Raw genomic sequence first — 72,089 nt, forward strand, 5'->3', positions numbered from 1 at the left:
TCCAGTTTCTGGCCACTACAAAAAGGGCCACCACAAACATTCTTGTACCTACAGGTCCCTTTCCCTTCTCTAATTTCTCTTTGGGGTATAAGCCCAGTAGTAACACTGCTGGATCAAAGAGTATGCACAGTTTGATAACTTTTTGAGCATAGTTCCAAACTGCTCTCCACAATGGTTGGATCCGTTCACAGTTCCACTAACAATGTATCAATGTCCCAGTTTTCCCACATCCCCTCCAACATTTATTGTTATCTTTTCCTGTCATTTTAGCCAATCTGACAGGTGTGTTTTAGGGTTGTCTTAATTTGCATTTTTCTGATCAATGGTGATTTGGAGCACCTTTCCATGTGATTACATATAGTTTTAATTTCTTCATCTGAAAATTGTTTATTCATATCCTTTGACCATTTATCAAGTGGAAGATGGTGTGAACTATTATAAATTTGAGTCAATTCTCTATAAATTTTAGAAATGAGGCTTTTATCAGATCTTTTGGACGTAAAAGTGTTTTCCCAGTTTATTACTTCTCTTCTAATTTTGTCTGCATTCATTTTGTTTATGCAAAAACTTTTTAACTAAATATAATCAAAATTATCTATTTTGTGATCAATAATGGTCTCTAGTTTTTCTTTGGTCACAAATGCCTTCCTCTTCCACAAATCTGAGAGCTAAACTATCCTATGTTCTTCTAATTTGCTTATAATATCATTCTTTACGTATAGGTCATGAACTCATTTCGATCTTATCTTGATATACAGTGTTAGGTATGGGTCTATCTCTACTTTCTGCCATACTAGTTTCCAATTTTTCCAGCAGTTTTGTTAAATAGTGAATTCTTATATCAAAAGGTGGGGCCTTTAGGTTTGTCAAATACTAGATTGCTATCGTCATTGACTATCTTGTTCTGTGAACCTAACCTGTTCCACTGATCAACTTCTCTACTTCTTAGCCAGTACCAAATAGCTCTGATGACTGCAGCTTTATAACATAGTTTTAGATCTGGTACAGCTAGGCCACTTTCATGTGCTTTTCCCTTCATTAATTCCTTTGAAATTCTTGACTTTTTGTTCTTCCAGATGAATTTTGTTGTTATTTTTTCTAGATCAGTAAAATAGTTTCTTGAGAGTTTGATTGATATAGCACTAAATAAAAAGATTAATTTAGGGTATATTGTCATCTTTATTATATTCACGTGATCTATTGACAAGCACTTGATATTTTCCCAATTGCTTAGATCTGACTTTATTTGTGTGGAAAGTGTTTTGTAGTTTTACTCATATAGTTCTTGACTTTCCCCTGGCAGATGAATTCCCAAATATTTTATACTATCAACAGTTATTTTAAATGAAATTTCTCTTTGTATCTCTTGCTGTTGGATTTTGTTAGTGATGTATAAAAATACTGATTATTTACGTGGATTTATTTTGTATCCTGGAAATCTGCTAAAATTGTGGATTATTTCTAATAGTTTTTAGTTGATTCTCTAGGGTTCTCTAAGTATACCATAATATCATCTGCAAAGAGTGATAATTTGGTTTCCTCATTACCTACTCTAATTCCTTTAATCTCTTTTTTTCTTTTATTACCAAAGCAAGCATTTCTAATACAATATTGAATGGTAATGGTTACCATACCATACAAGGTTACCTTGTTTCACCTCTGATCTTATTGGAAATGGTTCCAGTTTATCCCCATTACATATGATACTTGCCAATGGTATTAAATAGATGCTACTGATTGTTTTAAGGAAAAGTCCATTTATTCCTATACTCTCTGGTGTTTTTGTTAAGCATGGGTGTTGGATTTTATCAAATGCTTTTTCTGCATGTATTGAGATAATCATATTTTTTTGTTAATTTGGTTATTGATATAGTCAATTATGCTAATAATTTTCCTAATATTGAACCAGCCCTGCATTCCTGGTATAAATCCTACTTGGTTATAGTGTACTATCCTGAGGATAATTTTCTGTAATCTCTTATAATGTTTTATTTAACATTTTTGCATCATATTTATTAGGGAGATTGGCCTATAATTTTCTTTCTCTGTCTCTTTCTCTTCTAAATCTACCTGGTTTAGGTGTTAGTACCATGTTTGTGTCAAAAAAAAAGAATTTGGTAGGAGTCCTTCATTCCCTATTTTTTCAAATAGTTTATATAGTATTTGAGTTAATTGTTCTTTAAATGTTTGGTAGAATTCACATGTAAATCCATCCTGATCCTGGGGATTTTTTTTTTTTAGGGAGTTGATTAATAGCTTGTTCTAGTTCTTTTTCTAAAATGGGACTATTTAGGTAATTTATTTCTTCTTGTTAATCTGGGCAATCTATATTTTTGTAGGTATTCCTCCATTTCACTTAGGTTGTCAAATTTATTGGCATAGCGTTGGGCAAAGTAACTCCTAATAATTGCTCAGATTTCCTCTTCATTGGTGGATAGTTCTCCCTTTTCATTTTTGAGACTAACAATTTGATTTTCCTCTTTCCTTTTTCTAATCAAATTAACTAAAGATTTATCTATTTTGTTGATTTTTTCATGAAACCAACTCTTAGTTTTATTTATTAATTCACTAGTTTTTTTAGTTTCAATTTTATTGATCTCTTATTTTTAGAATTTCAAATTTGGTATTTGATTGGAGGGTTTTAATTTGTGCTTTTTCTAGCTTTTTTAGTTGCAAGCCCAATTTATTGAACCTCTCTCTATTTTATGCAAATAAGCATTTAGAGATACAAAATTTCCCCTTATTACTGCTTTGGCTGCATTCCACAAATTTTGGTATGTTCTCATTATTGTCATTCTCTTGGATGAAATTATTGATTGTGTCTATGATTTGCTATTTCACCCATTCATTCTTTAGGATGAGATTATGTAATTTCCAATTTGGAAAAAATTCCAAATTTTTGGTCTATTTTCCTCTGGACTTTTATTGAATGTAATTTTTATTGCATCATGATCTGAAAAAAAAATGCATTTGCTATTTCTGCCTTTCTGCATTTGATTTTGAGGTCTTTATGTCCTAATATATGGTCAGTTTTTCTAGAGGTTCCATGAACTGCTGAGAAGAAAGTGTGCTCCTTTCTGTCTCCATTCAATTTTCTCCAAAGATCTATCATATCTAGTATCTAGTATAACTTCTTTGTTATTTATTTTGTGATTTGATTATCTAGTTCTGAGAGAGCAAGGTTGAGATCTCCCACTATTATAATTTTGCTGTCTATTTCTTTTTGCAGCTCTCTTAATTTCTCCTTTAGGAATTTAGATGCATATAGCACTTGGTGCATATATGTTTAATATTGATATTTCTTCATTATCTATGATACTCTTTAGTAAGATATAGTTTTCTTCCTTATCTCTTTTAATTAGATCAATTTTTGCTTTTGCTTGATCTGAGATTAGGATGGCTACCCCTGCTTTTTTCCCCTTCACTTGAAGCATAATAGATTCTGCTCCAGCCTTTAACCTTTACTCTGTATGTATCGCTCTGCTTTAAATGTCTTTCTTATAAACAACATATTGTAGGATTCTGGCTTTTAATTCAATCTGCTATTCACTTATATTTTATGGGAGAGTTTATCCCATTCACATTTACAGTTAAAACTACTAATTTTGTATTTTCTGCCATCTTATTAACCCCAAATTATACTTTTATCTTTCCTTTCCCCCTTTCTCTCCTCTCCAGTATTTTAACTTATGAGCACTACTCGCCTCAAGCAATCCTCTCCCTTTAGAGACCCTCCCCCTTTGTTATACATTTTCCCTACTATTTCTGTTTTCCCTTCTATTTAGCCTATCCCTTCCTTTTTTGCCTTTCCCCTCCCACTTTTCTATAAAGTAAGAGAAATTTTTCAGTGAAACCAAATATACTTAATATTCTTTTTTCTAGCTAAGTCTGGTGAGAGCAAGATTCACACAATATTCATCATTCTTCCTTCTTTCCTTCAATTGTAATAGGTTTTCTTTGCCTTTTCCTGAGATGTAATTTCCCTCATTTTGCCTTCACTTTCTCCTTTTTTTTCTGTTATAATCCTCTTTCCACCTATAAATTCTTTTTTATATTATAATAGTAAAATCAGAGTATACATGTATTCTCTATGTATATCCATAACAGAAATAGTTATAAAGAGTTTTTTTTTTCTTTTTACCTTTTTATGCTTCTCTTGAGTTCTATATTTGGAGGTCAAATTTTTTGTTTAGCTCTGATCTTTTCATCAAAAATAAATGGAATTCACCAGCTTCATTGAATGTCCGTCTTCTACCCTGAAAGAGTTTAGCAGAGTAATTTATTTGGCAGAACATCAGATTCCAAGCCCTTTGATCCTTTAAAATGGAAGCTGCTAGGTCCTGAGTAATCCTTATTGTGGTTTCTAAGTATTTGAATTGTTTCTTTCTGATTGCTTGTAATATTTTTTCCTTGGTCCTATAGCTCTGAAATTTAGTCATGATATTCCTTGGGGTTTTAATTTTGGGGTCTCTTTCTGGAGGTGTTCTTTCAATGGTCATTTTACCTTTTGATTCTATGACATCCACACAGTTCTCTTTGATGATTTCCTAAAAAGTAGTGTCTAGGCTCTTTTTTTTTTTTCATCATGGATTTCAGGGAGTCCTTAGCTTATCTCTCCTAGATTTATTTTCCAGGACAGTTGTTTCCCCAACCAGGTATTTTACATTTTTTCTATTTTTTTTTCATTTTTTTTTTGTTTTGCTTGACAGATTCTTGTTGTCTTATTGAGTCATTCATTTCCATTTGTTCAGTTTTGAATTTTAGTGAATTATTTTCTTCATTTACTTTTTTTTTAACTTCTTTTTGTAATTGTCCAATTTAATTTTTAAATGAATTGTTTTGTTCTATAGAATTTTTTTCCACTTTACAAATTCTGTTTTTTTGGGAGTTGTTTTTTTTTTTTTTTCCATTTTATCAAATCTGTCTTTTAATGAGTTATATGTCTTTTCCAAACTCTCAAACTTTTCATTTTCTTTCCCCATTTTTCTTCTAGCTCTCTTTTAAGATACTTTTAAAGTTCTTTTAGGAGAGCCTTATGTGATGTGGATCATGTTATATCACCCTTCATCTGGAGACAATCTGCCTTTAGTCTCCTCAGGGTTTGATATCTGTTCTTCTCTTTCACCACAGAAGCTATCTATCATCAGAGTTCTCTTTGCTTTTTTACTCAATTTTTAAAAAAGTTAAGGTCTGCTTTAGGGCAGGGGAGGTTTTCCAAGTGGGCATACCTGTGCTGGGTCAGGGCTGATTCACTTCCAGTGTTGGGTGGGTGTGGCCAGGTCCCATGAGATTCTGGCATTTCAGGGTTCACTATTATTAACCTTTGTGTTTGTATTGGATATTTTCTAACCTCTCTGCTGATCTACTGGCTTGCAATCAGGGCAGAGTAGTCAACATTGCTGTAGATTCTATCCCCTTCTCCCTCTCCCCCTCTCCTGCCATAGATTCTCTGCCAAGTGGAGTCAGCACCACTTGTGAAGTCTGCACCACCCCAGGACTCTGTACTGTCTGTGCTGGCTTTTGTGCTTACTGAACTACCCCGGGGCTCTGCACTGTCTGCCCTGGTGTTTGTACTCAGCTGGTTGTGCTGGCTGCCTCCCTCCCATTTCCAATTGAAACAGACCTTTTCTAGTGATCTTTAAAATCATCTTCTGCTGGTAATTTGTTGCACTCCCAATATTTGTGGGTTCTGCTGGTCCAGAGCTAATTCAGAGGCTGGATTTGCATAATTAGTGTGAGGATTGTAGAGAAGATCAGAGAAATGTGTGTCATCTCCACCATCTTGGCTCCGTCTCCAGAAATCCAAGCCTGTGGATTTTATTTTATGCTTTTATGAACATTATCCTGAAAAGTACTCCGTAGGCTTCACCAGTCTGCTACAGGGATGCAAACTCAAAAGTTGTTAAGAACCCCTTCCCTGGAGAGAAGGGATTTTCTCACATTGGTATCTAATCAATATCTATTCTTTTTAAACAATAACAACCCAACTCTTCCCTTCTCTCTCCTCCATACCAACAACTTTGCTGTGAGAATAGAAGCAGTCTGGACAGAGATCCAATAGAACAGGCTGCTAAGCCTAGCTTCTTGGCATCTGGGTCACTGATATTTCCCCAAAAAAGAACAAGATGGGCAAGTTATGTTACAGATTATTGGGCAGATAGATGTCTTACTGCCCTGTAGGGGAGTTGAAAGAAGTGGAGATGTTTAGCTTGGAAAAGAGAAAACTTGAAGGAACACAATAAGCTGTCTTAAAATATTCCAAGGGCTGTCATGTGGGAGATGATCGATTTGTTCAATTCCCCCAAGGGCAGAACTAGAAGCTTTGGGAGAAGCTGCCGAAAGATTTCTGTTTAATAGGAGGAAAAACCTTCCTAACAATCATAGCTGTCCAAAAGTGGAATGGGTTGTCTCGGGAGGTGAGCAGTTTCTCATCACTGACAGGTTAGATGGCCTCTTGTCAGGAACACCAGAGAGAGAATTCTTGTACAGGTTGGACTGGATGATTTCTGACATCCTGTCCAATTCTAAGATTCTCTGATTCTATCATCTCTGTGCAACTTTTTCTATATGTTCAAGGCAACTACCTCAAATGCCATGTACATACATATATATTGAGAGAAAAAGAGAGAGAGACAGAGTTTGAAGACAATTATACCTTTACTGGAGAATGCAAATAAGCCAAGGAATCACAGAATGTTAAAAAAAAAAAATCATCAACTGAAGGGATGCCCATCATTGAGCAATGGCTGAACAAGTTGCAATATATAAATGTAATGGAATACTGTCTATAAGAATAATAAACAGATTTCAGAAAAACCTGGAAAAACTTACATGAACTGATGCTGAGTAAAGTGAGCAGAACCAGGAGAATATTGTACAGAGCAACAATAAGATTGTGTGATGATCAACTATGATAGATTTAGCTCTTCTCAGCAATGCAATGATCCAAAACAATTTCAAAAAACTTATGATGGAAAATGCCATCCACATGTAGAAAAAGAACTATGGAGTCTGAATACAGATAACAACATATTATTTCCATTTTGTTTTTTTCTTCCTTGTGGGTCTTTTTTCCTTTTGTTCTTATTCTTTTTTCACAGGATGTCTAATGTAGTAATGTAGTAACATGATTGTATATGTATAATATATATTGTTTGTTGTCTTGAGGAAGAGGAAACAGAAAGAAATGAGGGAGAAAATTTTGGAACTCAAAATCTTACAAAAAATGAATGTTGAAAAATTTCACATTTATTTGAGAAAAAATACCATTAAGTGCAATAAATAAATAAATAAAAGTATCATTTATGCCAATTTCACATCCAAAACAGCAAGCCCTTGAAAACATCTGAAAGACAGTCATCTAGACTCAATGCCTTTTCTCTTAAAGAATCTTCCTTTTGGACACCTCTTGTTTAAAAGTTATTTGTTATGTTTAACTAAAAACTTGCCTCTCTTCTACTCACTAGACCTAATTTTTTCTTCCTATAACAACATAGAACCCACTTATTATCCCATCTCCTATAATGACTGATAAGCTAGTTCTCCTTGGTTTGTTCTTGAGTTATTGCTTATTTTAATTTAAATTTAAGAGTTTACATTTACCCCAGCTAAATCTCAACAGATTGATTTTAACCTAATATAATCTATTATGATCTCTTAATACCTTAATTTTATTCTCTAATATTAATTAGCTACATCTCTCTGCTTATTCTCACCTCTAGATCTGAAAAATCTTCTATGTCTTTATCCTTCATTAATTAAAATATTGAACAGGACTGAGTTAGGGACTGAGTGCCAATGGAGACCTTTCACCAAATTGATTTCAATCCATTAATGAGGTCTTTAGGTCTTTTAGTTCAAGGTGAGAATTCACCTAATTACATACTACTATTCATCCACTTTCCTCCATTTTATTGTCAAGAATCTCAAGCATCTTATCTTCAAGAATATTAGCTTTTTCAGGAAGAGACAGGAGTAGCTAAACCTTCAACTGATATGACTAAGGACTGGATTGGACCTTAGAAAAAGTTATGATTCAGATGAAGTTTTATTTCAGTGAATTCTATCCCCTTTGGAGTTTATTTTTCTTTCCCAGAGCCTGTATCTCAATCTGTGCTTTCTAAGTCAAGTAGAAGAGTCCATACTTATCTTTCTCCCTTCTTTCTATCTAAATTTATTCATTCCCTCAGGGACCTGAGGGATTAGCCTGAGGCTAATCAGATGTATCTAGGAAGAAATTAATAATAGCTTCATATGGTCATAATTTTAACAGGGAATACCAGGGGCACAAAGGGAACTCTAATGATGGAACTTTGAGCTTCTGCAGAAACAGACAGAGATAGATTTGGGAGGAGGGAAGTCTCTCTTATGGAAATGGCCACCTATTCCAATTATGTACAGCATGATCCCTGAGTGAAGAATTCTGGAATATTCTACCTCTTCTGGACCCCAAATTCTGTAATTATAAGGAACTTGTCAAATCTCTTATCTCAGAGACAAGTCTGCCCAGCCACCCCCACTGTAAAATTCAGAATCCAGACAACCCCTTCTTACTTAGCGGGATTCTTCTATATGTAGGAAGTTGAATGACTTCTGATATGGAGTTAAGTAAAGGCAAGTCCCCAAAAGAACACTACACTGATATGAAAATGACTGTGTAAATAACAATAATCACTTCTATTTGCAAGGCACCTTAAAAATTGCTTTCTAAATTCTTCTGCCTCTATTTTCTTAGGTAATTATAGCTACCCTGTGAGAAGAATATGTAAGGCATTATTGGCCCAATTGATGTATAAAAAGATCGAGGTCTGAAAATGGCAAGAGACTTGTCTAATTCAATTCAACAATAAAGTTTATGAATTTGCTATTAAATGATTCAGTGGATAGAGTGCCACACCTGGAATCAGAAGACTCATTTTGGTAAATTCAAATTTGACCTCAGATACAAACTATGTGACCTGGGCAAATCATTTAACCCTGTTTACCTCAGTTTAGTCATCTGTGAGTGAAGCTGGAGAAACCATTCCAGTGCCGAGAAAACCCCAAATAGGCTCAGACATGACTGAAAACAACTGAACAACAAAACTATGTACAAGGTCTATGCTAGTCACTGGGGAGACTAACCAATGGGAACCCCATCCTCAGAACATTGGCCAGTCCCTCATCATACAAAGACAAAAATAAAATAGTCCCTGACCTTAAAGAGCTTATATTTTACTGGAATGTCCAAGATATATACAAGTAATTAAATGAAAAGTATCTTTATATGCAAAATAATAATTTGAAGAGAGAGAGCGTAGTAATATCCAAGAAAGGAGTCAGAAAAGGTCTTTTATAGAGGTGGTAGCTGAGACATACTCTGAAAGAAGCTAGGATTCTACCAGGAAGAGGTGAAGGGTGGGGGCAGTTCATTCCAGGCATGGGAGACCACTTTTAAAAAGCATGAAGGTAGGAAACTGAATGTTGTGCATAGAGAATTGCTAGCAGGTTGCAAAAGCTCATTAATAGCAGAGATGGGATTAGAAACCAGATCTACTAAGTCCTTATCTACACCTTCATGTTTGCCAAAGAGCTAGAGGAAGTTTCAAAAGTGAACAGAGTATTGATAGAACCTTCTTTGCCTTTGGAGATGATGTTGGTAATTGTGTAATTATTTTTCAAGTGGGTTTTCTATTTTTCCTTCCTTGTTACCTTCTTTCTTTTTAGTTTCTTTTTTCTTTCATTCTTTTTTCTCTTTTCTTTCTTCCTTCTTTCATTTCTTTCCTTTTTCCTTTTTCTCTCCTCTCTTTTTTCCTTCCTTTAAAAAAAAGATTTTAAATTTATTTTAAACAAGTATAAAATAAGAAGAGGAAAAAAAAACATTGCCATGTGCATAGCAGAACATAAGAGAGGATTCAATATAAAACAATAAATTTGCATTTCAGGAAAGTCTATATAATAAATATTACACATTGTTTTTGAAAAAATGTCCAGCTTTTCTTTGCTTCCTTTTAGGTTTTCTTTTGTTCTCTACTATGTCCTTTTAACTTTCTTCCCCTCCTCCCCAAAAAGGTTACAATTAAGTGTAGAGATAGATAGAAAGATAGATATAGATATGCATGTATGCATGTATATGTATACATAGATATACATAGATATACACACATGGATATCTATAAACATACTCATATATATACATATATACACTCATACATATATATGTAAAACCACACTATGCTTATTTCCACTTGTCATCTGTTTCTCTAAAAGTAGATAGTATCTTCTTTCATAAGTCCAAGTCTTTCCATGTTTTTCTAAATCAACTCTCATTTCCTGCATAACAGCAATATTACAACCCAATCACATTTTGAGAGATTATCTATGAAAGTTTCTTCTCCCCCAGTTTTCTGCATTCTTTCTATTCTTGGCTGCATAGGTTTTACTTATATGAGAAAATTTAATTTAAAATAATATCCATTTAACCACATCAACAATGCTTTCACCTTATAATATGGTTTAAGCCGGTCTGATTCTACTGAATCTCCTTTCTTCAGATCTTTTTTTCTCCTGATTTCTTTCAAGTTGCCAACCTTTTGTTCTTCTAAATGAACTTTGCTATAATTTTTCTTAGTAAAATAATTTTTAACAATTTAATTTATGTCATTGCATTAGTAAATTGGTTAGGTAAAACTGTCATTTTAAAATTATATTGGCTTTATCTATCCATAAACAATAAATATTACTTGCATTATTTAGATTCCTTCTTTCTTTATGAGAAAAAGAAGAAAATTCCTTCTTTCTATCTCTGAGTCTCTGACCTTTAATGTGCTATCATATTAACTGCCATTAACTTGTATCCCAAGAACATATCATCACACCCAATATAAAGAAGAAAACAAACATATTCCCTCTTTCCTCCTGAAGAGCTGGAGAAATAGGAAAGAATGCAAATAGCATCTTCCAAATGCCTCTCCTTGCAAAGCATGCTTCTTCAGGCTGAAGACCCCAAGAGCCCTGCTTGAATTCCCATTGTAGCTCCTATGGGGTTATTAATAGTCACAACAAACATCATGTGCTCTCCGTGGGCATCAAAATGGGACTCTTTGCGTTACGTCTCTTTCTTTTTCTTCCTTCCCTCTCTTCCTTTCACCTCAACCTCCTCACCTGCCTGTGATCGAACAAAGTGGTTATCCCAAGGCATTCATTTTTTCTCTCCTAAACTGAAAACTGCTACTACCAGCTAGGGCTCTGGATCAGCCCGAAGAGAAATAGCCTACATTCATCTTAATTGGCATTATTTGGGCACATTCTTTCCTTCTCTGCCATCCTTTTGGCTTGATGGAAAACTAGAATCTAAATAGAGAAACTAGTTATCTCTCCTGGAATGCACTGTGTTCTTCATTCAGAAGGTGAAAAGAATGGTTTCATAAATCAGGGAGAGTATTTAGAATGAGAGGAAGCAAAGCATTCACAGCCTTACAGATCACAGGCAATCTAGTCCAACTCATTGCTGACATAACTGCAAGAACCCTGTACCTCTGGCTTCCTCCTCTATAACACCTCTTGTATAATGATATTTATTCCAGAAGAATTCATTTCCTCAGAGCTTACTGCAAACCTGTGTTCCTCCCTTCCCTTCAAAACTTGTCTCAAACCTTGTCTCTTCTAGAAAGCCTTCCCTGATTAACTAATAAATAGATTTAGAACTGGAAGGCTCTCAGAGGTCATGTCATCTAACCTCCTCATTTCATTTATGTATTTGTTTTGCTGTCTATCTACATATCTATTTATCTATCTATCTACCTATGTATCTAACCATCCATCTACCTATGTATCTAACCATTCATCTACCTATGTATCTAACCATCCATCTACCTATGTATCTAACCATCCATCTACCTATGTATCTATCTATCCACCTATCTATCTATCATCTGTATACCTACATATTTATCAATCTGTTTACTTACAGATCTATCCATCCATCCATCTATCTATCCAACTATCTATCATCTATGTTTCTACATATCTATCAATCTTCTATCAGTCTACCTATATATCTATCTATCCATCCATCTATTCATCCATCCATCCATCCATCCATCTATCATCTATCCTGTGTATCTATCTATATACATTTTTATCTATCAAACTATCCACCCATCCATCTATTTATCATCTATATACCTGTATATCTATGTATCCATCTATTTTTTTTAAATGGGGCCTTTCTGTTTTGTCTATTTCTATTTGAAGAGGATATTTCATTTTATTCCTTTTCTGAGTTGAATGAAATCTTTCTCATGAATTTCCTCTGCCTCATCCATTGTTTCTCTCCATGTGTGTTCTTCCTTCCCTCTCCCTTCAGCTCCAGTGGCAATCAGACTTAACCAGGACTTAGAAAGAAGAAAACCATTTCTGTCCCTTTTTGCCTTTCCCAGAAGATTATAAGCAGGCAACATCTTAGAATTCTTCTAATCCAATGTCTCCACTTTAAAGATAAAGAAAATGAGACCTGGGGAGATGAACTGACTTGCCCAATGGGGTACTCCTAGTGAATCTTATAACCTTCAAGATCTGAAGAAAGAGGATAAGTTGCACTGAGCCATCAACACTTTTTTTTTTTTTTTAGCTTTTTGTGATTACATAGATTTGAAAGATAAGGTCAAGAGTGGCTGTGGAGTGTGTGGCTTTTTGTATGTGAAGATTATTGGCTAATAAAGGGAATTAAATTACATTGACCTTATTACTGCCTTGTCCTAACCAAATAAGCTAATAGGTCCAGAACATCAATGCAACCCATATGGTGAGCAATTAGGGGATCCATGTTACTACACTGACACAATGGGGAAGAGGCAACTGAGAAAAACAGAGGAAGGGCATCTGCCCTCTAAAAGCACACACTTTTGTTCTGCTCAGATAAGACAAATGGACACATAGCCAAACAAACTGGTAGATCAATTTAATATATATTTACCAGTGCTGACTATATGACCAGTCCAGACTATCTATACTCATATGGAATTAAAAGTTTGGAGAGGAGAAATTGAACCTAAATCTAATTTTTAAAAAAATTTCTTGTTCTCATTGGAAAAGATCTTTGAAATCATCTATGTTAGCCCCTTCATTTTACAACTAAAAAAAATTAAAAGAAATGAAGTCACTTGTCTAAGATTACAACATTAATTGGGGGGGAGAGCTATTTATTTATTTTTTTGGACCAGACTTGTGATTTCACTGGTATAGGGAATTCTCATTGCAGAAAACTCCTCTACCCATGCAGATCTACAGTCTTAGAGAGTTTCCTGGGTCACTAAGAGGTCTGATGATTGGCCCAAAATCACACAGTCAGTAGATGTCAACAACTGGCATTAAATCCATGTGTTATTGAAGCTGAGATCTGCTCTCTATCCACTACACCACAGTAGCTCTCAGAGAAAAGACATGGTTACAAGACTCCTAATGCTCACCCCAGCATTCTTTCCTACCTATTACTGTCAATCATTTCTTAGATTCACATCCGATTTCAGATTTACTAAGGGCTTTCTCATCTTGATTCTCATAACAGCTCTGGGAGTTCATTTCTATTTCCATTTGACAGATAAGAAAACTGAGACCCAATGAAGTGAAATTAATCAATCAGCCAGAATTGACTCAAGATACAATACCAGATACTGGAAATATAAAAACAAAAAAGAAACATTCTCTTCTTTCTACATAGGAGAAAATATACAGCTAAAATATGTATGTGCATGTGCATATGCATGTGTATATGTGTGGTTATAACAAATATAAGGTAGGTTTGGGGGACGGGGCATCAGCAACTGCAGGAGGAGCAGAAGCTTCATTTAAAAAATGGTGTGAAGGAAATGAGGAATTCTATGAAAATCTGTCCCATTTCTTCTAGTCCAGTGGCTCAATCCAGGGAGCAACAGGCATTTGCCCAAGATGGGGAAGCCTGCTGGAAGCAGATATAGAATTTGAATGCAAGTCTCTGGAGGTGTGAGACCACTGTCCTCTGATACGAAAATGCGTTGGCTTTGTGTGCTGGCTGCAAACCAATTAAAAATATCCATCAAGGTTATTTTGTGCCGACCGAGGGCAGGAGGTGATGGTTGGCAGCGTAGCTCGCTTATGTTGGTGGAACAAAGAAGCATTGAGAATAACCCACATGGTGCCCTTTCTTCCCCAAGTTACACAGAACAAGGCCTTGCCTTCTTGCCTACGCTTTATTTCCTACTGCATAATGCATGCAGTTACTGAGTGCATTTCCCTCAGTGCCTTTGCAGGTCTTTGGGAATGGGTCTGGGTCATCCAAACCTTTCGTGCTTCATGAAATATGGAGGAGTTCCCCCTGGACGTCCAAGGTTCTCGGGTTATGGCGTGGTCAGTCCTTCCTCCAACCCCAGCCTCAGAGTCAGCACTGAACAAGAATTACAGGGGTTCAAAGGACAGAAAGAGCACTCAAAGAACATTTCATAGAGGAGAGAGTGTTCTCCCTGGGCTGGAGCAAATAGGAAGGATTTTGAGAGATACAAACAAAACAAGAAACTTGTGTGTGGTAAAATGGAAAAAATGCTGAATTTGGGGTCAGGAAGACAGGTTCAAATATTGTAACACGAACTTCATGATTCTAGGCAAGTCTCTCTAAGCGGGTTTCCTCATTTTTAATGAAGGAATAACAACAACTATGATATCTACCTCACAACGCTGTAATAACTAATGCAAACTTTAAACCATTTTCTAATAATAATAATGATAGCATGTATGTGGCACCTTAAGGTTTATAAAGTGATTTACAAATATCATCTTATTTTTATTCTCACAATACTCCTGTAGGTAGGTGCTATTATTGTTCCATTTTAAAGATGAGGAAATTGAGGGAGGTACAATTAAATGACATACCCATAGTTGTTCAGCTAAGTCAGTGTATGAAACAAGATTTGAATTCAAGTCCTTCTAATCTCAAGTCCAATGCTCTATCCAATATTCACTGTACTGCTTTAACTATTATCTCTTCAAACATGTTATCATATATCTTATACATATATTCATATATGCATATACAAAGCTATGAGGCATAGTAGAAAGAGAACTGGACTTTGAATTAGAGTACCTTGGGATTCAATCACTATTTTGATAGTCAACCCACATAGCAATGAGGAAGACACTCTCTCTGGGTCCTGGGGGACTCTGAGATTTATTTATTAATTTATAATTTTTGATCTGCATCAGTGAAGGAAGTTCCAAGACATAAAATCATAAGCTCTTGAAATGTTAATATGTTGTTTTAAATAATGAGTGATAGAAAGAAGCTTTGGCCTCTAAAATCCAGTGTGTGAACTTAGTCAAGAACTTAGAGATAAGATAACAGAGAAAGAAGGAGAAAAAATGAAGAAAGAAGGAGGGAAGGAAGGAGAAAGGGAGGGAAGGAGGGAGGAGAAAGGAGAAAGGGAGGAAGGGAGGAAGGGAGGAAAGAAAGGAGGAAGGAAGGAAGAAAGGGAGGAAGGAAGGAAGGAAGGAAGGAAGGAAGGGAGGAAGGAAGGAAGAAAGGGAGGAAGGAAGGGAGGAAGGGAGGAAGGAAAGAAAAGAGGAAGGAAGGAAGGAAGGAAGGAAGGAAGGAAGGAAGGAAGGAAGGAAGGAAGGAAGGAAGGAAAGGAAGGAAGGAGGGAGGAAGGAAGGAAGGAAGGAAGGAAGGAAGAAAGGAAGGAAGGAAGGAAGGAAGGAAGGAAGGAAAGGAAGGAAGGAAGGAAGGAAGGAAGGAAGGAAGGAAGGAAGGAAAGGAAGGAAGAAAAGAAGGAAGAAAGGAAGGAAGGAAAGGAAGGAAGGAAGGAAAGAAGGAAGGAAGGAAGGAAGGAAGGAAGGAAGGAAGGAAGGAGAGAGGGAGAAGAGAAAAAACATTTGTTAAAAACTTAGTAGGAATGCTGCACATATGAAATGCCATTTCTCTTTCCCTTGGTAGTCTTATCTGCTATGTCAGTTATTAGGAGAGAAGTTCTTAACTTTCTTCGTGTCCGACCCCTTTAGCAGTCTCTGTCATCTAGGGATCCCTTCTCAAAATAATATTTTAGATGAATAATTTACCCTTAATAAATGACTATTGATTAGTTCATTCATTCCTTCATTCCCAGTCTGCTTCATAATTTGCTCCCCTAAACTCTGGAATAGAAAACTGGACTACAAAGTTAACCATCACAACTGAAAATTCCAGAGAAAAACTGTTACGGTCTCCTCTCTCTCTGTCAAGGTTTTGTCTCCCACATGTGCTGGGTCACACTGACCAGGTACTAAAGTGACATTGACATTGAGATCCAAATTGACATACAGGGCATTGTGAAGAGCAAGCTTGTGGAGGGACCTGCACAAATTATTGAATACTCCTTGTTCTAAAACAGAAATACAAGTGAATCACAGGTAATGAATTGACCCTGACTTTTGTAATTAAAAAAAAAGAAAGAAAAACTCAAACTAAGAAATCCATTGAAATCCATCATATTCAAATAACAAACATTTCTCTTCCCCATTATTCAGTGATCTCACATATACACCTAGTACCGTGCCTCCAAGAGTTAGGAGCAATGCCTTCTACTAAGAAGTCCTCTGAGTCATCAAAACTTACTCAAAGGGCATTCTATGTCCTGGATGTCTAGTTTGCTGTCAGATAGCAATGGTTTATGATGACTTAGAGAATTAAAGAGCTTTGTCCTTGTTAATACATTTTACTTTCCAGGTAATAAGGCTTCCACCTAGTAAAATATAGATAAATATAGATATAGAAGCACACATACACACACATATCTTCTCAAGAAGGTTCTTCCAGGAGTAATTATAACAGTGGAGATCAGAATCCCCTTTGGCAGGCTGCTAGGACAGGAGGTATCAGGGATCCATCCTTGTTGGTTGACTAAGTGGAACAATTGCTGGAGTGTTGGATTTTCAGTCAAGAAGATCCAAATTCAAATTCTTTACCTATCTCAGCCCCTCTATCCATCATGGATAGTAGTTTTCCCATGACTTCCTGAAGCCTGCACCTAGTGTTAATTAGCTTGATTTTAAAATGTCCCAACCCTATGCTAATCATCTGCATGTCTAGTCTTTATCTCTATAATGCCATTGCTTGCTGTCTATCAGATACTTTTACCTAGATAATAATAACTGACATTATTTACCAAGCCCTCTCATTTTTGCAAAGCACTTTATATACATTCTGTCATTTGAACCTCACAACAATACTCTTAGTATATATACTATCAGTATTACACATTTCATTCATATTTTATGGATGAGGAAACTGATAGAGAAAAGTTAAGTGACTAATAGACACAGAGATAGTAGCAGAATGGCCAGCTGATGGGCACCTGCTTTGTTTCCTTGCTAATTACAAGTACTGCTATAAATATTTTGGCACTTCTGGAGATTTTTTCTTTGACTTCTTGGACCTCTTAGTCATGTTCTTAAAATGACTTGGGATTACTTTCCAGAAAAGGGACTCAGTTTAACTGGAGCATTTATAAAGTGACATCATTTGATAGAAAATGATGAGGATAGAAGAAAGATTCGAGACCTTGTCTTATAGAAATGAAAAGAAAGGACTGGGGATGCTTAATTTGGAAAAGAGAAGACTTCCAAGGGAGCATTATAACTCTCTGCAAATACCTGAAAGGATTTTTGTCTGGAAGATTTAGAATTATTCTATCTGATCCCAGAAGGCAAAACTAAAAACAAGTTGTAGAATTAGCAGAGAAGCAAACTAAAGTTTCATATAAGGAAGAAACTTCTTAGAAATTAGAAGTATTCCTTTAACCCAATAATATCACTACTAGACCTGTATTCCAAAGAGAGGATTAAAAAAAAAAAAAAAGGAAAAGGATCTACAGATACAAAAAATATTTATAGCATCTCTTTTTGTGGTAGCACAGAATTGGAAATTGTGGGGATGCTCATTGGGTATAGGATGGAATATTATTGGAATATTATTGGGCTATAAGAAGTGATGAGCATAAAGATTTCAGAAAAAAACTGAAAAAACTTACACTAACTGATGCTGAGTGAAGTGAGCAGAACCAAGAGAAAAAACATTGTACAGGAAAGAATATTGTACACAGTAATGGCAACACTGTTCAATGACCAACTTTGATAGACTTAGCTCTTTTCAGCAATAGAATGATCCAAGACAAAACCAAGAGACTCATGATGAAAAATGTTATCAAAGAAAGAACTGATAAAATCTGAAATTCATGATGAAGCATTACTAATTTCACTTTATTTTTCCATAGTTTTTTTTTTTTCCTTTCCTCCTCCCCCTATAACATGACTACTATGGAAACCTAACCTATATTATATTGCTTATTGTCTTAGAAGAAGGGAAAAGGAAAAGGAGAAAAGGAAACAATTAGAAATTCAACAGTTTATGCTAAAAAGAAAGTTAATGATTGGTTTTAACATATATTTCTACTATGTTTTACATTTATTGAACTACTTGCCTTCTAGGGGAGGGGATAGGGAAAGGTGGGGGGTAATTGGAACACAAGATTTTGCAAGGGTTAATGTTGAAAAATTATCCATGCATAAGTTTTGAAAATAAAAAGCTTTAATTTAAAAAAAGAAGAAAATTAATGGCATACTAATGCATTATTGGTGGAACTGTGAATTGATTCAACCATTCTGAAGAGCAATTTGGAACTATGCCCAAAGGACTATAAAATTGTGCATACCCTTGTCTCTACTGGCTCTGTCTCCCAATGAGATCATAAAAAGAGGAAAAGGATCCACATGTGCAAAAATGTTGTAGTAGCCCTTTTTTAGTGGCAAAGAACTGGAAATTGAATGGCTGCCCATTAGTTGGGGAATGGCTGAATAAATTATGGTATATGAATGTAATGGACTATTATTGTTCTATAAGAAATGATCAGAAGGATGATTTCAGAAAAACCTGGACTTAAATGAACTGATGATAAGTAAAATGAGTAGAACCAAAAGAGCATTGTACACAGCAACAATGGACTTCTGTGATGATCAACTTCAATGGACTTGGATCTTTTCAACAATGAGGTGATTCAAGGCAATTCCAATAGAGTTGTGATGGGAAAAGCCATCTGCATCTAGAGAGAGAACTATGGAGACTGAATGTTGATCAAAGCATAGCATTTTCACTTTGTTGTTATTTATTTGGTTGGTTTTTTCTTGTGTCTTTTTTTCTTTCACCTTTTGATCTGTTTTTCTTGTGCAGCATCACAAATATGGAAATACATTTAGAAGAATTGCACATATTCAACCTATATTGGATTGCTTGCTGTCTATGGGGGGGAAGAGGAAAAATTTGGAACACAAAGTTTTGCAAAGATAAATGTTGAAAGTTATCTTTGCATGCATTTGGAGGGAAAAACTATTCAAAAATGTTTAAAATTGTCTTTGTATGTAATTGGAAAAGATAAGTACTATTTTAAAAAAATAAAGAAATTAGAGGCATTCAAAGCCAGAAGTTGTGCATTCCCTATCACTAGAGGTTCTCAAGTAGAAGTCAAATGACCCTTTGTCACAGATAACGACTCTTGTTCAGATATAGATTAAAGTGAATGATTTCCGAGGTCCCTCCTAGTTCAGATTCTGAGATTCTGCGTCATGGAAACAGGTTAAGATAGTGAATTATCTCCCCTAGCTTCTAACTGTCAGGAGCTGCAAATATTGGCTTTGTTTCCCATTGTGAAGACCAGACATAGCAGGATTAATGCTTATCAGGGCAGGAAATCAAAGAACCCTGCAGACAATGCTAGAGATCCATACCCCATCCAGGCTTCTACTGCACATTAGAACGAGTACCTGCCCTGGATGTGAGCATGGCTGAGGAAACAGGGAAGGGCTTGGAAGGCATTGTCAAGGACAAAGCTGTCACTGTGTGACATCAAGTCATGATTCCCCAGATCTTCCGTATTCTCTGTGCCCGGAGCCTCAGGCAGCTTAGAGCGCAGCTTGGCACACAGAGTTCCCCAGCAACACATAAAACAGGGGGGAAACAAATATAGAGAGATACACAGGGATTGCCACCCAGGAGCAACAATCCCCCAGAGCCACAGAGCTGCCAAGAAAGGGCCTTCCCTGGCTCTGCTGCTCACTTTCCTTCCAGCTCCGCTCTTTAACTCTAACATAATAGACCTGCCTTGAGCTTCTGGCTCTCTCTGTTTTCACAGGCAGCCTCCGAGTGGAGAGGGGCCGGTGCTGTCAGTAAGACTTTTGGCAGCAGCTGCTGCCTTCCTTCCCCACGGGTCAACAACTGTCTTGTCTCTGGCTATTGCAGCATTGTCCAGGAGATCTCATCTGCTTAGGACATGGGACCCCAAAAAGAAACTTTCCATACTCTCTTAGGACCTTCGGACAGAACAGGAAAGACATAATTTCTTGTCATTTTTCTGAAGTCGCTTTTTCCTCTCTCCAGGGATTCTATGAGCCTAATCATGACACATCCATTGTTTTAGAGGGAAGGTTATTTTCCCTGCACACACTTCATTTTCAGAAGTGCTAAGAGGGGTGTGCCAGAAAGAACCACAGGCACCCAGAGCAGGAAGAGACCTCGGAGACTGCATCTTCTCATCCTGCATCTTAAAGCGAGGAAGCTGAGTTTCAAAGAAGTCACACAGGGCGTGAATGAGAGAGCAAGGTCTAGAATGTGGGTCTTTGGGTTCCCAGCCCAATGCTCTTTCCATCACACTGTCCTAAGCTGGGACTGTCCTGACAGAGCTGTTCTTTCTTTACTCAGTGAGCTCCGATCTTGGGTTATTCCCAGGCAAATGGGAACATGTATTTGTAAGACAGCTAATGGAGAGGGGACATGTCAGTGCTGCAGTATGTGTCACAGAACAGAGCATTTCTCTGTGCAAAAAAAGAACTGGCCTTTCTGGGGCTGGCGCCCATGACCTTGACCTCATTAGTGCTGACAGTGAATGGAGACGTTTGCCAGGGCTGCAGCAACACAGAGGATGTTACCAAGGGGAACCACAGGCTGGCTGGCCTGATGCAGCTGTGAACCTGAGCTGTATTGCTCCTTCCTGGGTCTACAGCCCTGCTCCCCCCATATTGTTTCTTACTATGTTCTTTATCTATCTTTTCATAGTCTGGCAATGAAACAAGTGAAACCGAGTGAGAATGGAGCTGTTAACTTCATGCATTTCAGAGGCAGTTCTTTATAAGTTGGAGCTAGGAGACAGTGTCATCTGGAAAAAAGATTCAGAGATGAGGGAAAAGCAAAGGCCTCTAGCCCCATATGTTAGCACTGCCTGTAAATAATTTTTGGTAACTCCATTATCACCCCTACTCAGCCACCCACAAAGGAGAAGGGAACGAGCATTTATTAAGCATCTACTATGTACCACCGGGCACTTACACTATCTCTTTTGATCCTGACAATAACCCTGAGAGATGTCCTATAATGATCTCATTTTACAATTGAAGCAATCGAGGTAGGCAAAAGTTGAAACACCTGCTCCAGGTCCCATAGCTATTAAATGTCTGCGCCTTTTCCAGACTGTCTCCTGGACCACTCTGATGCCCAAAAGAAGAGGATTCTCACTAAGCTTGTCATCTGTCTGTCATCAGAGCCACATCCAAAGGCTCTTCCCAGAATCTTAGCCTTCTTTCTTCAAAAGCTGCTGACACTTGATTTTAATTGGCTTAGAGACTGTGGCCCCAACTCTTGCTGTCTCTTCTTGGTCACCTAAGGACAAAAACAGGGGGAAAATGGTTGAAGCTTTTCCCTTAGTCCTTGATCCATGGACCAGCAGAATGATCAAAGAAGAGCTTCACTAAGCCAAACTAGCTGAATCCTCACTGAGCATCTCTTGGGTGTTCCAAGGAACCCTCCTTTGATAAAGCTAAGTATATACCTCCTTTTATTAACTGTTAGATGGACTGGGTGCATCTCATTTCACTCCAGATTCAAATCAATAAAACCCGAGAGGTCAACACTGTCCAATGACATGCCCCTACAATTGTGGAAGAAGCAAAGGGTCTTTCAGTGTCTCTTAACCTTCCTTTCTCTGCTTCAAGGACATCCCCTCCTCAACCTAGATTCTAGGAATCAAGTTTGAGTTTCCTTGACCTTTCAACAATGTGTTCAAACTAAGTGGGAAAAAAATGCTAACTTTGATGTCAAAGAATGTGGGTTCAAATTCTGCCTCTAACACTATCTGTGTGACCTTGGATCAGTCACTTGGGGCATATCTCTGGAGCTCAGTTTCCTCATCTGTAAAATGGGGATTGGACTTGATGGTCTCTGAGGCCCATTCCAGCTCTGTATCTATGATTCTCTGATCTAATATCATTCATTGTCTATTAAAGTGAATGTGGGCCAGTCACTATTTTCCCTCTCAGGAAAGCCTGCATCCATTGGGAAAGCAGTTTAATGTTTCACTGGGTTCTGTTCTTCTGTTTCAAAGCTAATAATATTTGAAGTTTCAGAAACTCCCCTGTGATGCACTAAGGACCCCAAATGAGAACAGGGAAGCGCTTCATTAGGTTGGGAACAGAAAAAGTTTCTGTTCACAAATTGAATAATTTGCTGACCACTCAATGATATTAAATGAGCGATAGCCAAGCCTCAAGCAGAAGGGTCTGTGTTTATTGAGGAGAACATGAGCTTTCCATAACACCCTCATGTCTCTCCAGAATGTGTGTTAAATCAAGTTTGGAGTTTGAGGTGGTTGTGGTTGATTCTTTTAAATGTAGCTGTCATGGTGATTATTAAAATGCCAGTGGTATGGACCTAGACTAGTGGAACTAGTATCGATATACTAGACCTTCACAACTTTCCTGGAGCTACGACTAAGAAACAGGAAGCACTGCTGGACCAGAGAGTTCTCTTCTCTCACACTCGTCCAGCGGAGGTTGACCTTCCTAGTAGATGGCCTTTTATGGGATATCATTTGAGGGGTTTCCTCATTTATAAGTGTAACAGCTGGCACTTATGTAATATATTAAGGCTCAGGTCTCAGCTGACTCCAGGTCCAAGACCTATTCCATTATGTCATAATATATGCATCTCACAATGCATAAATAAAATTTAAATATATTATATGTGTATAAATATATAATACAAATATATCTATGTGTATGCATATATATATTTATAAATTTTTTCTTTTGTCTCTTGATTGTCTTTGTTTCTGAATCTATCCTTTCCTACCAAATGAATGTTCCCCTATTTTTTAAAAAATGAAGAGAAGAAAAATGTGGTTCACCAAAACTAATAATACATCAACTGAATCTGATAGTATTTGCAATGTTCCAGACCCATAGTCCCCCTTAGCTCTACAAAGAAGGAAGTGAGCTACATTTTCTCATATATTTTTTGATATAAACTTTCTCATTAAGCAGATTTTCTCTTTCTGGGACTGCCCTGTATCTGAAATTCCACCATTAGGGATTTATTCCTTTGCATTACCACTCTTGGTATTCTTTTAAAATGAAGAGTCCTTCTAAGAGAAGTGATGCACATCCTTCCTTGCGCTTACATCCTAACATCAGTTTGTTTTATCAGATCTCTTACACCTTTTATTATTAGTTGAGAACTGAGAGAATAGAAGTTTTGATAGGGTAATGAGAGAAGAAAATTATAATTTTGGAGAATAAGACAATGGCTGTGAGGTCTGAATAGGGTTCCAGAGTGTGAAGAATACAGGTGCTGGATTGGTTGTTTGTCCTTCCTTCTCGAAGTACATCAGGGAGAGGAGGCCGTCACATGAACGTGACTTGGACCTAAGTGAGGGAGGGCTGTGCAAGGTCACCTGCCTCATTTTCTCCTCCAGAGCCTCTGGGTCCAGTGGCCAGATATAGATCAGGATGGCTGGAAGAGGAGGAAGGGTTGTGAAATAAACCTATTGACTGATCACTTTTGCCAGGGGCAGAACCTATGACCCAGGGAAGCTGGCTTGATGATTTGGGGTATGTGACCAGATTATATAAATATAAAACTAGCAACAGAATGAAGCAGCAAACAGCAGTTAGACAAGTAGACTCAGGGTGCTGCTATTAGAAAATCAGCCTCAGACTGTCAGCTCAGGGCTGCTTCTGTCTGTCACCTCTGAATCACTTCATCTTCTCTCTGGCTGCGACTTAGCCCTGCCAGTCACATCCCATCAGTCAGCCCCACCATTTGGGAGCCCCTGAAAGATATGACCTACTTTAAGCCAGTTTCAGCTTTGAACAATATTCATATTTATATAAGGATTTCTCTACGACAGGCCTCTCCCCATCCCAGGATAGTGTTGTAAAATGAGCTGGTGGCCCCTGCAATGATCAAGAGATAGGAGACCCCAGAAAGTTAAAAGGTGTATCTCTCTGCCTTGGACATTTATTAAGCTCCAGCTGTGTGCCAGCACTGTGATAATTACAAAAACTGAATCAGATACAGACTGTGTCTTCGTGGAGCTTACAGTCTAATGGGGAAATGCCACATGCTCAAATAATTATAGGTTGATCCTCCTAACAAATAGGGCAGCAATTTGGGGGCACGTGGTTTATGGGAATTAACTCCTATTTGTGCTCTTAGTCTCCAGCCTCTTCTAATTCTAATCTTGGATGGTTCAGTGGATGGCTATGAGGGGGAGAAGGGGGTGACTGAGGAAGGGATGGGAGGTTCTTGGTTTGTGACCTGTCTTTGTATTGCAAATGCTTAAAAGGACAGTGTCTGCCAGGTAGCAGGCACATAAATGCTACGTAATCAACTGACTTCCTAACTACATGATCTTGGACAAATTCTTACTTTTGTTACCTCATTTGTAAAATGGAGATTTTAGTAGCCACCATATCTGGCCATAAGGAAGATCACTTAACATAGTGTATACGAAATGCTTTGCAAACTTTAAAGTGACATATGGATACTAGTAATTAGTATTAACATTACTGTTTGTATTATCTTCCACATGATGGATGTCACATGATGACAGATTAATCTTTCCTAAATGCTACACAGTTGAGTCCAAACTCTTCTAACCTTTTTTTTTTTTTTTTGAGATCCTTCACAGTCTACCCCAACCCTACCTATTCCATTTACTTCCTTTTCCTAATAGTTAAATGAGCTAGCAAGGTGACCCTGGCCTAGAACCAGAAATATCCGAAATCCAGCCTCAGTCACTGGGCAATTTACTTAACTTCCATATGCCTCAGTTTCCTCAACTGTAAAATGAGGATAGTATCTCCTCCCAGCATTGTTGTAAGGATCAAATGAGATAATATTTGTAAAATACTTAGCACAAAACTTGGCACATGATAGGTGCTTAATAAATGCACATTTCCTCCCTTTCAACATGAACTTTCTTGCTTGAGGCAAGCCAGTGCTACTCTCTCTGGCACACACCTTCCTACTTCTATGGCTGGTTTGAAATGTCTTTCCCATCTCAGTCTCATTCTTGCAGATCGAAATTCTACTTTCAGTAGCCAGTTCTATTCTTATCACCTCTATGAAGCTTTCCCTCACTAATCCAATTATAGATCTGTTCTAAAATCAGGGAATATCAGAACTGAAAGCAAGGTCAGAGATCATCTAACTCTCTAGTTCTATCTGATGTTCAGTCATTTCAGTAGCGTCTGACTCGTTGTGACCCCATTTGGGGTTTTCTTGGCAAAGATAGTGGAACAGTTTGCCATTTTCTTCTCCATCTCATTTGACAGAAGAGGAACTGAGGCAAGCAAGTGACTTGTCCAGCATCACACAGCTAGAAAGTGTCTGAGGTCAGATTTGAACTCAGGGTCTTCCTGGCTCCACGTTCAGCACGCTATTGCAACACCCAGCCACCCACTCTCCTTCTATTAGTGAAAAAATTGAAGCTTAAGAAGTGACTTGCCTAGGTGGGTGTCGGAACTTATCTTCCCTATGGCCATTTCCTCTATCCCATGCCCTTTTTCCTTCTCCTTCCCCTCAGCCCCATGTTTAATTTTTCCCTTAACCCCTTTTACCTCCACCAAAGTCTGTTTTAGGGAAAGGATTTAATGTCAGTCACTTGCATACCTAAGTCTGAGTCTGTCACTGCATTTCCTTTCCCAGGGGAATTCATACATGAAGCCTTTGGCTTCTGATTGGAACCAGAGCCTTAAAAAATCTATATCATCTGATAGAAAATTTTCAGGCATCAGTGAGCAATTTGAGGAAGGTTTTGCTGTCAGTTGATAGTTGACAGTGAGAGGGAAAGGAACTGAGAAGTTCTTCCCTAGTGACAGAGGAATGGCATTGTATAGGAAACTATACGTTTATAAAGTCAACTCTATCCCATGTCTGTCATCTAGATCAGGGGTTCTTAACCTAGGGATTTGAGAAGCTTTTTGAACTTGGATGGAGAAAAAAAATCACATCTTTATATTCACTAGCCTATAGCTAAAATTTAGCATTTTCTGATTGATCTGTGTATATATGTATGTATATATAATATGTATGTATATATGTATACACATGTGTATATATGTATACATATGTGTGTATATATGTATATATACATATATATGTGTGTGTGTGTGTATTGTTTTCTCCTTGAAGGACAGGGACTACCTTTTTCCTCTTTTTGTATCCCCAGAGCTTAGCATAGTGCCTGGCACACAGTAGGAGCTTAGCAAATATTGATTGATTGAATGCTTAAAGACTGGACTCATAGACTTTGTCAAAAATGCTAAAGGGGTCCACAACATTCAAAAAGGTTAAGGCTTGATCTAGAGAATCCCCAATGGCTTCCATAGTCTGAATGGGTTGATTCTGATGTCATAAGAGAGTAGGGGCTATGATCCCAGGTCAGAAAAAGAAAGCTGTACATCCATCAAGGAGGGTATTCCAATGTTTGTCTTCTTTTATGAGAAAATATTTGGAGTTTTGGTTCAATTTAATTCAACAAACACTCCTGCTCTAGGAGACAGAAGGAGACAGCCTGGTCCCCACCCTTAAAGATCTTGGTTGGAAAATCAAGTTTCCAATAAAAAAGACAGGACAACCTATAATTCAGTCCCAAATAAGGGGACAGAGACAGTAAATGTTGAGGAAGATGCAAAGATTAAGTCAGACTTAACTGTTTGCTGGCTCGTGGGGTTTTTACAGTCTAACAGGCAAAAGATTGTGCACACAAATAATTCTAATGCTGATCTGCCCACAGCTCTGAAAGAATATTTCAGAGAAGGGAGATGTCATGAAGACATGGAACGGCCAAAAGAGATGCCACAGGATTGAAGAACTGGAAATAATCTAGAGCTAGAAAGGACTTTAGAAGTCACCTGTGCAACTCTTCATTGTATAGATAAGGAAACTGAGTCCCAGAGAGATTGATTTGCACAAGGTGACACAGTTAATAACGGGCAGAGACAGGGCTCCAGCCCAGGCGTCCGGCTCCAAAGCTCATTGTTCTTTCCATTGTGGGATTTGATCTGGGCCTTGAAGGACAGGCAAGATTTTATCAGACAAAGGGAAGGAAGAGGGGCATTTCAGTGGGAAGAAATGGCGTGAGTTTTATTTCCCAAAGGAAATAAATGTTGAAGTTTCTGATCTCCTTGTCCCGAAGCTGAGACAAGACCTGGGTAGATTGCCCTCCCAGAAACCTTTCCTTCCCATCAGCTCTTTTTGCTCCCAGCAAGATGAGAACCTGCACGCCTCTGTGAGAGGCTGAGAGAAATGAGGTCTCTGGAATTCATTTGCATCTTCAAGTGTGTTTTAGACTGTGATTGCATATTCTCTCCTTTCATCACAGTCAGGGCAATCAGATTTCTTCCTTAAAAAGAAGTGAGCTGTTCCCAGCAGACCTGGGGGGAGGGGAGGGGCAGCTTGTCCTGCTGTGGTTCTTTCAGGTCTCCTTCAGAAGGCAGAGAACTCTAAGGGCCAACTCTTTCATCTCCAAGATAGACCTAAAGAATGGGAGGAGGGGGTGGTCTACAGGGCATCCTTGACACTTAAAGAATCTGAGGTCCCAAGATAGGATGGTTATTCAAATTAAATCAAGTTAAACAGGGACAGTCTGGTTTAGTAGAAAGATTCCTGGATTAGGGGTTCACATTCTGCCTCTGATAATTACTAGTTTGCATGAGCTTTGAAAAGCCACTTGACTTCTTTGGGTATCATTTTTCTCATGTATTAAAAGGGGGTCCAAGAAGAGCTGGGGTACTTCTCTCAAAGAGCATTCATTTAATGGCTAGATAGCCCAGTGAATAGAGTGCTAGGCTTGGAGTCAGAAAGAAATTTACTAGCTATGTGACCCTGGGCAATTCATTTAGTCCTATTTGCCTCAGTTTCCCCATCTGTCAAATGGGTTGGAGAAGGAAATGACAAATCATTTCAGAATTTTGCCAAGAAAACCCCAAATGGGGTCATGGAGAGTCAGATATGACTGAAAAAGAATGAATTACAACAACAAAGAGTTTTGGGAATCCTAAAGCCCTATACATGGTGGATAGATATTAAAAAGAAGAGATAAAAGAGAAGAGAAAATTAATTAGATCCTTGATGGTTAAGTGGTTAACCAAAAGTTATGTTAATCTGGGACAGAAGAAGATTAGCTGGTCCTAAATCCCATGTGATCCCAGTCATAGGCAGGGCTCTAAGCATCCAGGAAGTCAAGAAAACATAGAGCACAGGAGACCTGAAATAGCTAAGAGCCAGAGACCCAGGGAGGGGCAGTCACCCAATGCAAGGGTCAGTCCAGAAATCGGAAACCCCTCAGGTAACCATAACCCAAAGAAGACGAAGAATCAGGGACAGAAGAAAGAGAATTGGACACAGATGTGGATTCTAGAACTGGCTTTGGGACCACTTGAAAATGTGACTTTGAGCAAGTCAGTTTCATCAGCACTTGGAATCAGGGAGACCTGCATTCAAATCCTGACAAAGTCACATACTAACTTTATAACTCTTTTCAGCCTCAGTTTTCTCATTTATAAAATGACGATAATAGTAATACCTACTTTGCAGGATTGTTGTGTGTTGGAATCCTTACTAACTGCTAACTAATTAGAGTTGATCTAATCTTACAAGAAGATGTTTTGGCCAGAACCTGAAACAAGGTACTAAGTAGAACTAATCAATACAAGGCTTGTGTTCCCACCTTTACTCATTGGAGTTCAATGAGTTCATACCTCCCTTGAAGCTTTTTGGGCCAAAGAGCACTATGGGAGAAAACCCATAATCCCTCTCTCTGGAAGGAGCATAAATAGGCCAATGGGCCAGTCGAAGGAGTTCTTCAGAGGAAGACGCTACAAGTGGAGATTTCACCGGAATGACATGAAGAGTTGGAGCTGGCTGGAGGCTGAAGAAAGCAGAGGCAGAGGCTGAAGGACCAGACCTTTGGATTTGACGACATTCGGAGAGAGCTCTTGGAACCAAGCAGAGAGATAGGCCTCTAAGCTAACCGGGCTATATTGGAGATAATAAAAGATCTGAACTTTTATCACCTGGCTGCGTTTTGAGAAGAAAAAGCTCACCTCATTTTGGCGCCTGAACAGGGACCGATTCAGATCCATCTGAACTAGATCACAACAGTTGTGAGTATCAAATTTGCAAAATATTTTACAAACCTGAAATCTCTTTACAAACATCATATTATTATTATTGTTGATATTATCATATGAGCTCTACTATCCTTTCTAATTCTGATATTCCATAATGAATCATTTGAATTTATTATAGCTGGATGGCAAGTAGGAGAAATGAATGTGAGGGCAGCAAGATGAAATAGCAAGAATCATGAAGTTGGAATCACAGAATCTGAATTCAATTCTTGCCTTTCTCATTTGCTCCTTGACCCTGGTCATATAACCCTTTTTTTTTTTTGTCTCAGTTTCCTCATCTGTAAAATGGGAAGGTTAATCTAAGGTCCCGTCCAGTTCTATATCTGCGATGATCTGACTAGATGTGAGCCCTGACACTATTTGGGGCAGAGATGAGTCATACAATATTATAAGAGGAAGAGGTCAAATGAATTATCTAATCTAAACCTTCCCATTTTATATTTAGTATTCAACATACACACACATACACACACACACACACACACACACACACACACACCCTTTCCACTGGAAAACTATCTCAAATTCAATGCTTTGTGAGTCCAATTGTACTCATAAACCATTCGTTACTCATGAGCCCCTACTGATGTGTCCACTTTTACTAGTCAACAAACAGGACTTAATTTATTCAAAGTAAAGGCATTTAAAGGTGTAGCATAACAAGAAAGGTAGCAATGGAATGTTTTCTGTGCCATCCATAATTCCATTTTACAAATAAATACACCATCAGTGGGAAGAGTGAACACACCCAGGAAAGAGAGGGGTGGCAAGGAACACAAGTGAATGGGCACAAACACATTAAGTACATGCAGGGCTAGGACACATGTGGAAGGACGTATGGAGAGAGAATACCAGTTCTTAGGGCGTACGTGAAGAGGCAACTCGTGTCTCCAACACCACAAGCCTGTTGATGTGTTCCGAGAGTGCCTTTGAATGACCAGTCTCAGGTAGTCACTTCTCGTCATTGCTCTGCTGAACCCTGGAATGTTCAGTTTTTGGCTTCCATGGGGCATTGCTGCTTCTCTCTATGAGAAAGGATGAGTTCTGTCATCTCTTGTTTATCTTGGAGCCCAGAGATTTATACTTCAGCTCTTTTAGGGAGTCAAGCTCTTTGTACATTCAATATCAGACTAAAGAAACACCCCTACCCCCACCACACGCAGCTGCTCTTTCTCCTAAGGAAAGGAGAGCTGTCAGGAGCCAGCCTCTGAGCAAGGAGTGACTTTTTTCTTCAAAAGCCATCCAAGAGACAACCTTTTTTGGAATCCATGATATCTAACCAAATAGAGACACCAGAGGTATTTAATCTGTCTTTGAACCTACCAGGGAGCTCCACATACTTATCCCAAGTCTCTATCTGATTTAGAATTAGAAAGTCCTTGTAATTTTTAACACTTTTATGGGATCTTATGCCCCCAAACCCATTTCAGGGAATGCTATCAAAGAAATCTTACATAAACAAACACCAGGATCTGAAATACCTGGATTTTGTTTTCTAACACCAAGATTCTTTGATCTCCCAAGAAGATGAAAAGGAAATGGGGGAAAAAGTAATGTGGAGAAGTATTGCCTTCTGCTTCTTATCTTGTCTTAAAACAAATAAGATAGCATTTCCTTAAGGAAAAAAAAAAAAAGCACAGTTCTGGCCCATAATAGGTTTCACATAAATACTTACTCCCCTTTCCCAAATCCCTGTCTTTAGAATGTATATGTGGGTAGCAACAAACATCCTTAGCTTTGAGTCATTCTGACTATAGACAAAGCAGCGAGGTGATATAGTAGTAGACGGAGTGCCAGGTTAGAAGACCTGAATTAAAATCCTATCTTAGACTCTTATTAACTGGGATGCTACAGAGGGAAGTTCAGAGGGAGAAGTTATGTAGAGTTTTGGCTCAAAAAGAACAGAGCTGCCTAACAACTGGGGCAGCCAGGTGGTACCGTGGAGAGAGTGCGAGGCCCAAAGTTCAAATTTGGCCCCATACTCACTAGCTGTGTGATGCCGGGGAAGTCACTTAATCCTGTTTGCCTCCGTTTTCTTATCTATAAAATGAGTGGAGAAGGAAATGACAAACCCCTCCAGGGTCTTTGCCAAGAAAACCTCAAATGAGATCATGAAGAATCCTAAATGACTGAATAACAACAGCAACATATAGATAAGGAAACCGGAGCCTGGAAAAATAATTAACCCAAGGACAGAAAGCTAGTAAACAAACAGACTGTATTCTAAGGCTGGAAGACAGATCTCCTGACTCCTAGGAAACTCCTAAAATCTCCTCAGTAAACCCATGATGCTTCTTTGTAAACACCAAAAGGAGTGAGAGTTTATCCTACGGGGGTGGGAAGTCCTGCGTTGAGTCAACAGCAAATCCAGGCTTCAGACCCTAACCAAGAATGATTCCCACTAGACTGTGGGAACTCAGAATGGCTGGAGAGGGGGAGCCGAGGGGAGGGGAGCCAGCCCCTTGTGTTCTACACATTCTAAACAAAGAGGCTCATGTGCTACCTTGAGTCATCTGGCCCTGGGCTTCTCATGGCCATCTGCTAGTTTCAGAATAGGGCACTGAAGCCATAGGGACCAACTCCAAGCATTTTCTCCTGTTCCCGTCTGGAGAGACAGTCTGGGTTCAAGCAGGCCAGAGACCATAATAGTGCAGTCTGCCCTGGCTCCAGTCTATAGAAACAGCCCTACTCTTTCAAAAACAAACAAAAAGCAGGCTTGTCTGTTAGCATGCAGTCGGGGAATAAGGAGGAGGAAAGAGCAACTTCCACAAGTTTCCCTCTTTGAGCTTAAATCAAGAATGACTTTGGATGGTAATCGTCATTTTTCTCACCAGAGACGGCACAATCTTTAAGCTCCCTGAAACTGACTGGCTTTATGATCTTGGGCAAATCACTTCCTTTATTTAGGTCTGTTTCCCCATCTGAAAAGTGGGAAATCTCTATAATTCCTTCTAGTTCTAACATCCTACTATGCCCAGAAGTTCCACAAGAATAGAAAAAATGTCTTCTATGTTCTCGGAGTCAGAGCCAGTGGAGGTCCATTGGACTAACTTGGATGACATTTATATGTTCCGTTGCCAAACATTTTTTAAGTACTATGTACTGGTTAATGGAGATACAACAAGAAATAGTCCTTGCCCTCAGGAAGATTTTGGGAGAAATAACAGGGGTATATATAGATATATATCTATACATGTACATTCAAAGTATATATGGGCAGTTCTGCTGTGACTCAGAATACTCATTCCTTAAAATACCTCACTATACAAAACAATGCAATAAAAAGTGCAGAGTTTTGGGGGGAATGAAGTTAGGGATACATACCTTTAATATATTACCAATTCTATATTAGAAAAACCCTTCCTGCCTCCCTCCCTCCTTTCTTCCTTCTTCCCTTCCTTTCTTCCTTCCTTCCCATCCCTCCTTCTTTTCTTCCTTCCTTCCTCCTTTTCTTCTTTTCTTCCTTTCTCTCTCTTCCTTTCTTTCCCTCCCTTCCTTCTCTCTTTCCTTCCTTCCTTTCTTCCTCTTCATTCCTCCCTCCTTCTCTTCCTCTTTCCTTCCTTTCTTTCTCCCTTCCTCCCCCTTCATCCCTCTTTTCCTTCATTCCTCCTCATACCTCCTTTCTTCTCTCTCTTCTTTTTCATCCCTCCCTTCATTCCTTCTTTCCTCCTCATTTCTCCCTCTCCCTCCCTTCCTTCCTTCCTTCCTTCTTTCTTTCTCAAATCAGAAAGGCCTTGTGACAAAGGTGTTGTTTCTGTTGTATTTTGAAAACTAGTGCTTCTAAGCAATCGAGTGACAAGGAATCACATTCCAGACTTTGGGGCAGCTTATGAAAAGTCATAGAGACAGGAATGGAGCGTTGTGTGGGAAGAACAGCCAAGAGGGGCCAGTTTGAATAAACCATAGAATATAGAGGAGCAGTCAAGTCAAATCAACAAGCTTTTCACCAAGTGCCAGGCAGTGTATTAGCATTAGGAACACAAATAGGAGCAGAAAGAAAGACAACTTCTGTCCTCAGGGAACTTCCATTCTATTGGAGGAAGATAACACGGGGCAAGGGGGTGGGGGGGAGAGGGGAAAAGAGGGGGTAAGGGGAGATGAAGGTGCCAGCATGAGGACATGATAGAGTGAGTTCTATGGAGAGTCAGCAGTGAAATCTGCAGATGAATGAGTAATGTGTTGTAAGTACTCTGGATTCAAATTGGGAAGAATTTCTATTTTATTCAAGAAACAATAAGGATCACTGAAATTTCTTGAATGGGATGGTTGTTGTTGTTCAGTAGTTTTTAGTAGTATCTGACTCTTCATAATCCCATTTGGGATTTTCTTAGCAAAGATATTGAAGTGGTTTCCATTTCCTTCTCCAAGTCATCTGACAGATAAGGAAACTGAGACAAACAGGGTTAAGTGACCCTCTGGAGTTCACACAACTAGTTACTTGTTGGTGGGGCAGCTAGATGGTGCAGTGGCTAGAGCACCAGCCCTGGGCTCAGGAGGGCCAGAGTTTAAATGCGGTCTCAGACACTAGCTGTGTGATTCTGGTAACAGATTGGTACCTTACTCCAATTCCTTTGCAAAAAAAAAAAAGCTTCTGAGGCCAGATTTGGACTCAGAAAGATGAGTTCTGACTCCGGGCCTAGGACTCTGTGTACTTCACCACCTAGCTGACCCATTAAATCAATGTTGTTTTATTTCATGCTTATTATTACAAGCATGATATATATATATATATATACACCCTTGAAGAGAAATACCCCAGTTCATCTCAAGCCCTCTTTTAATGGATGAGGAGAATGATTCCCAAAGAAGTTAGTGACTTTCCCAAACTCCCATAACTAGTAAGAAGTGTCAGAGGCAGTGCTTGAACTTCTAATCCAGAAATCTTCCTTCTATACCAAACTGTCCCTGTTTTCCTTTGATTTAATTTGAATAACCGTTGAGCCTTGGGGCCTCTACCCACTGAGCCACCTAGCTGCTCTAGTAAGTATTAATGAGAAGATTTTATTCCAGGTCAGCATTCCGTGCTCACAGCTTATATTCCTCATGCCATTCGATTGACTGAATCCAGGTCAAAGAACTTGGCTTTGAACGCGTTAACGCCATGCCTCTGCTGCCTCTTGGAGAGCTCTCACTCGTGCTCCTCACTCCATTACCCTTGTGAACAAACTTCCTGACTAGACCTACAGTCACAAGACCCAGACTATTCCCCAGGCTGTAGCCATGGCCAGAACGGGCCAAGACCCTTCCAATCTGTCCGTAAAGATCACAGCCGGTTACAGGGTACAAGGAGGAAACTGCTTCCAAAGGCAGTGTCCTTAACCCTAGCTCCCCATCTCTCAAATGAACATCACTGGTCATGAGACTGGGCAGGGAGTGGGGATGATTCGATCCTTCTGATTGGATCCCGATCAGCAGTTACTCCTTTTCTCTGACAGACTGCAGCCCCTCCCTGCCTTTTATTTTACATCTTTCCTGTATTTTCCCATTAATCTGCCATAGAAGGCCCTGGACGCCACCTTCTGATTCTCTTTGCATTTGGAGGATAACAGTGCCGCGCTCAGTTCATTCTCACTCCTGGATAAGTAGCTCAAAGGGCATAATGTACGGAAATGGGTCAAAAATATCATCTCGTTTATAGAAAGGATGGAACTTTTAAACCTCAGCTCCCAGAACTTCAAGTGCTGGACTCCATCTCCAGCTAAAGAAGTTGACTGATAGAGCCATGGATTCAGAATCCATAAACCAAACTTGATATCTGCTTTCCTGCTAGTCCATTGTGTTCAGAAAATAATTCATCATCTATATTATACCGGTTATTTTTTGAGAGTTAATGGAATAAACTCTGGCTGTGGAGTCAAGAGACCGCCATTTAAGTTTCATTTTGGCCATTACATAGGCAGTGGTGATGGCAACAGTTTCAGTGATCAAGAAAACCAGATTAAAGTTCAGGAAACCCAGGCTCAGTTACATTTCTGCCACTAAACATGGGACATTTGGGAAACTATTTCCTGGGCCTCTGCTCTTGAAGAGGACTGATGATCCTAGGGCTTCCCATCTCAAAGAGAACCAGAGAATCTGGAGCATCCAATCTGGTCGTCCTATTTTACAATGAAAAAAACTGAGGGTCAAGAGTATTGACTTATCTAAGATCATGTCCTCTGCCCCAAAATCATGCCCTCTTTCTATTATACCTTCCTCTGCCCACCTCAAGGAGAATCAAAGAGTTACTGGCAGGCAACACTATGCAGCAGAAAGCACTATAAGCTTAGAGCCATATGGGTAAATTGGTAAATGTTTAACAACTGGCTTTATGAAAAAATAAATGTAACAAAAACACATTTAAGTTTGATCTTCATTATTACATTTTATCCCATCATCTTCTTAAGTACAGGCAATCAACAAAACAATAAATGAAGCTCTAATTTGTGGCATTTACTACTCTTAATATACTTTATTTTCCCTAATTACACGGAAAACAGTTTTTAACATTCATTTAAAAATTTTTTGAGTTTCAAACTCTCTCCTTTCTTCCCTCCCCTTCCTACCTTTGAAAGGGCAGGCAACTTAATATAAGTTTTATATGTGTAGTCATGCAAAAACTATTTCCATATTAGTCACGTTGGGAAACAGCCCCCCAAAGCAAGAAAAATAAAGTGTTGTTTTGTTTTGTTTTTTTTAAATATGTTGCATTTTTTCATTTGGTTTGCATTTACTAATTTCTGAGGTTTAAATGTTTCCATGGAAAATTTAACAATCAGCTCTTGTTTACTCAAACTCAACCTTGCATCCTGAATTTGAACCCCCACTTATACCCCTGTGATCTTGACAAATCTCTTCCCATGCCTGGTCTCAGTTTCCTCATTTGTAAAGTGAAGGAGGAAAGTAGTCTACTCTAGATGTTATCTAAGGTTTTTTCAACTCTAGGACTATAATCTGCTGGAATTTGAGATCTGCTGAGGTTTAAAGCATCTTGTTCAGTCCCCACATTTTGCAGATGAAGACACTAAGCCAACAATCTGCCCAGGAGGATTAGGTCGGTCCAGGGATGTGAAGGCCCTCTGCCAAACAGAAGCCTTCCTCAAATCTCTTTGATTCTGGTTAAGAGGAAACCCCTCCCACCTTGACCCCAGATAAAGGACTCCAACCTTCTCCTTTCTGTCTCTGCCTCCCAAATGGCCCACGGAAGGTTTCCTGAGGTAATCTCCTGCTAGGGAAGATTTCAGTTCCTGAAAATCTCAGCCTAAAAATGGGAGGGATTCTCTTCTCTCCTGCCTGTTTGCATTTGACACTTTTTACTACCAGGGGTAAGCAAATAGCTCAAGAGAAAAAAAGAGAAAGCTGTGAGATTTCACAAGTAAAAGTGCTTCAGGAAGAACTAGGCTTACTTGGGCCTCTGTTTCTTTTCACTCCCAATGGGTGAAAAATCCTTGAGAGACCTCTCTTTCCTGCAAACATCTCCTGCTGGGAACAGGGCTTTCTTGATCCCCTGTGGACTCTGTCAGGGACAGCCAAATAAAGAGGGAAATTCAGCTTTTGTAGTCCCAGGAATTTTTGCAGGAAGAAAAACTGCAAGAGTCTAATCCATTTTAATGTATTCCAAACTAATAAGTCAGTCAAGCAACAAGCATTTATTAAGCAACTACTTATGTTCCTTCATCTGCTCTAAGCTTTTCATGACAAAGACAAAAAGAAAATGGAGCCATCCCTGTTTTGATCAGAAACAGTGGATTTAAGTCCTGTCTCGGACCCCGACTTGCTGTATTTTCTGTGGCTAGTCCTTGCTCTTCTCTGTGTTTGCCGAGTCCCTCCTGGGTGCCTAGTTCTGTGCTAAGTTTGGGGACAAAGGAAGCTTACAAAAGAAGCCCTGTGAGACACGTGGTCCTAATCTTCAAGGAGCTGCCTTCTAGCTGGGGAGTCAAGACTAACACACATAACACCATCAGAGAACACTAGAAAGGAGAATATAATGAAAAACTTAATCATTCGGGGCGAACCATAAAGGCAACAATAGTCCAGAGGATAGGGCGATCATCTAGGGCCGAAGTAATCAGGGAAAGAGTCGTGGTGAGGGTGACACTTGAACCGAGGCTTGAAAGGCAGAGTTTTGATAGAAAAGGAGAACAAAGAGAATCCCAAGTAAGGAGGGAAGCACGACAGCCAGCAGAGAGACTAACAACTGACTTACACCCAGTGCTTTAAGCTTGCAAAATTCTTTCTATAAACCATCACATTTGTATTGCTTTTCCTATTTTACAGAGAAGGAAACTGAAGCTAGGATCAGGGAAGTGACTTGCTTATTTACGGTCAGAGAGCCAGTTCAGAAACTACCTCCGGCACTCTGCTCTCCAACGAAGAAGCTTCTTTTTCTCCAAGGCAATTAGGAAGCTCCTGAAAACTGTTAAGGGTTTGTGTGTGTTTGGGGTACGGGGTGGAGGGGGGAGGGTACGGGACTGGAAAGAACAATGAAACTGGAGTCAGATGGCTTGGCTCTGCCTCATGGGCAACCTTGGACAAGCCACAAAACCCCTTATGGGTTAAATGTTTCCTCCTGTGTAGAGAAGATGGGGCCGGGTGAGAGGCTCTCTAATGTTCCTTGCAGATTAACACCCTCGGGAAAGCAGGATTCTAGGGAGCTGCGTCTGGCCCAGTCAAATGGGAACCCGATTGTGTACAAGGGGAAAAGCAGAGGACTGGGTCCTGGAGGGAAACACAGCCCGGCATGCCCCCTCGGGCCTGACAATCTGAGGAGCTACTCTCCACTTGCCTGAAAGAGCCAGGGCCAGACGAGGCCCCGGGGGACTTCTATTGTTTGAGCCTCTCAGTTTCCCCCTCTCACTCATCGCCTCTCAGAGACTTGGCCCCGCATCAAAGTACTGTGTTTTTAGTCATCAGATCCTTGCCTGGAAAGGAAGGAAAACTCTCTTGTGTCTGCAAAACGCATTGGCAGGGCCAAGGATGGTGACTGGGCCTGGCAGGGCTGCAAACAATCGGTGACGGCAGGACTTGGCCCGGCCAGAACAAAACCCTTCCCGGGCCGCGTACATGCAGCGGTTTTTATGCAGCTATCCCCCCTCTCCCCCTTCCAAAAGCTTCCACAACACATCTTTTCCACTCGCCTTCTGAGCCAAACATGAAGAGAAAGCACATTCCCCTTTCTTTCCAAAATCTTATCATATTTTCCTAATAAGTACAAGCTTCGCCGATGTGAAAGCCCTCTCGGTTCTCATTTAAAGGAGGAATTTCTCGCGCTCCAATTGATCTCATCGCCCCAGAAACCTTGCCCCTCGACAACTGCTAGCAATTAAAGATGAAAGACTGCCATGTTCTTGGGAAAATAGATGTGTGCTCTGCCCACTGGAGGGGGAGGTTGCTTCAAATGAGCCTGTCCTGAGCTTCGGGAGGAAAAAGAAAGCTGGAATATGAGACACAGCCTGAGGGGAGAAGTTGTTGCAGGAGATGAGGATGAGGATGATGATGAGGAGGAGGAGGACAAGGAGGAGGAGGAGGAGGAGGAGGAGACTGATATGGAGAGGATGCTTTAAAGTTTGCAAGATATTTTAAAACCGTAGGATCCTACAACAAACGGCATCAAGAAGATATAGTGGGAGTTAATATCTACATTTTATAGATGAGGACATTGAGGTACAGAGTTGTTAGATGGTTTGCCCATTGTCTCAGAGAGAATAAATATCCTAATAGAACTCGAAACTGCATCTTCCTTTCTCTAAGTCCAATATTTTAAATACTATGAGGTATTATTGCCTTTCTGTTATACTATATGCTATTTGAACCTCATCAATGGCATCAAGAAGATATTGTGGACATTAATATCCCCATTTTATAGATGAAGACATTGAGGTACAGAGTTAGGTGGTCTGCCCATAGTCACATTGTGATTGTTCAGTAGTTTCAATTGTATCCAACTCTTCCTGACCCTATTTGGAGTTTTCTTGGCAAGGATACTGGAATAGTCTTCCATTTCCTTCTCCAGCTCATTTTACAGAAAAGAAAACTGAGGCAGATAGGGTAAAGTGACTTGCTCAGTCTCTCACAGCTAGTAAGTGTGAGGATGGATTTGAACTTAGGAAGATGAATCTACCTGCCCCCTACCTGTCCTCGTGCTATCCCCATTACCCCCATTTTAAGTTTGAGGAATCAGAGACAAATAGGTATTAAATGATTTACCCAGGATCCCATGGCTGTTGTCTGAACTCGTATTGGCTTCTTGACTCTACTCATTGAGTCAGCAGTAGCCTCTATTTCAGGAAGAGGAAAAATGATGTGAAAGGGAGAAAATGAATGCACATGGACTGCATGTGATAAGGGGAGGGCGGCCTGCCTAAAGTGGAAGGGCCCCAAGGAGCATATTTGGGGTGAAACAATTCCCTCACATATAAATGGGTGGGGGGTTTAAAGAAGCACAGCTCGTCCTGGGGCTTCGGAGCTGGGAAGAGCCGGAGCGATGAGTTAGTCCCGATTTCGTGCTTTGTGGCCAGAAAGGGGAGAGGATTGGCTCAGCCACAGTGGTACAGGCAGAAGAGCCCGGGTTCCTCGGACTCTCAGTTCAACAGTCTTCCAGCTCTACCACAGTCACAGTCATGGCCCGGGAACAAGGCGAGACTGGGGCCTCTGCTGAGCTCCATCAGAGCAGAGACCGTCTGGAACATTGCTTCCTATCCCCAGGACTGGGGAGAAGCCTATGGAGACGGGATGGAAGATGGCATTTCCCCAATAGATGGGCTGGGCGTTGGGGGGAGAGGAATGGATCTTCTCAGGACTTTCTCACAGGGTGGGACAACAGCAGTTAAATTCTGTTCTGTAGTCTGGTCTCCTTGCCAGTCTTGAGGCGAGGCAGGGAATGGAGAGGGGAATTCTATCAGAGACAGTTTTCAGGCTGAATCCGAGTCTCCAACCCATCTATAGCTATGAAAAACTTCTGGAATTACTGGGTCCCCCATTCCATTTTGCGGATGAGGAAGCTGAGGTCCCCTGAGATCACAGGATCATAGAAAGCCTTGGTCCCATTTTTCACCCTGGCCCCTACTCTGTAGGAAGCGTCTCCCTTCTCCTCTCCCACTCTACCTCAGAAGGGCTGCTTTTCCAGGCTCCCTTCTGCCTCCAGCAGCATCCCCTTCGCTCTCCCGCTGCCCTTGGATCTGATGGAGTTCCGGCACTGTTTTGCACTCCGGGTGTTTCCCCCTGGGGTAGATAGTGTTGAAAGAGGATTCCTGGGAGGACAGCGATGCTTAGCCCAAGGAATGCCTCAGGAATGGTGGAATCTCGGACAAGAGGAGCTGGCCTCTGGAGCAGGAGCTCATTTCCCAGGCTCCCCGGCACGCCAGGAATGCGGCTTGTTTAGGAGATCCTCCGTTTATGCCCCTGGAGGCGAGAGGGAGGCAAGTCTGCTCAGCGTGGGCTCAGCTTCTGCTTGTGGAAAACTACTGCGTCTAGGAGATGCTGGGGGGCCAGGCCGGAGCCCTCCCCTCCACTGACTGAGGGCCAGCGGGGGTCTCACCTCCAACTCTGCGCTCTGTTCAACGAGGGCCTTCCCGAAGGGGTGGGCGGCTTTATTAGGCGGCTTGCCCCCTTAGTTCTGTTATGATGTCACTGGAGAGAAAAGACGCCCTTCTCCCCTCAGCCTGAAATCCCACCATTGCCCTTTGGGTTAAGCACTTACCTTTCAGGAGTCCCTTCCAAGACTCCGATCTCCCTTGCCCCTCAGGAACACTGAAATCCTTCATACCTCAGAATGAATGGAGGTGTCAGATCCGTCTCCTCCCGGGCAGAGGAGTGGGGAGGCAGAACAAAATGCCCCTCTCCAAAGAGGTGGCGGGAGGAGCTCTGAGAAGCTGCGGAAGATGAGGTTTGTGACCCACCCAGACGGTCGGGCTTGGGATGCTGGAGAAAGGCGCTCCTGTGGCTGGAAGAACGGTCAGATCCTGCCTCTTACCCTCGATGACTCTGACTCTTGGCAAGTCCCTCACCCACTCCGGGCTTCCTCTGGAAAGGGAGGGTCCAGGTAAATGGTCTCTCTCTGAAGTTTGCTTCCAGGTGGGTTTTAATTGACCATCGACTCCTGCTGTTTTAATGGGGCATATTCAGAGGTGCCCAGGATTTCCTTTTCCCTATGAGAATTTCACTTTTACATAACCACAGAATCCCTAGAATTGGAAAGGGAATCTAAGGCCATCTAATTAAATTGGATTAAGCCTTGTACCTGAGCAGGAATTCCTTTTCCAACATCCCTAACAAAAGATCCTCCAATCCTGCTTAGAGACCTGCAACAGAAAGGGAACTTACTATGGCCCAAAGTGACCTTTTCCCCATTGGCAGCTGTGCTGCTAAGGAGCTGTTGTTGTTTTCTTTTGGTTTAAAATCATCAAACTAGAAGTTCTGCTCATTTTCATAGGGGATAAGCTTGACCTCACCACAGACCAAGCCCTGGCCCACTCAGCTCTCCAACCCATGTGTGCCAGTGGTCACTGGGACAGTGAGATCATAGTGCCTCTGGGCCACCCATCCCCCTTCCTGGAGAAACAACTCTAAGAATAATCCCTCATCCTTTCATAAGAGTTGGTATTTCTACAAACATCTCCCTCTGAAAGATTTTATTTTGTAGGACAATATTTGGGATGGAAACTTACCTTAAAGGCCAGCCTCAGAGCAAAGGAGCTGTGGATCTTAAGCTGGCAGGGACCTCAAAGACCCACTAAAGTCCAACCTTCTCATTTTACAAATTAGAAAATGGCCTCAAAGAGATTAAATGAGTTGTTCAAAGTCACCTGGATGCTAGCAAATGGCAGACTCGCAGTGTTCTCAGTGGCTCCTTGCAAGGTCGGTGGAGCAGACGGGGTGATCCCCATTTTAAATTCAGCGCATCCAAAACTAGACACCACTTTTCTCCCGAACCTGTACTTCTTGCCAATGTCTTTATTCCTATTGATGACATAACCGACTTCCGAGTCCCCCAACCTTGGAATTTTCTTGGACATCCCCTTTACTGTCTTTCTTCACATCCAAATTAGTCACCAAATCCTTTCCATTCTGTTTCCATTCTTTCTCTCATACATCACCCACTCTGCAGTCCCTCGCCCTGGAGGCAGCTGGGTGGTGTAGTGGATAGAACTGTGATCCTTGGAAGACCTTTAGCCTCTGTTTGCCTTCTCAACTGTAAAATGGGGTTAATAACAGCACCTTGCCTCTCAGCATTGTTGGGAGAATCAAATGGGATAATACATGGTTAGCACAGTGCCTGGCATGTAGTAGGTACTTAATAAATGCTTATTTCTTTCTTCCCTCTCCTGTCCCTATCTCTCTTGCTTAGACAGTAGGAATAGTCTACCATCTTGTTTCCTTCGCTGTAATTTCTTCCCTCTCTAATCCATCTTCTGCATGCCTCCCAAAAACACTGGGGCATAGAGAGTAGTTACCCTCTGAGCCAAGAAATCTCAGACCCAAGTCCTGAGTCCCTCAGTATCCATCCCCAGAGCAACACCACGAGACAGTGATTACAGAGCAGGTGCTGGTCTGCATTGATGAAGGGAATTTTATCTTTGGGAGTTCCCTGTACCGATGAAGTGTCAAGCTCAGACCAAACACACACACACACACACACACACACACACACACATGTGCACACACACATACATATTTACTCACATGGCTATCCATGTCACTTGCTGCTCAAAAATCTCCATTTTCCATTATGGGTCACAAAAGCTATCATTGGGCCCCTGAACCCTCTTATTTTCCTGGTGAAGAAACTGAGAACCTGAGGTTGATCAATAAAGTGACCTGCCCAACGTCACACATAGCACAAATACAAATTTCTTAGTTTCATGTTCAAAGCCCTCCATAATCTGACACCAATCTGTAGCTATGACTCAGTTTTCAACATTTTCCTTTCACATGTTATATCTTGCATATAACTGGACTCTGCGTTGTTCTCTGATTTTCAGCCTTCTTCAATTTCCACAAATTCACCAAGTTTTTTCCTCTTCCTCCCCTCCACCTTTCCCAATCTTTCTCTTCCTTTCCTTCAAGGTGCAATAGAGACTTCCTCCATGAAGTTTTCCCAGATCCTCCCAGCTAACACTTTGTTTTCTCCTCATAACTCTTGTAACAATAAACCTAGATATCTCTTGATATCTCTCAGCACTAATCACGGTGCACTGTACTTTTTTGGGGAGAGGAGTGGGACCCGAATCTATTTGTGCATTATTAATAAAATAGGTTATTGATATTCTTGACTGCCAAAGATATCTATGGTGGTAAGTTTACAATTTATATGCCCTTGAAAAGTGGGTATTCCTTAGGGAGGCAATCAACTCTGATTGGTTAATAATTAAGGAGAGAAAATGAATATTATAGTGAGATATGGGCTCATGCTAATAATAGTTTTGGGGGTATGTGACCATCCAAGTCCTAGTCAAAGAGACTTTATTCTTCCCATCCTTTATGGGGAAAGGACACATGGTGGACCCAGAGGCAGAAAAGATCTAAGTTGGAATCCTACTTTTTGGTACCTACTTGTGTGACCATGAATGAACCCATCAATTAACATTTGTTATATATTTCCATCTCATATATGAGGATAATACTTTTCTCATGGGGTCCTCGAGAAGATCAAGTGAGATATTGTATCTAAAATGCCGGCTTTTTAAATTCTAAATGTCAGTTTGGGTTTTTTTTTTTTTTTAATTTTTACCATGCTTAACCTGAGAACCATACCAACTCAACAAATCTCTCAGTCTGCTTCCTTATCTGCAAAATGATGATTTTTTCCAATTCCAAACACATAGCTATAGCATCACTTTAATAACTATGATGGGGAGAGGTACCATGGCAAACTGGTTAGAGTCAGGAAAACTTGACTTCAAGACTCACAGTTGACATGAACTAAAGCAGATCACTTGGCTCAATAGCCCCAGGCATCTCTCTAAATGCAGATCAGTTGCTGATTTGCTTTGTCCTATGGAATTTCCTTACTACAAGTTTTCTAACCAATGAAATTGGAAGAAATGATTATTTCTTTCTTGTATTTACTAACTAAATATTGAATTATGACCAAGGTTTCCCTCCTCTTCCTCCCTCCCTTTCTACTTCCTCATCCAGAAATCAGCCAGTATGGAAAATCTTAAGCTAAGATTTAATCAGAGACAGTAAAGAAATTCTAAATTTAGGTAAAGGGGTGGATTCTTGCTCTTTGTGTTTACTCAGGTCTAGGAACATGTAGATTCTCCTTTTTGTAGATAGGCAATATGGAAATTGATAAGTCTTTTGACCAAAACTTGAGTGACCAAAGTCACGTACACCTAAGACTATCATTAGAATGAGCCCATATCTCACTGTCATATTCATTTTTTTTCATTAGTTGTTAACTAATCAGAGTTGATTATCTCCCTTAGGAATACTCATTCTTCCAAGGGCATATAAACTGCAAACCCATCACTAGAGATATCTTTGGCATTCAAGAATACTACTGACCATATAGAGCACCAGCCCTGAAGTCAGGAGGACCAGAGTTCAAATCTGATGTCAGACACATAACACATCCTAGTTGTGTGACCCTGGGCAAGTCACTTAACCCCAATTGCCTCAGCAAAATAATAATAATAATAAAAAAAATATCACTGATCTATTTTATTAATAAAACAGAAATAGATCTGGGCCCTACTCCCTCCCTGCAAAAGTACAGTCCACTATGGTTGTTGCTAAGAGATGTGAAATACATACTAGCTACATATATTTTATCTCCATTTATAGGTGAGAGATGGGTATAAAGGACTAACAAGCAAGGCTGGGCAGAGTTTCCTAATTCAAAAGATCAAGCTGATTTGAAGAGCTTACATCTTTATCTCCTCGATAGTTCCCTGAGCACAGATCCACTTAATGAGGTTGAAAGCCCCCTTCTTCTCTCACCCACTATGTTTAGATAGAAACGTGATCTGCACTATCCAAAAACCACCCCCCCTGAATGGCTGAAGGCTTTTAACTTCTAGACTTAAACTGATTTTCAGTGGGAAGGACAAGTAACCCAGTGGACATTTTAGGCCAGCTGAGCTAGCCTGTTAAAGAATATCACCAGCAGATAATAAAATGGCAGCAGCATCCTTACAGAAAGCAGACCAAGGCTGGGGGTTGGGAGGATAAGAAGGGAAGGAGGGAACATTAATTTTAGTGGAATATAGGAACAGGCAAAGGCTGTGTGATCTCTTCTTAGTGGAATATTGGGAGGAATGAGATGGTAATTGCAAGGTTTGTGAGCTGGTGCTGTGAAGAGTGTTAATTTGAAGTCAAAGGAGGACTCCCGGCTCTGGGCTTACTATTTGACTGACTTTAGATAAATCAGCCTCTCTAGGTCTCAGTTTACAGATGAAGCTTTCTCTCAATAAAATGAGGAGGTTGGATTAGAGCAATCAATGGAATCAATTAGTAAGTGTCTTACAAGGCCTTGAGGATACAAAGGTGAGAACAAAATAGTCTCTACCTTCAAGGAGCTTACATTCTATAGAAGAAAATTATCTCTGAGGTTTCTTTCCATTATGAATCTATTATTCTGCATTGCTCTGTTGATATTCCCCTGGGATTGGATATGAAGAGTGCTGGAACAATGAGGGGGGACTCTCCTAGAGGTGGGGCAGAAAGAAATGAAAACAGCCCCAAAAGCTCATCATTGTATCCATGATTACATGCGGGGGACTGTAGGAGTGTGTGTCTGTGTATGTGGTAGAGGGGGAGGAATTATGAGTGTGAATAGTTCTCACATTTATAGAACACATGTTTTTACAAATTATCTTCCTCACTCAGCTCTTTAAGAAAAGCAGTTATTGTATTATCCTCATTTTATGGATGAAGAAATTGAAATAGAGAAACAGTGAGGTTAAACGACTTGCCTGTATTTTCTACAGCTAATGAGTACCAAGTTAAGGATTCAAACCAGATATCCAAACTGTAAAATGGGAAGAATATTAGCACCTACCTTCCAGGGTTATTGTGTGGCTAAAAACAAAATATTTGTAAAGTGCTCACTTCGGTACCCGGCACAAAGAGAGTATTGCATAAATGCTGGCTGTTATTATTGTTGGTCTCCATGGGATATGTATGGCTCACTATGTCCGTGGAGTCTATCATTTCTCAGTCATGAGATGGCTTCATCATTAGTTCTCTGGAACCACAGTTGGTTACTGCCTTGATCAGCATTCTTAAGTCATTCAAAGTTATCTTCACAATGTTGTTGCTATTGTATAAATTGTTCTCCTAGTTCTACTCACTTCAATCTGCATTAGTTCATACAAATTTTCCCATATTTCTCTGAATCCCTCCCTTTCCTCATTTTTTACAGCACGGTAGTGTTCCATCACATTCATATTAAACAATTAATTCAGCCATTCCTCATTTGATGAACATTCCCTTAATTTCCAGATCTTTGCCACTATAATTAATAAATGTAAATATTTTTAAAGATATGGATCCTTTTCCTCTTTCTTTGATCTCTTTGGGATATAGACCTAGAAATGCTACTACTGATTCAAAGAACATGTACAATATGGTAATTTTGGGTCATGGATCTAAATTGTTTTTCAGAATAATTGGAGCATTTCACAGCTCCATCAAAAATCCATGAGTGTACTAGACTGTCCTTCATCTCTCTGACATCTGTCATTTCCTTTTTTTGGTCAATCTTGTCTTCTGATAGATATGAGACAAAACCTCAGAGTTGCTTTAATTTGCATTTCTCTAATTATTAGTGATAATTTTTCATATGGCTATCAATAGCTTGGGTTTCTTCCTTAGAAAACAGCTTGGTCTCATCTTTTGACATTTTATCATTTGAGGAATAGCTCCTATTCTTATAAATCTGAACCAGTTTCTTGTGTATCTTGGAAATAAGTCTCTTATCAGAGAAACTTGATGCAAAGATTTTTTTAACTAGTTATTTCCCTCTAAAGAGTAATTGCATTGGTTTTGTTTGTGTAATTTTAAAATCTTATATTATGTAATCACAACTGTCCACTTTTTCTTCTGTAATCCTCAGTATACCTTGTTTAGTTATAAACTATTCCTCAACTGTAAATCTTACTCTTATTCTTCCAATTTGTTTATGATGCTACCCTTTATATCTAAATCATACTGGATGACCAATTCTTGGAGAGTTTATAGAGGAAATTATTTGTTATTTTTCTAGGACAAGTTGAACTAGATGTCTGGCCTATGCAATCCCTTCCTGTTCTTAGATCTGTTGATTCCATGAAGGCAATGCTTGTTAGAGAGATTGTTAGGGGCAGACCTGATAGTGGAGGGAAACCTGTTAATTCAGATTTGATGTTAGGATGAAATGAATTTCTTTGAGGTTATTTACCAGTTAACAAAAGGAAGTTTACCTAGCCCTAAAATAGCAAGGATATTCAAAAAGGATATAACAGCACTACTTAGCCTTGGTAGAGGACCCTACTCCCCAACTTTCATCTTCATTCAGAAATATACCTAGTTAGCAGGTCAGAAATGGTAACTAGTGTGATCTTAAGATATCCACTAAGTCTGAAGGTCTGGTTTTTCACCTAAACCTTTTTATAACCTTAAATGACAGGGAAATGATATCAATATGACTTGAGACTACCAGAAAGCCCTACCCCTTATAACAATCAGCCAATTAAGAACTGGCTTGGTTGTCTTTTAGGGAAAATCTAGCCTAAACCATATAAGGAATTAGGAGGAAAGACCCTGATAGATATTAGTCCTATAATATCTAAAAGAAACTTCAACAATACTAAGAAAAAAATTGAAAAGGGAGGATTCACTATCTCCTACAAAGAAAAATGATTTCTTTTGCATTTAAATATATTTTTTGAAAAGAGAGCTGTGGAGTCTTTGAATTAAGGAATAGAATTAACATAGTCTGATTTAGTTCTCTGAGTTCTCAGTTAGAAGAGCCCATACTCTAGCCCAAGGATTCATAAATTGGTCCATGAATTTGGTTTTTAAAATTTTGTTTTATAATTATATCACAATATAATTGATTTTCTTTGTTATCCCGTGTGATTTATTTTATGCATTAAAACAAATACTCTGAATAGAAGCCCACAGGCCTTCCCAGATAGTGTAAAAGGGTCTGTGGCAGAAAAAGGAGATTTAAGAATTTTTGCTCTGGGCTTTCCTTTCTCACCTCCTGAAAAGACAGGGGAAAAAATCTGGTTGTTGGAGAAAGGGCAGAGAACTGGATCAGTCCATGTGGATATGTAGAAAATAAGAAAGGATTTTAGAAATGTGGGTTCATTCACTGGACTTACCAAGCAAGAATTGTCCCTGAATCATTTCTGCTTGTCTTTGTGATCAAACCCCTCCGGTCCTGATCTCCTCCATCACCTCTCAATCTCTGAGGAAAACTTCCTACACTGAAGATGTGATGTGAATGTTGGAGTCCTTCCCAACTTACACATGTGTAAATGTAGTTCAGATTGGGCCTCAAGGGCCAGAATGATTGTTCCAGCAGCTCTTACTCCAAGAAAAGAATGGGAGTAAATGAAACTAGATAGATCTCCAGATTTGCCAATTCCAGACCCTTTTCTTCCTTCCCCTTCCTTGCCACCCCGCCAAGCACAGTGCCTTTCTAAAGATATTAAGGGACTAAGGAAAGATGTGTTGAAAATGTCATAAAGAGTCAGCTAGGTGGCAAGTGGATAAGCACTAGCCCTAGAGTCAGGAAAATCTGCGTTCAAATCTAACCTCAGATACTTACTGGCTATGTAACCCTGAACAAGTCACATAACCCTGATTGCCTTCAGAAAAAAAAAAGAAAATGTCATAAAAAAATGATAAGGGAACATAAATCTCTTTAGGGTCAGTCTGTGAAGAAGAAAACATCTTTCTCTCTCAGCAACATGATATAGAAAGGATGCTGGTTTTGTTGTTAAAAGACATGGATTCTGACTTAAGACTATCTTTACTACATCTGTTAACCTTGTCACTTAACTTAACCTTGACTTCCTCAGATTTAAAATAGGAGATTAAACTAGATAGCCACTGAGTTCTCTTTCATATCTGTATACAATCATATGCTTTTTTTTCTTTAAGCACAAGACCATGATCTAAAATCTTAGGATTTCAAATCTCTGATTTTACAAGTGAGGAAATTGAGATCCATCCTAGAAGTAAAGTGACCTTCCCAAATTCATAGAGGTAAAGCAATAGGAGAGTGCAGATTAGGACCCCACCTCTCCTCTCAGAAAGCTTATTGCATCCTTTTACTTGGTTAACCTTTCCTTTTCAGAAAGAAAGTGATCTTTACTTTATAATATTGCTGCTCATTTAAAATGCAATATACCTATGTTATTTCTTGGTTTAGCTTGGTTTGGGTTTGGAGGCAGTGACAGAAGGATGGGGAAAATTTTCTTCTAATAACCTTCCAGAGCTCCCTTCAGGAAACAAATAATGTTTTAGGGGCTTTAAAAATAAAAGCCAAGCCCACCCAGAACAATAACAAACAAATTCTCTGGACCAGCAACACATGTAAAAGTGGCACCTTGGGGCCATTACTTCCCTGGCCCAGGAAGAGAAAAGCTGATTTTCTTCTATTACCCTTATTGCCAACGGAAAGTCTCATTACTGGAGTCTGTGGCCTGACTCATGTGTCCTTCACCTTGTTAAAGGTGGAAAGCAGATGAGAGAGGACTGTCTTTTTGATAACTGCTCTGGCTCCGGGGTGGGGAAGGAAAGGAGGGGGAAGGAGGTGGAGATGGCAGCTCCCTATGGGGAATTTTGCTCAGTGCTGCCTGGTAAGCTCTCTGCTCCTTCATCCCACAATATTACTCTTTACCTAGGAGGAGGTGTTTGTAATCGGCCTCCTGAAAAGCAATAAAGCCTTTTCAACACTTCATTGGCTTTGACATTTAAGCCCTGACCCAACTGCAGGCTCGGGTCTAAAACAAAATGAGAAAAAAAAAAATACAGGTTCTGGGACTTGGATGCTTGCCACAGTTCTTTAATTCAGGAGGGCAACCTCTAAGAGCCGTGGGCAGATGCCTCCATTTTTCACTAGCTGGTTCCCAGCTAGGTGCTTGGCTAGGAAGGAAAAGGTTTGGGGGTAGTTTATCCCTCCGTGGTTTTTCACCTTGGAAAATCACTTAAACTGTCTGCGTCTCCCCTTTCTCCACTAGTGAGTGACTAGATAACTTCTAAAGATCTTTCTAAATCCTTAGATTTAGAAGATCTATTATTCTAAGGGCATTGTGCTTCTTGAAGCAGTAAGAGGGTCAGAAAGATCATTATACATTTTTCCCTCCTCCCAGCAGGGCCTATAATTCCAAATTTCTGGGGTCTTCTCTCCCCCAGTTCCTCCATGTCCTCCCATGACTTACCCTGAAGAAACCTATGCCCCCTGCCCTTCCCTCCCAATATCTCAGTAACCACTGGAAACCATTTTGTGTATATAGAGAAGGGCTAGGCTCTCCAGGTGCCAGCAGATTGTCAAAATCATTTCACAAATCAAATAAAAAGGCTGCCCGAGATCCATTAGCATAAACACAATACAGACATTTTTTTAAAAGAGACCAATCTGGTGTTTGAGAATTCCAAGGCTAGTCTCTTCTAATTTGCATAGCACCTCTCCTCCTCCCCCCACCCCTGCCACTCCTGTGCTCTAATACAAATATCATTAATGGTGGGTAAACATCAGCTCCTCCAACTAACACATCCCATCCAAACAGGAAAACACTCATCATCCGCCTGTAAATTATAGAATCACAGAATGTTAGCTTGGAAGGGACCTTCGGAGACAGCTAGTCCAACACCTTTTCTTTGCTCAGGAGCAAATCTGGGCTCACAAAAGGTAATGTTGCCAGCCCCAAAAGGGCATCATTAATGGCAGGTTCAGATCTCCTAAAATCCTAGGCAAGTGCTGTGCCCCCCACAATTCTACTCTGCCCAGTACCTCAACTCTCTGGGACATGGCCTGAAAATGGCAAAAAAAAATGTCACTTAATAGAGATCACCTCATCTAGTCCTTATTTATTAATTCTGTGATGTACGTGGAACGCCCAAGATATAAGCCCCCTCCCCCAAAGCAGATTAACCATGAATCCGAAACTTAGAATGAACAGGGGCACCCAACTATTAAGTGCCTTTCCCAGAGTTAATATGGGTAGAGGTAGGCTTTCAGCCCAGGGCCTCCCACCTTGGAAAAGGCATTTCTAAAGTGTTTACCACGCAGGAAGCACATGGGTACCTGCTTCTTTCTTTCCCTCCTGCACCACGCTGCCTCTCAGACCTACTTCTTCTTTAGGAATGCCATAGGTAGCCTCCTGGACAGGCAATCACCCAGCCTTGTTCAGCCCCTTTTCATCCAGGTTTAGGGAAAGGAGCTCAGTCCTTTGTAAGACTCCCCATCTGCTCCTTCCATTGCTCTAGGAGCTTCAAAGTGTTTCATTAGAGTTGTAGGGGATTATTGTATGGATGGGGAAATTGAGACCCAGTGAGATTTAGGTACTTGCTTTAGTAACTCATGCTAGTTAATAAAAAAAAGCTGGTGCCCGAACCTGGGAACCTCTCCTTCTTCCTTCCCTGGCACAAAACTCTACCCAGTCCATCTTCAAAAAGTCTGCCATATTTCCCTCTACGACAACATCTGCATAGTTCTAAGAGGAACAAAAATGGAGCAAAGCCGGCAGTCCATTCTCTCTACCCTGTGATACCTCCTAACATCCCCCTTCCTTTCCCATTGGCTATCCCATCCAGCTCTGAAATTGCGAGATTCTCTGATTGGGATCTATTACTTGGGGAGCCCTGCACCTTCATGGCTTATGGGTTACTCGCCTTGCCTGGCCTGCCGGCAGTATGGGATCTGATTCAGTTCCTACATCAGGCAGAAATGAGATCGACTTGTTCTGTCCTTACCTGACAATAATGGAAAACCTCTCTTTCAATTGAGCTGTTTCCTTCTTTTTGCCCTAAGCTATGAGAAGTAGATTGGATGAAAATTATCAAGCCTCCCTGTCTAGAATAAATATTCTTGAAATGGAGCAAGTTATAAATAAGCAAGCAGCAATATCCTGTGTTATGAATATATAATTTCCATCTTTAATAGCTGACTAGGCCCCAGGGACTGTCTGAAAATGGCCTGTCTGGCCCTGATATTTATGTATTTTTTTTAATCTCCCCCCCCCCAAACTTTTGTTTCTTAACCCTCAAATTATCAAGCCTCTGGGGAAATAATGAGAGTTGGAGCAAGATTTTATACTGAGAAGAGAGACTATTTCTTTAAGAAATCTCATCTCTTTTAGAATGAAATGGGCCTTCATATAGAGAAAAGAGAATGTTCCAACCAGAGGGAACTTAGAGGTCATGTCTTGGTCAATCCAACCCTTTCATTTTACAGATGAGGAAATAAAGGCCTAGAGAGAGCAGTATTGCCTAAGGGCAAGCTCTCTTTTTTTTTTTTTTTTTTTTTTTTTTTAGTCTCAGTTTGAAACTAAATTCTGCTCCTTCCTAGATATCATGACATTTAACCTCCCTGGGCCTCAGTTTACTCACCAAGAAAATGGGAACATTAGACTAGAGGATCTCTAGGTTCTCAGGCAATTCCCTCAGATTCCTTTTCTGTAAAAATAAAGAGATTGGGCCCAACAATTTCTGGGGTCCCCTCCTGCTCTTTTTATGAGCTTTCTAGCTCTGACATTTCATAATCCTTGACCAAAGTCATAAAGTAAATTAGTGGAAGGGCTAGAACCCAGGTATGCAGTTTTCCCATTCCTTTCCACAGTAATAATAACCCACTTTCATGCGGCACTGTGATGTCAGCAAAGCACCTTCCTATAATCATATGTTATTATCCCCATTTTGCAACTCAGGAAACTGAACCCACGAGGTATTATGACTTCCAGGGTCATATTATGTCATTAGTATGTCAAATTATGACATTCAGTGTCTGAGGAAGCATTAGAACTCAAGTCTTCTTGGCTCTGATCCATTATTATCTGCTGCCCCTCCTCCTTCCTGCCCAAGGTCAGAACCTTCTTACTATGCAGCTGTCAAAAAAGTCAATAGATTCTTGTCTCTGAAGCTGGCACGGCCCCACGGAGGTGGTTTTGGTGCCGTCTGAAACTGGCTGCTAAGCCACCTGGAGTAGGGTGATGAAGTCTTGGAGGCTCCATTCAACTAGGAGACCAAGTAGAAGATTAAGGCACTTTGTTCCTCTCTCCCTTCAGTTAACAAGAAATTCTCTGTTAGTTCCCTAACAACTGCTTTTACTACTAAAGACCATTCAGAGTTTTGTAAAAACCCTCTGGCCTGGTATTCAAGGTCCAGCATGATTTAGTCTTAGTCTCTTGAATGCTATGTTCCATTATCCCCTTTCCCAGACCCTCTAACTAGTCAGAGAGCCCCACTTCTCACTATCCTTTGATAACAGCAGATCCATTCTCACCTCAACATCCTTTGCTCTTACCATCATCACTACCAGTGATGGTACCCTTTCCTTCCTTGCCTATTCAGAAAGCCCAGCTCTTCCATGTCTTCTCAGTCCTTATTTTCTGTATTAACTTGCATACTCTTAGTCATCTAAGTGTGTGTGTGTGTGTGTGTGTGTGTGTGTGTGTGTGTGTGTGTGTATTTTCTTTCTAATTAGGCTTGAAGGCTTCAGTAAATATCTATTGATTCACTGATAATGAAGACTTCCCTGCAGTTTTGTGTTTTAAAAACAAATGGTTATTTGGGATTTTTTTTTTAATGCAGCTGTCAATCCCTATTTTCCAAAGAGCAGATTTTATTCTCATAAAAATTTTGCCTTAGGTGTGATGTTAAATCTAAGGTTCATACCATTACTGTAAACAAACAAATTGTATCCAGAAAAGTCCGAATGATGTTACAAATAAGGAGACAGCAGTCTTCCTGCATAAATCCCACTCATCTGTCAAGGGCTGACTCAAGCACCCCCTATTCCCTGAAGCCATCCAATTGAGTTCTGCCAAAATTTCTCCCCTTCCTCCCCCACCACTGCCCTTGGAGCTTGATTACATAGGACTTTTGTGTGTGTCATTTCTCACCTCTTTCATTTGTGAAACAATTAGAATATAAGTTTCTTGAGAGAGGGCCTGGCTCTTCTTCCCTGTATTTCCCATAGGACCAAGCACAGGACTGGGTATACAAGTGCATGATAAGGATATAATGGTTGACTGATGAAGCATTCTTTCTGAAATGACCAGCTTTTTCTAGACTTTAAAACCCACGAATGAATAAATGAATGAAATGGGTCCTTAATGAGAGGGGAAAAGGTGGAATTCTGATGCCTGTGTAGTATGTGTTAAAATGTAAATGGCCTCTCTCCAATGAATCTCAAGGTATATTCATAATTATGAACTGGAGTCTGAAGTTCTGATTTTGATGGCATTAGCTTTAATGGCGTTATTTTTTTAAGCCCTTTAATTACTAATCAGCTCTTCCTTGCAAGGGAATATTAGATGGTTTAATTTGCATCTGTCAGTGATGGGGACTCCTCCAATGGGCAGCAGGAATGAGTTTTCAGAGACTGAACTCACCTTTAGCCCTCTAGTTTTATAACCTCTCTTTCCACCCCATTCCCCATCCCACCCCAGTTTTGTCCAATGTCTAAACTTCTATTCCTGGAATCACAGGTTTACAGAATCCTAGAGTGTTAGACCTGAAAGGAACCTTAGAAACCACTTAGTCCAACCCCCTCTTTTTAGACATAAAAACACCGAGGCCCAAAAAAAGAGAAGTGCCTTGTTCAACTAAGTTTTCAGTTAGACTATGTCCCATTTCTCTCAGGTCGCCTGACTTTCCTTGCACGTGTATTGGATTTGCATTTCCAATTTAGCTAGTCAGAAATGTCTCTATGCAAAAACCTTATTTTAAGAAGTTAAATTTAGCACTAATTTCACTGATATGTTTTCATTAATATCTTAGCATAAAAGGTCAATAGAACTATGATACTAAATACAAGTGACAACTTCTTATTGCATTCTCTTCTTACATACCCTAAACCTTTGGAGCAAAATCTTCCACAAGATATTATTATATTATTTGCTACTTATCCCAATTCCCCCACTATCTCTCTATCCATGTTAATTCCTCTTCAGGAAGACTTTCAGTGGATACATGAAGACTCAAGCCTGCTACATGAAGACTCAACTTTACTCTTGCCCTTAAAGGCCCCCACAATTTGATTCCCCCTCAGTCTTACTTATCTTCTGATAGTCTCCTTATTGCCACCTCCACTTCTAGATCTTTGATACCTAGAATGCCATCTTCACTACCCTTCAGAGACCAGCCTTTTATTTCATGAAGCCTTCCCCAAATAATTCATCCTGTATAGATCTTTTCCTCTTAAGCACTTTTATAACATTTGTAATTCAAACCATGTGATTTTGAAAAACAAAGCTAGCCAGACATATAACAATAGATATGGAAAATATGAATGACAAAGATATATATAAATAATATAGTTCAAGACCTTGGAACCACAGAGACTTTGGAGGACCAAAGGTCAAAAAACTTGGTGGACTAGTTTGCAAGTGCACAGGTTCACAAAAATTAGCCAGCATACCCCACATTTCTGGCCCTTTGGGGCTTGAGGTTAGATTTTGGCCAAGAAGCCATCTGGAAAGATGGAGTAAAAGAGAAGGAAAACTCTTTGGTTCTTCATGCTTCTTCTGAACTGTCATAGAAGGACAATTGGGTGCTGCTTCCTATGATTGAAAACTAGGAGATCATGTGGAACTGAGACATCTTGGCCAAGAAGGATTGGAAGTTTGAAGAGTGAGGGGTGAGAGTGGCCTAGAGCTGGGTATAAAGAAGCAACCATCAGACTGGGCTGACCAATATCTGGTGGGCTTGGTGAGGATGAAAGTGAATCCATAATTCCTTTCCCACCACTGTTTTGCCAAGACACAGAGCTGGGAAAATGTGTCAGCATAGTTTAATTCCCAATCACTTTCTTTCCTCTCTCATAACAAGGCCATTACTAGTAATTATAACAGTTTAAGGTCATGGTTTGAAATTGAGAGGAAAGAAGTTAATCCATGAGAGATGAGATTTTCCCATTTTTGCCTGAGGAGGGTTTAGCAGATGTAACAGAGGAAGTTTCAGTAATTATTTGGTCATTTCTGAGCATATATCAGAATACCCTTGCTAGATCACCTTTGAACATTGAGAGCAATCAGGAGATGACACTTTTGGTACTGTTGTTGGCCATTAATTTCCCCAGAATTAGATGAGCTTGTTGCACTCACCTATACTTGATTTATAAATGCATGTGTATATATATATACACACACACATATATATATAAAATTTAATATACATATAAAGGGAGAGGTATCAGATTTCTTTGATCTCTGATACAAGCACACACATACACAACTAAAATTGACTCAAGTGTTTTCAAGGACACTGTCCACTGCTGACTTTGTGACATGGATTCATTATCTGTGCTTATGACCTCAGGAAATTTAGCAGTGTAGCCTGGCACACAAGACTTCCCTGAGGAACCCAGAGACACACAGGCTAAACCACTCAGGAAGAGTGGGCCCCCAGAGCTATAATGCTTCACCACAAAGAAGTCTTCAAATCATCTGACTCATTGTCTCTTATTCCTTCCTTGACAAATAACACTACATCAGTAAAAGAAAAAAAAAATCAACCTAATAAACACTATCCTGGAGGTTTTCTCACTTTTGTTACTTACAGCTTCAAAGTGAAAAAGACTGACACAGTCTGCCTGGCTTCCTTACTTTTATAATATATATCATCCTGTATTGTGTTCTAAAATTTTTCCCAAACTAGATTGTAAGTAACTTGAGACCAAAGTTCCTTTTTTTTTTTTTCTCCTATTGCTCCTAGCACAATATTATATTCTTGTAGGTATGTAATAAGGACTTGACAGATTGATTGCAAGTTAGAAATAGAGCTATGTGTTTGGTTCTTGGTTCTCCAGAAATCCTTTGTTTATATGTTTTTAAATTAGCATGTGTGTGGGGGGAGAGGGAGCAGAGGGAATATAGGTTTTGTCTGAGGTGGGGGGAAACTGCATCATCTTGCATCTCCTGGGAGATATTGAGCAAGTCATTTCCAATCTCTAGACCTTAGTTTACTCATCTATAAAATGAGAAGATTGAACGAATTGTTTTCTAAGACCTAATTCCTTTGGCCTTTGTGAATTTGGATCTTTGGAGGACAAATGTCATGGTTTCCAGGGATAATTTCAAAGATGATATATATTTAAGGGTTCTGATAAAGCTCTCATCTCAATTTCTATATAAAGAATTGACTCAAATTTAAAAGAATTCAAGCCATTCTTCAATTGATAAATGGTCCAAGGATCTGAACAATTTTCAGATAAAGAAATAGAAATTATTTCTAGTCATATGAAAAGGTGCTTTAAATCACTATTGATCAGAGAAATGCAAATTAAGACAACTCTGAGATACCACCACACACCTCTCAGCTTGGCCAAGAAGACAGGAAAAGATAATGACAAATGTCAGAGGAGAGGTGGGAAAACTGGGACATTAATACATTGTTGGTAGAGTTGTGAACTGATTCAACTATTCTAGAGAACAATTTAGAACTATGCCCAAAGGACTATCAAACTGTGCATACCCTTTGATCCATCAGTGTTTCTACTGGGTTTATATCCCAAAGAGATTTTAAAGAAGGGAAAGGATCCTGTATGTGCAAGAATGTTTGCGGCAGCCCTCTTTGTAGTGGCCAGAAACTGGAAACTGAGTGGATGCTCATCAATTGGAGAATGGCTGACTAAATTGTGGTATATGAATGCTATGAAATATTGTTCTATTAAGAAATGATCAGTAGGATGATTTCAGAGAGGCCTGGAGAGACTTACATGAACTGATGCTGAGTGAAATGAGCAGAACCAGGAGATCATTGTACATGGAAACGACAAGAGCATATGATGATCAAGTCTGATGGACATAGCTCTTTTCAACAATGAGGTAATTCAGTCCAATTCCAATGATTATGGGGATTGCATGGACTGCTGTTTTCTTTCTCATTTTTTTTTCTTTTTTGATCTGATATTTTTTTTGTATGTGCTGCATGATAATTGTGGAAATATATATAGAAGAATTGCCCATGTTTAACATGTATTGGATTATTTGCCATCTAGGGGAGGGGATGAGGGGGAGAGAGAGGAAAAAAAATGGAACTCAAGGTTTTGCAAGGGTGAATATTGAAAATTATCCAAGCATGTGTATCTTCTGTCTCTATACCCACTGATCACCATATGAAATTTAATTCCTAATTTTTTTTTGGCCAGGGCTTCCTTATAACAATAAATGCTAGATTATCTGTCTCCCAGAAGACTGAGTGAAAAAAAAAAACCCATTAATTTGACTACCCCCACCTGCCCTATCCTACTTTACCTTATAACTTTTCCATCCCCCAAATACCAAAGCAAGGTAATCTAGCCCTGCTATCCAAAAACAAGAACCCAGGTCCTTCCACTTCAAAAAAGCCTATAGGTGTATTCTGATCATTCTAGTGAAGATTAAAATTACATATAATATGGAAAGAGCTACTGAAAATTTCAAGACAGGAAAATTAAATTCATACCACTGAAGATTCTGGCTTGTAGCAAATTGGCTTTTCACTGGAGCTAAGTGACAGGATTTCATTCCTATATGATCTCTGCTTCAGGGGCCACACTGGTGCATCCTCACACTTTTGTTGCACCTTGTACTTTTAGTAAATATCTTTTGCATAGACTGTCTCAATAAATCCTTACAGTCCTCATGAGGTAAGCAAAGCAAGGACTATTATCCCCATTTTATAGTTAACTGGAGAAACTGAGATTTGGAGAAATAAAATTCTCTTTTCTGAGTATCTTTCTCTATTTAGGAACCAGTCCTTCCTTACCACTTCAAAGGCCTTGTAGCAGAGCCAAAACAAGAATCCAGGCACCCTGAAGTCCAGCTTAGTGTTATTTCAACTATACAACACAGAATCCTTCCTGAAGATTAATGACTTCTAAGAAGTTTCTAAGATAGCTAGATAGATCCAGAATCAGTTGAAGTTCAAATTTGTCCTGTGGGCAAAGTGACTTGGTAAATCACTTAATCCTGTTCCCTCAATTTCCTCATCTGTAAAATGAACTGGAGAAGGAAATGATAAACCACTCCAATATCTTTGCAAAGAAAATCCCAAATGGGATCACAAAGAATAGGAGATGACTGAAGTGACCAAACAAGAAGTTTCTGAGTATCTTTCTCTATTTAGGAACCAGTCCTTCCTTACCACTTCAAAGGGGTGTTATTGCTGCCAGATGACAGTAATTGTTTCTTTATATGCAAAATTAAAAGGTTAGATTAGATGGATTCCCTTCTAGGTCTAGACTTGTAATCCTATGAACTTTAATAATAGAGATGATGTTATATTCCTTAATCTCCCTGTTCTTCTCTTTACCAGTCAATTGATTAATCAATCAACAAATATTAAGTACCTACTATATGTGCCAAGCACGGTGCTAGGCAAAGGAGATACAAAGACAAAGATAAAGCAATTTCTGCTTGCAAAGGACTCAGTTTATCTGTGAAGACAACATTTATACATGAAGTAAACATAAAATGCATATTAAAATCGGGCTTCCATTCCCTTACTCCACAGAAAATCTAAATACTTTGACTGGATTAATCAATCAATAGTATAAACTAAGTGGGAATAAGTCTTTCATCATTCTGACAGGATTAAAGTGCTTTGATCATTGCATGAAGACAGATGATGACACACAGGAAGTATCTTGTGGTTGGCTGAATGCATCAGACCTACCTCTGGGTTTAGGTATAAAAATAAGTCAGTCTAGTGGTTAGTGCAATTTAGCAGTGGCTCAGGCTAGTGATAGAAGAGTTCCGGTTTGAGAAGACTCTAGTTCCTGAAAAGGAATCACTGTTAGGCATTAGAACAGTTTCTCTGTCTCTCTCTATCTCTCTCCTGATTAAGTATCTCATCAAAGAAACTGTATCATTAGGAGAATAGAACCATGAAGTCAGAAAAAAAGAAAGCACACTGGTTATAAATATAGATGCAAAAATATAGCCATCTGAGAAAGCATGACCACTGTATGGAAGAGCAATGAGAATTATGTACTCATAAAAAGACTTCCAGGTTATAAGATACCAGGAGTTGTGAGCTATTACTTTGCCCCATGTATCCTATACATGTGTCTCACTACTTTAAAGCACTCATTGTATAAGTTTAGGTTCACTTTCCCCATGGACCTGTGTTTAAAAACTATGTCCTAAGATTTTTTTTTTTTCCTGAAGGGGAGCAGAGAGAGATGTATATCAGTTAATTTCACTATACCATCTTAGTAATTATCCTTTTCTAAAAGTTGATGTCTAAACAACAAAACAATTAAACTTAATAGGGACTCATAAGCAATAGTATTAGAAATTCAACTCTTCAGAATTACCTCTAAAACCCCAAAGAAAATAGAAGTCACTCATCCTCTGAATACCCAGGCCACAAATCTGAGTTTGAATTAGCTAAGTGACCCCAACAGAGATACTAAGCAGAGAAAAAAAAATCATTCTGAATGAGGGCAAGGAGGCACCAAGAGCAGAAAAAGTAGGTATAAGTGGTATTCCTTAAAGAGAGCTAGGAATTCTAGGAGTCAGTAGTAAAAAAGGAAGGTGTTCATTACGAGGATCTTTAAACCAAAGCATTGAGATGGGACAGATATAAAATATCGTAAGAATAGTAAGTAGGTTGAATTGGTTACAGAATAGAAAGCATGAAGGTAAGAGTAATGTGTAATAAGTCTGCCTGGAAGGGTAGGCTGGGGCCTAATAATTAGGAGCTTTTAATGCCAACAGAGGAGTTAGCATTTTATCAAAGAAGCCTTTGCTAACTGCCATGTTTGCTTGAATTTGGCAAATCACTTAACCTCTGGAGCCACTAGAACTTTTGAGCAAGGAACTAACACAGCCAGATCTAATTGGAAAGGAGAGAGATTTGAAGCACCTATACTAATCCTATTCATCTTCCAAGACCTAGTTCAAATCTCTCTTCTCTCTCCATCCAAGTTCATTTTCTGTTTTCCTTATTTCAAAGAACCGAGAAGTAACGTATATGATACCTTATGATATTTTCTGTACTTATTAAACTTTGTATGAATTTATGTCATAAATCCCCATATAGATTATAAACTCTATGATAGTTAGGAATTTGGGATAGGGAATGAATCTGTGATTTCAATGGAATAGGGAACATTCAGGTATAGAAAATTCCCTCTATATTAATTTAAGTTGCCATTTTCTCTGTAATGTATAGTCTTAGAGAATAGCTTACATAGTCAGAGAGAGTTTTGTTCCATATACTGACTACAGTCTCTCTCCTTGGGTCTTGAAAATAATGGGCATTCAAAAAAACTGATTTATTTCATATTTGATTTAATATTTGATTTTTCTTATTTTTTCTTCCCTAAAATCATTACTTCTTTGTGTCTAATTGAATTCTAATTGGTAGATTTTTTTTAATTAAAGTAATATTATCCCAGCCTGATCCATAGATTCTAATGCCAAGTTCTTGAAGAAATGTGACACTACACATAATATAAAAATTTCTCTTAGTCACTTTTCCTGAGAATTGGCATGTTATTTAGAATGTGATTTTATGTTATCTTTTTTTTATGTAGGCCAATAAAATCCCTATTTAAAAAAAAATACAAACACTATATGGTGATTTACTTTTCCTATTCTCTGTCAGCTCAGTTTTATTTTTTTGTGATATTTATTTGGTCCCTCTATTTTTTGTACTTTTCCCATCCCCCACAATGCTGTAAAGTCTATGCTTTGGCCACAAGATCCTCTAGGAAATGGACAGAGACAAGGAGAAGTAGGGTCATCTCAATTGAGCCACTTTGGTAGCCATTCAAGAGAAGGAAGGAAGGAAGTGAGAGAGGGAAGGAGGGAAGGAAGAGAGGGAAAGAGGGAAGGGAGAAAGGGAAAGAGGAAAGGAAGGAAAGTAGGCTTTTTCCAGGTAAAAGAAATTTGGGGATTATCTATGGATTTCAAAAAATCCATGCAGTCCTTCTATTCAATTAGCTAGTCCTCACTGAGAGTTTCTCCTAAGAAAAATAATAAGTAAAAAGAATTCAGAGACTTGGGAAGACTTGTATAAATTAATGCATAGTGAAGCAAATAGAACTGAGAAGTAACGTATATGATGTCATTACAATGGAAAACAATAGTGAAAGGCTTTGGAACTATGATCAATGCAGTTGTGGCTCAGACAACAGACAAAGAGGTAATACAATATAGATTCAGAATAACATGACCAATGTGTTTATTTGTTTTTGAGTATGTTATTCATTATAAAGAAAAGTTCAGTGTTGGGGTATTTGAGGGAGTAGAAGTCATATAAAATGACAATGACATTTAAAAAGAAAAGAAAAGAATATCAAGAAAACATTTCAAAAGAAAAAAAGAGAAAACAATGAGATCTGATGATAATAATAACTAGTATTTAAGTAGTACTTTCCCCATAATAATACAATGAGAATGGCTCTGTATTAATATTATCCCTATTTAATGAATGAAGAAACTGAGACTTACAACGATTAAATAATTTGTCACTGTTCACACTATCAATGAATGTCAAAGCCAAGATTTGAACCCCTTTTCTCATGGAGATTTTCTTTCTTTCTTCTCTCTCTCTCTCTCTCTTCTCTCTCTCTCTCTCTCTCTCTCTCTCTCTCTCTCTCTCTCTCTCTCTCTCTCTTGCTCTCTTCGTCTCTCTTTCTGTATCAGTTTTTCTCTTTTTATCTCTTACATTATCTTTCTCTCATTCTCCTTTTCTCATTCTCTTTTATCTCTGATTCTTTCTCTCCTCTTCCTTCTCTCTCTCTCTTTCTTTTTTTCTCTGTCTCTGTGTTTCTGTTCTTTCTCTGTTTTTCTCTTTTTATCTCTGTCTCTGTATTTCTGTTCTTTCTCTGTTTTTCTCTTTTTATCTCTCTGCCTCTGTAATGCTGTTCTTTCTCTTTTTATCTCTTTCTCTGTTTCTTGTTTCTCTGTTTTTCTCTCACACATCATCTTTCTCTCATTCTCTCATTTTTTGATCGTTTTTCCCTTTCATTCTCTCTTGCTACATCTCTCTGTCTCTATCTCCTTCTGCCCCTCCACATCACCTTCTCCTCTACCCACTCCACAGCCCAATCCGTGTGCATGAATGCCTGAGAGAGAAGGTCATTACCATGAGTCTTTTAGTAACTCTGTTACTGTGATTATTTAACATTTATTAAGTGTCCACCATGCGTGAGGCCCTGCACGTCCCGCCATGTTCATTTCTGACTGGCATGTTATTAAAACAGAGACGTGACTAGGGCTGTAAATCGCTTTGGGATGACACGTCAGAATCCGGGTTGGAGAAACGAGCATCCCCTCGGCTACCTTGTACCAAGGAAGCTCCCCCTTCCCCTCAGAGTAGTGCTGTGGACAGAGCTATGTGGGTGGCAGGCCAGGAGGGCTGGGGGGGCAGCGAGGGAAGCCAAGAGGGCTCTTGGAGAGGGAACATCTTCCTTGCCATGATTCAATTAAATGTTTTTAGAAAATGACACCATGATCTGTTTCATACCAGTAAATATGTGATTTACATTTAATTCTGGGTAACCTTTCTGTGATCAGTGAGGTGTGAAGGAATCTAATAGCACAAAGCTACGGTTATGAGGAGGCCATTCATATTCATTAGGGCCCACACATTAACAATCCGCAGGGTGACAGCTTCCTAACACATGCTTTATGACTACAGTTTATGGGAGGCCAACAAACAATGCAGACAGTGCCTGTGGGAGGGGGAAGGAAGCAGGTGTGTGTTGGGGAGAGCTGGGGAGAATGGGGAAAAATCCCCAGAGCAACAGGCAATGCTGGCCAAGCTGCAGAAAGCCCCACATTGCAGTGGGGGGAATTGTTGATTGGAGGTGCTAGAGGTTGCTGGGTGGAGGAGACTATTGATTTAAGAAGGGTGCAAACTACAAAGTATGTGTGTGTGTGTGTGTGGGGGGGTGTTAATCTCATTTGTATGAGATTTTTTTGAAAAGCAAGGTTTTGTTGTGTGTTTTTTCCCAAGCCTAAATGGTACAGTGGGAAAAGTACCAACTTTGAAGTACTGGGGCCAAAGTTCAAATCCCATCTCTTGACATTTACTTTCTATGTGATCCCAAATAATTTCTCTTTGTACCTCATTTATAAATCAAGAGGATGGGAAACAGCATGATTCAATGTAAAGAATTCTTGATTTGAAGCTCACCCCAGTTGTTATCTGTGGCTTTCCGTTTCCCCATGGGGCATGGGTTAGGCTAGATGATCTCTTCCATCTTGAATCTACGATCCTATGTTCTTGTAATCTTATGACTAGGAAACCTCTAAGGAAATTTCTAGCCTTAAATTTATTATCCTTTGAGTTCTACATCTCTACATTATTAATGGCTGGGACACGAAGAAGAGGAAGGACAAATGGGCATTTTTGAGTCAAAGTAGGTAAACTGAGAAAGCAAGATAGGTAGTTAGTGTGCCTTGTCTCCAGTGGTATGCTGGTAAATGTTCAACAATCAGCTCTTCAGAAAACACACTTTCAAGTTTTATCTGAATTATTAACATTTTCTCTATCACTTTCTTGGCATTTTCTGTTTCTTTCTTAGAATAATCAATAAAACAATAAACAAACCCTAATTTACAGCATTTGCCAATTTCCAAAGTGTAAATGTTCACACTGAAAATTTAACAAAGTGCTCTTCCAGCATACCTTTGCTTGTCATTTGTTATTTGTTCAGAGCTCAACCATACTCTGTGCCACTTCTGGTCCAGTGCTGGACTGGGCATAGGCAAGGTGGGCGGTTGCCATAATGTGAGTAACAGCAGGCTATAATGAGGAATGTATTCTAATTTGTTTTTATAAATGACATTTTCAATGCCAGAAAATTCTATTATCCATGGAAGACAGGTATCTATTTTGTAATGAGTTGAGTCTCTTTATCAGTGAAAATTCAAAGACTGGGTAGTTAGAGGGGCTAGTGACACAGAGGATACTATTTTCAAAACTTGCCTACAGTATATCAATGTCTTTTCTGAATCTGCTCTGGCCTGGGTGGAATTTTTGAATGATCCTTTCATAATTGAGAGAGAAATGTTCTATAAAGTCATTATTCAGACCCAAAGCAAGTCAGTATGAGCTGCTGGAGTGGAGCAGCTCCCCTGAACTATAGCTGTAGCCTTACTTGTCTTACTTTAGTTTGCGGAGATTTTACTCTGGCTTTGTCCCCAGGAGGGAATTTTCAGTGACTCCTGATTACTTCAAAATAAAAGTCAAAAATCAATCTATGAACAAGTATTTACTGAGCACCTATTCTGTGCCAGGCAGTTTGAGATAAACAGAGAAAATCAAAACAAGTCCTTCCCTCTAGGAGCTGTGTTAGGCCCTGGGGATACAAAGACAAAAGATTTGACAAATCAAAAACTCAATCAATGAGAGAGCCAGAATGCTCATCAAAAATAGTAGATAAAATAACCTTGTCAGGTGAGGAGCTAGTAGTTAGTTATGTATCACTCATTATTGTAACTACACACAAAGTTACACATTGTAACTTTGGAGTCTGTGATTCCTCCTTTTGCTTTATACCCATTCTCCATTCTAGGCAGGCTGGTCTCCTGCTGGTGTCCCAAATGAAGAAGGTTTTTTCTCACCTTTGAAGGTGAGCTCTCCCCCATTTCTTGATGGCAAGAAGTCATTTAAAATCATCCAGAATAGGATTCTCATCTAGCTTTCTTCTCTGATTCCATTCTACTCTCCCTTCACAGACTCTTTCTATCCATCGGGTCTACTGCTTCTATTACCCAACACTCCATCTCCGTTTTTTTGTGCTTTAGCTCAGGGTTTGGAAGGCTCCTTCATGCCTGGAACACATTCCATCCTATCTTCTGTTGTTTGGAACCTCAAGCTTCCTTCAAGGCACTACTCAACTGATTGACACCAATTATTGCTTTTCTTCCTAATTATTAGCTTGTATGTATTTTGCCTGTGCTTGGCTCTGTACATATAGGATCTTACTGGTAGAGGACAGGCACTTTAAAAGTGGAGACTATTTTGGCTTATTTGTTTAATTGATTTTTTGATTAATCCATTTTTTGATCTCCAGGGCCTAGCAACAGAATCCTGCATACAATAGGAGCTTATTAAATGAATATTGAATTTGTTAGAACAGATTTTCTCCTTCACTTATTCAACTGCTTCTTCAAAGTCCTATTTTGCCCAAGTTACCTGAGACTATTATTTAAAAAAAAAAAAAAAAAAAAAAAGAGTCTGATTGGGGAACTTAGGACAAGCAAAGCTTTAACAGTAACAGAGAGACTTCTGCAGGGACATATTTTATTATAGTAACACAACTCTTGTATTCCTAATGCCTGCCACAATGCCTGGCTCATAGTAAGTGCTATTAAATGAAATAATACTTGTAAAGTGCCCAGCACTTTATATGGGCACTAGAATCTAGATAAAGGCTTCTATTTCTATCCCCCCCAATAAATACTTGTTGATTACTTGATTGATATATTGACTGTTGTGAGCTAAAATCTATTGGCCTACTTGGGTTTTGGGGGGGCATAGGGGGATAATCAGGCAGGAAGACTTTCTGGAGGAATAACCCTGTGGACTACTATATCTAGTATGGGGAGTAAAGAAGCCCCCACCACCAATATTATGTCACATACTTAGAATAGCAGGATTTCTGCAGTGATGTCTACTCTTGGTACTGCCCAGTAACATTGACAGGTTGACTGGCAGCGGTTGAGAGAGTCTGGAAGTAGTAGGTACAGACCTCATAAAACAAATGATATATTTGATGGCATGGTGCCCAAGGCAGGGCCACTAAAATTCAACTGCATGTAGTGTCTTGATTTGTTGGTCTCTCCTGATATAAGTACAATGGTACCTGCTGAGTTTCCTAAAAAAAAGGTATGTGTGTTTGTGTTTGTGTGTGTGTGTGTGTGTGTGTGTGTGTTGCACATGTGTGTATGTGTATGTGGGCATGTGTGGGATTGTGGGGGGGGGGGTTGTAGTGTGTGTGTGTGTGTGTGTGTGTGTGTATACTTTTAACACTCATCTGAAATTGCTCCTCATGGGGTAGTCCAGATTTCACCCCAGATAGGTAAACCCAGGTGTCTACATCCTACATTAATTATTATGTGGTGTGCTCAGTGAGATCTAGGTGAGAATGAGCACCTACAGAACTGTTAGGTGCCAATATAATTCAGGTGACTAAATTGAAGGTAGGGGCAGGGTACAGCATGCTCCTCATACTAATAGGTGTCCTTTAATTGATTGCTGAGGCCTGAAATGAATAACATGGAAAAGCCAAACCAGTTTTTTTTTTTTTAATTATCTAATTTACTTCTTGTTAAATTTAAATATCTGACCTATAAGAGGTACCTCAGGCTATATCATCTCAGTAGACTATTATGGAGCACTAGGTCCCTTCCAAGTGAAGACACAAATCCTAAAAAGCCTCTTAAATCACCTGAAGCTCTTCCCCACCCTAACCCTTAAGTTGTATAATTGTTTTCAGCAGCAGATAGCTGAGGAAAATATGCTTAGAATCACTGTACTGTAAGGGAAACAACGAATTTGGAGAAAGTAGCCTTTATTGGTATATCAAGATCAACTTTCTTCACAGATAGTTCTTGAGGGTCTGGATATCAGTACGGGAGCAATTGTCAAAATTTCCTTCAATTCCTAAAAGGCAGGGTTGAAAGGAGAGTTCCATTACAAGGTACATTCTTTTGTGCCTGAATCAATTTGTCCCTGAGAAAGGTAAATGCAAAAAACAGAATTAAGTGGTAGCAGTAACCAATAAAGGCAGCAAGGCAGCTCAATAGGTAGAGTTCTGGGCCTGGAGCTAGAAAGACCTGACTGAATTCAAATCTGACCTCAGACACTTACTAGTGGTGTGAATTTATAAGTCACTTAAACTCTGGTTGACTTAATCCATTGGAGAAAGAAATGTCAAATCAGTTCAGTATTTCAGAAAACCCCATGAATTAAACAACAAATAACCGATCAATTCCAGAAATTTTTGAGTAATATCCCCTCTGGAGTACTCCCCAAGTTTGTACTACCTTACTTTTGAAGACTAGATCCTCAGAAGACAGCTGGTACTTTCAGGTTTCTAAAGTTCATTCTATGAAGTTGAATTTCTAACAGTAACTCATAATGCCTCACTGGTGTGTTTTCCCTTCAACTATCACCATAGACTCAACTTTTAGCAAAGGTATTTATTAAAATGATATGAATGAACAGTCTGTACAAAACTCTTCCTCTCACAAATTTGCAACATAATGTAAATATTCTGAGAAAAAACATTATGCAAATGTATCAAAACTTAAATCCCAGGTTATAAGGGAAGAAGGGGAAAGGAGGGGGAAATATTATCTAAAGAGGAAAAAAAACCTCAAAGTAAAAAGCCATCCCAATGACAAAAAAAATGGAAATTGAATCAAAATCCTCTGAGGGAAGGTAAAAGCATTACGATTCTATAAGACTCCAAAAAAGCACAGTAGAACAACTCTAAAAGCCTCCAGAATAGTTAGAAAAAACAATCTGAGAATTTCTTTCTTTTTCCCCTTCCTTTCTTCCTCTCTTCTTTCTTTTCTTCTTTCTCCTTCCTCCCTTCTCCTTCTCCGTCTCCGTCTCCTTCTTCTTCTTTCTTCTTTCTTCTTTCTTCTTCTTTCCTTAACAAGGACACACCCTGGCCCTCTGTATTATTATTCTCAAGATTGTTCATCTGGCTTATAATAAGCCAAAAATTTTATTGGATTTCAATTATCTACCCCCTTACACCTTCTTTGCTGGAGTCACTGCATTTTTTGTAAAAGGGAAAAAAAGGAATATAATACATTGAAGAAGAATCTATACACTTTAAGGGGAACCAACCCAATCTGACTTTCGCTGACTTTTTAGGACATCATAAAGGGGGCACACCTTCGTTTTGGTCCACTAAGAAACATTTGTTCAATGACCCATGATAGCAGAGGAACATGAGGATTCTTCTATGCTGATTCATGGGATACTTAGCACAGTGTCCTGGTTGGTACTTAATAAATGCTTATTTCCTTCTATCAATCTCTTAGCCTTGGCTCCCTACATAACCTTCTTTGACCTTCTAATTAACTGGCATGCTAGACATTCCTTCATATAGCTAATGGTATAATGAATAGAGTACTGGGTCTGCAGTCAAGAAGATTTGAGTTCAAATGTAGACTCAGACACTAGCTACATGACCCCAGGTAAGTCATTTAACCCATTTCCCCCTCCCCCCTTTTAAAAATTATAAAATGGGGATAATAATAGCTTCTCCCTCCTGTGGTTGTGGTGAGGATCAAATGAGATGATATTTTATTTAGAAAGTGCTTGTTCCATGCCTGTCCCACCCCCATTCATCCATTTGGATCAATCCAAATCTTATTTTGCCTTCTGCCCCATTCCTATGGTACCTTACCACCCTCCCCTGCTCCTAGGCCCTAAGTATTTCAGGAGAATAAACGGAAACTCTACTGGGTCCGAACACTAGCAAAGTATTGGAATGTCTTTAGGAGAGCATAGGAATACCCGAGAGAAAGCAAAGCAGGAAGAAAGGGTGCAAGATAGGTCAGTTAGGTGTCTCTGGTTTAGGAAGGAAGGTGTCTGATCTGTCCGTCTCCTAGCATAGATTTCTCCAGGGCCCAGAAGGTTGTGCTCTGTCTATCTCTGATAGCTGAGCTTGTCCCGTAGGCAGAGCTGACAGCCCCCTACTCAGGTGATAGGATTCCCATGAAGTTAATAAGGAACCTACCTCCGCCCCGCTCACTGAGGCCTGAAAAGCCTTTTCCAGGGCACCTGCTGAACAATGGAGGATCGGAACTACGAATGCCCCGGGAGGGCACAAAGCGATGTCTGTTCCCACCAAGTCCTGGGCCAGAGGAGGGGAGATGGGAGAAGTGGGGCGGTGACCCCGGAGCCTGGAGGGCGGGAGCGCCACAAAGTGGGGGAGCGGAGCGGGGTTAGAAGGTCTGTTTTTTCCATTTTTCCAGTGAGTTGGCAGGGGCCTAAGGCCCTGAGACAGGAGCTGACTTCCTCAGATGGGAGCCTCCTGATAATGACTGAGTAATTAGGGCTAATAATAGCAAGACAGACCGGTTTTTAATCTGTGCCTGACATCTGCGATGAAAAAAAGTCCCGGCGGTGGATGGGGTGCGGCGGCATGTCTGTCGGCCGGGTGCCCGGATGGGGTGTCATTAAAATGTGCCCTGCCATGCTGTCCCACTCCCCACAACCCCAGTGAGACACCGCTGTCACTCACTCCGATGGAGCTCCTCTTCCCCTCCCTCGCCGTCCCTCCGGGCCGTCCCCCACCTTTTCTTCTCTCCTTTCCCTTTGATCAGAACATGGTCTCCAGGGAGCCGTGAGCTCCCTGCAAATGCCTTCCCAGGGATGAGGGCAAATGGGGTGGAACAAATGTCCATTTGCAATTTAGGTAAGGGGAGCACGTGGTCAGAATGCAATGAGCAGCCCTTCCCTCCCTTCTTTCTTCAGTCGCTGAGCAGTTGATAGCTCTCACCTACTAAAACAAACCCATTAGCACCTCAGGCTGCCATTCCCTACCCCTCCCGAACCCTCCTTCTCCCCCCCACCCCCAGCACCTCCATCGCTGCTCCCCCCAAAGAGCGGAAGGAAGCCGGCACCCAAGCCTCCTTCTGGTTTATTTAAGGATTTTCACTCTCACAGCATATGCAACCAGGGAGAGTTGTGTTTATGTATATGCATTGGGGAGTAGTGGGAAGGGGGAGGCTAGGGAGGTTTTGTTTAGGTTCCATGAATGCTTCAAGCCATTGGAGTCAGATCAGAGCTTTGTGGAGGTTTCAAAGGGCACTTCCACCAAGACACAAAACCCCACACCTGCCACAAGTCACATGCAGAACGACTATGGTAGGCACTAAAAGGTAACATATTTCTGCTGGAAAAGTTCCCTGTCTTTAAACCACCCTCTCAGGTGGTTCAGGGGATTTCCATCCTTGGAACTCTAGCCCAAAGCCTGCCTCCTCTCACCAGCTTTCTCAGACCACCATAGCTCATACTAAGCTTTCTCTCTCCTTAATTTCTCAAAGAATTATTGCTTCATTGAGCTATTTACACTCAGCATAAAATGACATATTTTTATTTTGTTAGTTTTTTAAAAGAGCTGAATCAAAGACTACAACGAGCTGTCTTTTCTTTCAGATAAGAAAAGTGAGGGCCAGAGGTGTAAAATGGTTATCCCAAAGCCACACAGCTCATAAGCAGCAGAGGGCCTCCTCACCAGAGACATATTGAATACATAAAGTCCCCTGAATTCAAGTCCACAGCTATTTATTTACAATCCATCATACCACTTGATAGTTTAGTTCTTGTGTTGAGTATTTAACATTTTGCCCAATAAACCTTGTGTTGTCAACAAGACCCCAAGTCCCATTGAGGCCAAAGACCATACCTTAGAGATAGACAAACAGACAGACAGACAGAGAGATAGATGGATGGATAGACAGACAGATGGGTAGACAGAT

At 39.7% G+C, this 72,089-nt stretch overlaps 1 long non-coding RNA gene across 1 annotated transcript; it reads right to left on the reverse strand.

Annotated features, from left to right (window-relative positions):
- Window positions 1-8,291: 8,291 nt before the first annotated feature.
- LOC127551212 (uncharacterized) lies at window positions 8,292-41,935 on the reverse strand. The gene is made up of 3 exons (XR_007951030.1): window positions 41,800-41,935; window positions 30,352-30,524; window positions 8,292-9,796 (listed from the first exon to the last, which is right to left on the reverse strand). It is a non-coding gene; the product is annotated as an uncharacterized LOC127551212 (long non-coding RNA).
- Window positions 41,936-72,089: the final 30,154 nt, after the last annotated feature.

The sequence above is a fragment of the Antechinus flavipes genome, chromosome 2, assembly GCF_016432865.1.
Source record: "Antechinus flavipes isolate AdamAnt ecotype Samford, QLD, Australia chromosome 2, AdamAnt_v2, whole genome shotgun sequence".
Lineage (NCBI taxonomy): Eukaryota > Metazoa > Chordata > Mammalia > Dasyuromorphia > Dasyuridae > Antechinus > Antechinus flavipes.